A 72,089-nucleotide genomic window follows, 5' to 3' on the forward strand; every position below is an offset into this window, starting at 1 on the left:
TTCAAGAGGGAAGGTTTAATGGGAGGTGAAGTATAACTCTCTTTAGGGCCTCCTACACATTTTAAATGTAGCCCTCATAAAATATCATCCCCCAGTTCCTACACAGTAAATTGCCCCAACTCCCTCATGGAGTGATTCCCACACAATATAATACCCCCAATCACCAACTGGCGACAAGATTTGTTTTGTGTTAAAAGAAATTTAACACCATGTATGTAGCCTTAAAGCTTCAACACATGATGGTAAAAAAGCCAGCCTCCTCCAAATCCCCTCACATCTGGACTGCCCCTGTGATAGCCATCGGGTCTGTGCTGTATCATTGCATCATGGCATTGCCTGTAATCAGAAAATACTCTTATCGTTTACACAGTCAGATACCATGGCATCCAATTGGTTACTTTCACTTTCTCTATCAGGATCGGTAATAGGATGACTCCTCTCACAATACAGTTGCCAGAGCTGTTGCGGTACCATGGCAGCCGGTAGCTTTTTGAAGGCCTGCATGCCTTCAGCAGACTTCAATAGTTACGTAGAGAATCTGCCATTGGGTATACAGTAGCATTGCAGACTATGGCACAAGTGATTTAGAGATCACAGATTCAAGTATTTTAGAAAAAAAAAAGGGTTTTGTAAAATATTTCAAAAATAAAAAACTGAAAGTTTAAATCACCCTTTTTTTGCTACATCACATTTTAATACAAATAAATAAATAGTCAACAGAACAACAATAGACATCACCAAGTCCTAAAATCTGGAAACTATTAAAATATAAAAACATTTATATCATTGCCATTTTTTACGACGCATTGCCTCTCCAAAAAAATGGAATAAAAAGTGTTCAGACATTCCCCAAAATGGTAGCAATAAAAACTACTTATTGTCATGCAAAAACGACACCTTGGGCTAAGTTCACATCTGTGCTGGGGTCTACATTGGAAACTCTTGTTGCAGAAACCACCCAAAAGTCCAAGGAGAGAAAAGTGCTGCACGGAGATTTTTTTCTCCGCTGCTTTTTTGGCGCCCACTCGGCGGACTGTTTCAATAATCTAACTCTCTATCATGAATTACTTAAATCACAGTGATCATGGCACTGATGTGATCTTAGTCTTACACAGGTCTGTACACTGAAATATAAAAAGTTACAGCAGTTGAATCAAAGTAATGTGTTTTTCTTCAAAATCTTAAATCTATATAAATCTTTAAACAGATATAAATCTAGTCTTAACATGATCCTACTGACCCAGAGAATACAGCTTGCATATCATTTTTACCACACAGTGGCAGATATTAAAGGGATTCTACCATTAAAAAACTTTTTTTTCTAGGTAACACGTCGGAATAGCCTTTAGAAAGGCTATTCGTCTTCTACCTTTGGAAGTGATCTCCACCGCGCCGTTCGTTCGAAATACCAGTTTGTACCGGTATGCTAATTAGTTCTCTTGCAGCAATGGGGGTGGGCCCCAGCGCAGGAAATGCGATGGGGGCGTCCCCATTGCTGTTCGAAAACTGACTCCAGCGCCGCCTCTGTCTTCTTCTGTATCCTCCGCTTCCTTCTTCGGCTTGATGTCGGACGCCTGCGCAGTACGCTCTGTTCGGCGAACTTCGCCGAACGTACTGCACATGCGCGAAATTGCAGTGTCGGCACTATGGCCGCGGGCATGCGCAGCACATTCGGCAAAGTTCGCCGAACTGAGCGTACTGCGCAGGCGTCCGACGTCAAGCCGAAGAAGGAAGGGGAGGATACAGAAGAAGACAGAGGCGGCGCTGGAGTCGGTTTTCGAGCAGCAATGGGGATGCCCCCATCGCATTTTCTGCGCTGGGGGACGCCCCCATCACTGCGATAGAACTAATTAGCATACCGGTACAAACCGGTATTTCGAACGAACGGCGCAGTGGAGAGCACTTCCAAAGGTAGGAGACGAATAGCCTTTCTAAAGGCTATTCCGACGTGTTACCTAGAAAAAATAGTTTTTTAATGGTAGAATCCCTTTAAAAGAATCCAGAAGTTCTGTATTATTTTTCAATTTCACTTCATTGTGAATTTTTTTTCCAGCTTCCCAGTACATTGCACAGAACATTAAAAGGTAACCTTTTGAAGTACAATTTGTCTCACAAAAAATAAACCCACATAGGACAGAAAAATTTAAATGTTTTGGTTTTTGGAAGGCAGGGATTAAAGGAATTCAATCATTTGACATTTTTTTCTCCCTAACACACAGGAATAGCCTTAAGAAAGGCTATTCTTCTTCTACCTTTAGAAGTTTTCTCTGCGCCGCCATTCTGTAGATATCCCGGTTTCTTCGGTATGTAAATTAGTTTACTTGCAGCACTGGGGGCAGTCCCCAGTGCTCAAGCAGTACTGTGGGCATCCCCATTGCTGTGAGAAAACTCTCCAGCGCTGGCTTCTGTCTTCTTCTGGCATGCCTCCCCACGATGTCTTCTTCTGTCGACTTTTGCTGGATTTAAAATTCATGGATGCGCAGTTGGCTCTGCCATCGGGCAGAGCCAACTGTGCATGCCTGCGGCCATTTCCTTGTGGCCACTTATACAGTACGCTCATGTAGGTGGCCGCCTTCTTCTTGTTTCACCACCTTCGCCCCTTCTTCCCGTCACATCTTCATCAAAAAGTGCTGACTATGCATGTCCATTGCCATTTCCCTGTGGCCGAACGGGAGAGGCCACAGGAAAATGTCTGACGGACATACGCAGAGGGCTCAATCGGCCATTTTCCTGTGGCCGAACAGGAAAGAAGAGGCGGAGGTGGCGAACAGAATAAGGCAGCACTGGATAGTTTTTTTCCAGCACAGTGGCCGCCCCCAGTGCTGTGAGAAAACTAATTAGCATATGGACAAAAACTGGGATATCTAAGATATTGCGGCGGGGAAAAGACATCTAAAGGTGGGGAAGAATATTTCTTAAGGCTATTCCAACGTGGGTTTAACTAAAAACGGGATTCTAATGATAGAATCCCTTTAAAAAAATGGACACACAAAAATGAAAAATTATCCTCTGACGTTAAGGGTTAAAGCATCTTTAAAGGGAATCTGTCACTATCAAAATGTTGTGTAGTTTGCAGGATAAGCTGAACAGATATATATTTTTCTGAGAAAAGATGTAATATTACTTGTCATTCATGTCATTTATCCATCTATTTCTCTGTTCTTTCTATAGTTAGGAGTAGTTGCGTCCAGTGGGCGGTCCTATCTGTGACTGACAGTTGTCTCACTGTATTCACACTTAGAGGGGAGGCGGTCAGTCACTGTTAGGTCCGCCCACTGGACTCAGTTTCTTCTTCTAAGGACATAAGGGAACAGAGAAATAAATGAATTGGCATTTTATACTGAATCTTTTACCGCAAAACTATATATCATTCTGCTCAGCTCCTCCTGCTCTGCAACATACTACGTGCAGATTACACTGCATTTTCACGGTTTCAGATTCCCTTTAAGATCATAATAGTGAACATCCCAGAGTGGTTCATGGTCATAGTATTCATTCATGAATTCACATGTAATATGTGCTATCCGGACGTCGCTAAGCAGCTGCCAGCATTACTGCAGAAGTGCCATGTACAAGTCAGCCCTAGAATTTTGTGCCCAACAATGTAACTTGATATGAAATCAAATGCAGCAGCGCTGCTGTCTCTTTAACGGTGTAGTGTGATCAAATAGCAGAGTCATTCCGTCTATGAAGCAGTAATGGAAGCTGCCTGTACAAAATCTTTTCCACCGTTTCTAGATTACAAGACAGAGAAATACGTCCTGACTAAAAACAGGAAGATTGGTGTATTTCATCGTCTGCTTCAGCTGGGCGTTCTATGCTACATAGTAGGGTGAGTAACATATAACTTTTGTTCTGGAACAAAAGCATAGATATATTTTGTTTTTCTATGTATTTTGCTTATGTTTATCAGATTCCCCCAGACATAATTAAAGGATAGGGATAATTCTGTAGGAACAGAAGCAAAGTCCTTATTAAAATACAGCAAATTATTATTCATATGTGTGTATGAATTCCTAGGTGGGTATATACATCTAAACTAGTGACTGCATTTCATCTATTCATTGACTATGGGGGCCTATCTAAATTGGAGGTCTGACTGCTGATGCATACATACATCAGGTCTCAAACAAGTATAATGTAGTAAACTGTCACGGATGGACCACAACACAGAGCAGCAAAATGCCTACCTACAATAGTAATGTCATAGCTCATTGTGCAATACCATAAACATCATAGGCCTCATGCAAAATGCAAAGTCCTATGTATTGATCTTGAGAAGCTGCACACAGAAGCCATATGGGTGCATATTGCAGAACTATAAGCTCTCTGTGTGCCCCTTTGTGAAGTCTGAATTTGTTAAAAGAAATTGGTGCTCTGTATGAAATCATTGAGGTAATGTATTCGTCCACAAACCTCTGCAGACATATGTATTTAAAGAGACTGTATGAAAAGTCATTTTCATATACGCTAGTAATATCGATGAATGTAGCAGAACCCTCATACTCTACTAAGGGGAACAATTTGTAACAATTTCTGTTAAGCTTGATTTTTGAGTTGTTTTATAGTTTATTAGACATGCTTTTTTCAAACCTGTAGTTAGTTTTCTTCTACCACGTCAGCTTTTTTCTCTACACCTTATGAGAATTAGGAAACACAAATATGCATGCAACACACGGCACAAAAATAAACGATAGCTTCAAAAGTGATCAAAGTTTAACTATGTCAAAAAAGACAGAAGCTTCTCAATATATATAAAAATATAACAATTTTTATTAAATGATACTCAAATGATAAAAATTAAATACAAATACAAAACACGGGATAGTTGCTTCAAAAATACAACAGATGGTAGTAGTAATAAATGACTTATAAGTCCAGGGTCAGTATGCTGTATGTGTTGTGGAGAGATCACATAGGTCTACAATGCTGTTTGTAATACAAAGAGTGTGTACCAAGGCAGGTCTCACACAAAACAATAGTAATCAGCAAGGAAACATAATAAAGAAAATACTCTGTAGAGATTTACACAACAGACCCTAGGACCATAATAATAATGTAGATACCTACCACCCGTTTAGGGGCGCGTACATGGGTGGTAGGTATCTACATTATTATTATACATCACAGATTTAAGACAACGAAATTGCTGTTCCCCCAGTGTCATCAAAGGCTAGTATTTTTCATGTCGGCCTTGATAATCCCTATGCTGACGAAAGTGCACCTATTTTATGATGAGGTTCAGGCGCACCCTCCAGTAGTGTGAATGCCAATACTGAAATCTTTACCAGCTTGTAGCTGGCATAGTTTTACTTTATCGTCCCATCCACAAGACACCATCGAAACACCCCTTTTGCAAAACGTGGTGAGGGCAGCTTGGGACAATTTTTGTTACAAGTAGGGTTTAAAATATTGCAAATCCAAGGTCTGGGGCTTTTTGCACCTCATCCATTTCAGATCCTGGCTATAGTTTATTATTGAAGTCAGGGGCGTAACTACCGTAGAGGCAGCAGAGGCGGCTGCTACAGGGCCCGGGCCATTAGGGGGGCCCGGTGACAGCCGCTACCGCTGCATTTTTTTTTTACTGTGTGCAGGGGCCACTATGGGGGATAATACTGTGTGCAGGGGCCACTAAGGGACATAATACTGTGTGCAGGGGCCACTAATGGACATAATACTGTGTGCAGGGGACACTATTGGGGATAATACTGTGTGCAGGGGCCACTATGGGGGATAATACTGTGTGCAGGGGCCACTAAGGGACATAATACTGTGTGCAGGGGCCACTAATGGACATAATACTGTGTGCAGGGGCCACTAATGGACATAATACTATGTGCAGAGATTACTAAAGGACATAACAGAGTGCGGAGCAGGGGGTCGGTCGAGGTCTTTGGCGTCGGTGTCGATTGGGGGGGGGCCATGTCAAAAGTTTGCCACGGGGCCCCGCCATTCCTAGTTACGCCACTGATTGGAGTGTAATAAAACTTTTCACACATTAATGAAAGGATATGTATTACTTATTATTTCCTTGTATATCAGACTATATTTCTAATGTGTGGTTTATTCACAGGTGGGTGTTTATAGTAAAAAAGGGATACCAAGAAAGTGATAATGATCCACACATTTCTGTGATAACAAAAATGAAAGGATCATCGGTAACCAAAGACTTTAGGGAATTTCAAGAAAGATTATGGGATGTAGCTGACTTTGTGAAACCTTCTCAGGTGAGTTTTTTCATTATGGCTTACAACATGTGTTTTTAAGGCTAAGGCCCCATGTAGCGAACTACAGCAGAACAGTGCTGTGGGAATAACCAAGGCAGGCTACCTTAAAAGGGTTTATCCGGAACCAAAATATTAATGGCCAACATATTGTATCTCTGCCAATCCACTGATGAACATGCTGTCACATGGCATGAGCAGCGGTGCCATTTACAATTACTGATTGATGGGGAAGCACAATGTTGGGCATGGATGATGTTGGACAATCTCAGATCTGATACTGTTAAGCTCTACTAAGGACTTGTCACTGTAAACTAACTTGGTCAAATAAGACATATATATGCTGAACTTTTACAGGGAGAAAATGTCCTGTTTTTGGTTACAAAATTTATCTCAACACCAGGACAAGTATTAGGTGTGTGTCCAGAGGTAAGAGGGCTCTTTTCTTCTTAGTAGTCAATAATCCATAATTGTATAACTCACGGAGCACTTACAATACTTTACATACTCCATATGATGATATTTGCCAACCACTGCATTTACAAATAGACTTGCTGATCTGGTTACTATGTGGCATTATCTTTAGTTGTTTACTTTGTCTTTTGCCTTTAAGAGTCCAACAATTTTAGATGGCAGATGTAGTGAAGACATAGACTGCACTGAAGGGGAACCGGTGATTAGTGGAAATGGTAAATTAGATTATTACTCTTTTTAATACTTATAGTTTATACACCACCATCTTCCAATATGTAGTGTAATTTGTTACTCACCTTTAAAGAGGCTGTCTGTTTCATTTTTTAATATTTAATTGTGTTGTTACTAGGGCCAGGAACATAACTAAATATTGCTCACCTCTCTGCGGGTCTATGTTTTCAGCGCTGGCAGCTACATTTGCTTGTATACAGGTCACCAATGACATCCTGTTCGTGCAAGGGGAACACTGCAGTCATTCACAGGCCTCAGTGGAGACCTCTTCATAAATGGCACCTGACTGCTGTGATGTGCTGATTGTGAAGAGGTGGCCACTGAGGCCTGTGATTGGCTACAGTGGTCACCTGGCACAAACATCCATGGAACCTATATACAGCTAAACAGAGCTGTCATTTCTGGAGATGGGGATCCCAGGGAGAGGCGAGTAATGGTTTGTTATGTTTATGGATCCAGCAGTATTGAACAATAAAAATATAAAATCAGCCGGCCTTTTAATGAGATTTCCCAGCCTCATCATATTTTATACAAAGCACTTACAATGCTATAAAACAAAAGAAGTAATACTCAGTTTGTCAAACCAGTGCCAACTCTCTCTCTCTGCCGCCCTGACAATTTTTTTTTAACTTGACTCCAGTATTCACATATAAACGCATCAGTGATAGGTTGACATTACTGCAGTCACCATCATAGCCAGTGATTTGGTTACAGGGCTCATGTGATATGTCACTACATCATTACTGGATTTGGGTTGAAATGAGGGAACCAAATAAGGCTCCATTCCCACGGAGTAACGCGCTGCGCATTCAGACACGTATACACATGTCAGAGTGTGAGCGCTCAAAACAGATTCCATTGATTTCATTGTGTAGCGCCCGTAAGTCGGCACACATTGAAATGAATGGGATCTGTTTTGAGCGCTCACACTCTGACACGTGTATACCTGGGAACGGAGCCTAACAGTCAGTGCAGGGGCAGCAGAGGTAAGGTAAGTGTTACTCTTTATATTACTTATAGCATTGTAAACGCTTTTTTTTCCAGAGGCCTCGAAGAATAGCTGTAGCAATAGCATCAAACTTTTTTTTTTTTTAACTTTTCTATGTTTACTGAGATGTTCTGAAATATTCAAGGCTTAGTGACAGATGTCTGCTCAAAGATCTGCACTGAATTCCAGAACAGTGGAATTTTATCACAATTATGTAAATACTGGATAAATGTTGTAACGTTGACAACATAAACTATACACTAAGGAGGAATGTGCCATGGATTTTGGAGCAGATTCCACCCCAAATTTGTCTCCCATTGTTTTCAATGAGAGACAGAGATTGCAGCAGGACACACAAAAAAAAAAAAAATCAGCACCCTGCTCAATCTTGCCATGTCTCTGCCGGTTATGCCCATTCATCCGGACTTAATCAGCAGAGGAAAGACGCATTGGAATGCAATGGTCTGCAGGAATTTCTCTCTCTTTTTTTTTTTTTTTTAATGTAGATTATGAGCCCCAAATAGGGATCACAATGTACATGTTTTTTTTCTTATCAGTATATCTTTGTAGAATGGGAGGAAATCCACGCAAACACAGGGAGAACATACAAACTCCTTCCAGATGTTGTTCCTGGCGGGATTCGAACCCAGGATTCCAGTGCTAACCACTGAGCCACCGTTTTGCCCCTTTTTCTCTTCATTTTCCGTTGGGTGAACCTAGCCTAACTACAAATGTAGTAGAAAAAAAGAGAATTTACCTGCACATTGTGCTATTGCTATAACAATCTTAGCAATAATTAGTGAATATTACCATATAAAAAACAAAAAAACTTTGCAAGTCTTCAGTAGGTGATACTTTTTTTTAATGGCTAACTCATAATGATGACAGAATATAACATTTCGAAGCTCAGAGGAAGCTTCGAAACGTTATATTCTGTCATCATTATGAGTTAGCCATTAAAAAAGGTATCACCTACTGAAGACTTGCAAAGTTTTTTTGTTTTTTATATTTTATAACCACTGGCTAACACGGTACCAAAACAATGAATATTACCATATAATAGTAATGCATCAGTACTAACCACCTGCAGAGGAACAGTAATGTCATGAGCTATCAATACTTTGTATCAGCAACTAACACACTTCAGTTTGGAAATGAAGATTGTCATTTTGGGATGTATTGTTTACCATTGGCTTGTTTGCCAACAGAGAATATGTAGTTGTACACTAGCAATGTTACTTTAACATGCCTTATGAGATCACCATTGCTTTTGGTGATCTCGCATAGAATCACAAAATAACAAGCGCGGACAAATGGAACTGAAAAACACTTATGTAGTGTAGATAGCATAAAATGTGAGTGCTTGTCTGTTTTCTTGCAGGTATAAAAACAGGGAAATGTAATGCAACTCATTTTACGTGTGAGATATATGGGTGGTGTCCTGTTGAGAATCCAGATCTAATCAGGTAATTCATCATACTATAATTTCCTAGTTACACAATTAAACAGGATCTGTCAGCAGATTTCATACAAGCGACATACACTATTAAATAGATATCTTAGACCTGATATGGCTGGCGTGTACTTCCATGACAGAACTGCTGCATTATCCTGATGTAATAATAAGCATCCTATTCATCCAGTTTGAGACTACCACAGCTCAGGAATCTACGATTAATTTTCTACGGAAATTAACGCTTTTTATTTGGACAAAGAGGAAAATAATTTTCTACAGGGTATTGAAAAGTTAGTTTCCAGATCAAACAAGTGCATTGAGGTTATGGGGGACTACATTGAAAAATAACATTTATTCAGAATTTTCGGCTTTTTCCTTCATGCCTATACTGAGAATACATTGAACTCTCCTCGTACAGTAGTGGTATTCATGAACTAATCTCAATCTATACCCATTAAGTATAGCCTGTTTGACAAATGCTTCAAATGCCTTTCATTGTAGCTGAAAAAAACACATCAAATTTTTGGTGCCATCTAGAATTTCTCTCTGTTTTTTTAATCACCCACACCATCCCCCATTGTTCCAAAATCTGGTACACTTAGGGTGGGAAACATTTGTTCAGAATTTTCAGACTGTAAATTGGGTGCAGAAATAAGTTTTACAATGTAAACACCTATCAGGTTGGGTTCACACCAGCACTTGAACTCCTTTCGGGTTTCCGTCACCGAACCCAGTTAAAAAAGGTGGACCCCACAAATGGAAAACCGAACGCAGGTGTGAACCTAGCGTCAGACCATATTTAGCACAATTAACCCAATGAATGTAGATAAATCCATAATACCATAATACAAATGACAACAATACATGTTGGAGACAATCACTATAACAAAGTTACACTACAACAAACAATACAACCATTATAAATGGGCAGTCATAACAAACCACAAAATTTTGTTCTGATTGACTATCCTGATCCTGATCCTGATTATAACCAAGATGCATCTATAGGCCGTCTTATGTTTTACCCTCTTTCTAGTCATTAAGCGATTACAGAATTTCATTGACAACTGTGTAAATGTCATCACTGGTTTTCTCTGCTTAGGAAAATACCACTAACTGAAGCTGAAAACTTCACTCTTTTAATAAAAAATGACGTGTACTTTAGGAAATTTAATTTCTCAGGGTGAGTGCATTTTTATTTTACATTTTCACCTGTACAAATTGACATTTATGAAATTGGTTACGAGAACCCTAGGACCATACTATATATGTCTGAGAAAGTGTCAGAATATTTCAGAACAAGTTGAAGAGTTAAGAGTTTCATATTCTAGCAGGCTCCAAGTATATTAAGCATTAAGCACATAATGGAACAGTTGCTATAGCAATGTCCCAGATTTAGGATGTAGTATTGCACCTTCTCATGTGCAGGGCAAGGATAGTAGAAAGCACACACAACACTATTCATAGTGGCAGGTCACTTAGTTTTTATAGCTTAATATTATAAATGACCTATAGAACATGATTCTTGTATCCTGGTGTGTTTTCTGGGCAATTGTCATTATTAGGGGCTATTTGGTTAGTTGACGTTCATGAATTATATACAGACTATAGCTAATAATAACTCTTGTCAGATAGATCCCACTATTTCTGAATAGAACGCTCCAGACTGTGCTTCATTGTCTCTTATCAAGGGCAGAAAATTGACAGGATGAATTTTAACAGTTCCAAACATTGTTCCAAGGTTATTGCTTCCCATGAGTGTAAAGCAGGGTACTGGTTGGCCTGAAAACTAGTGGCATGATCTGGAATTAAAGCCAAGCTAGATTTCAGGAAAACCAGGCATAGATCTATATGGAACTGCCTTCCCAAAAGTTCTTCTTTTAACTTCAAGGATGACATATATATTGTTTGCCCAGAACCCTTAGCAGGGCATGTATGGTTTATATGATCCTGAATAGAGATGAGCAAACAGTGAAATATTCGATATTCGATTCGAATAGCCCCTCAATATTCGACTATTCGAACGAATATCAAATTCCATTATAGTCCATGGGGGAAAAAAAGTTTGCTTTAGGGGAACCACTATTGGACTCAGAAGGGTCACCAAGTCCACTATGACACCTCAGCAAATGATGACAAGACCTCTTTAATGCAACTGGGACAACAGGGGAAGCATGCCTGGGGGGATCTAATACGCCAAAATCACAGTTTTACCCCACTATCACAGCCTATCAAATAGACACTTTCCACACTCAAAAAAACCTCTATAAAGGGGAAAAATACTTGGAAAACTTCTTTCCTCCCCAATTGTATGGACAGAAACCCAAATTTTAAGCTAAAGAAACAGCATGCGCTCATCACAATCCCTGACTTGATATCTGCGTTAAGTAGGGTACCACACTGAACAGGACCGAGCACCAGGAACAGGTGTTACAATGTCTAGCAGATAATGCTTACAGCTCCTTATCCACTAGCCAGTCAGCCACTACCTCAAGTCCTCTTCCTTGCTAAAAGTCTGGTCCTCCTTCCTCCCAACATGCCCAATCTTCCCAATCTGCTCCTTTTGCCTGCACCATCATGCGCCTCTTCCCAGCAACTCCCCATCTCCCAGGCCTTTCATCGCTGGCAGAAGTACAGAGCAACCCACCCACATGCCCAAGCCTTCAACGGCCTCATCTTAAAACTGCTGGCCATGGAGATGTTGCCGCTTGTGGAAATTCAGGCCTTCTGTGACCTGCTGACAACTGCGGCACCTCGCTATGCTGTCCCTATTTCTCCTGATGTGCCATCCAAGCCTTGCACCAGCACGTGTCCCGTAACATCAGGCGCACCCTAAGTTCCGAGGCGTGGACAAGTGCATGCGACCAGGGACACTACATCTCAATCACGGCACACTGGGTGAATGTAGTTGAGGTTGGGACCAGGTCGCCAACTGTGGCGGCCTACCTTGTCTCCCCGCCCAATATTCCTGGCAGGGGTTCTAAAACACCACCCTCCTCCTCCTCCTCCGCTGCCGTTAAATCGACCCCAGCTACGAACTGGAAATGCTGCAACACTGGTGTGGGGAGACGTCAGTAGGCCGTGCTGAAGCTCATCAGCTTGGGGGACAGACAGCACACTGCCTCCGAGGTGAGGGATGCTATCCTGGATGAGACGGCAATGTGGTTTTCGCCGCTGCACCTGGGCCCAGGCATGTTTTCGTGTGTGATAATGGCCAGAACCTGGTAGCGGCTCTGGAGCTTGCCAGCCTCCAACATGGTCCATGCCTGGCCCACGTTTTCAACTTATTGGTGCAATGGTCTTTAAAGACGTACCCCAATGTTCTCGAGCTACTGGTGAAAGTGCGGCGCTTGTACGCCCACTTTGGCAAGTCTACAATAGCCGCTGCTAGCCTCAATAGACTCCAGCAACGCCTACATCTGCCTGAAGCGCCGGCTGTTTTTTCGAGGTCACCACACGCTGAAACCCTATATAACCTATGTTGAGCAGGGTGTGTGAGCAGCAGAGACCTTTGATGGAGTTCCAACTCCAAAACCCAAGGGTTGATCAAAGTCAGCTCCCTCAGTTTCTCAACCATGAGTGCCGATGGATGGCAGACTTACGTGAAATCCTATCCCATCCTTTTCACTGGACACTTTACAAACTCACTAGAACCTCTACGAAAGTGGATAAATAATTGGAAACCTTCTTTCCGCTACATTAATATGCACAAAAACATAACTTTAAACCGAAAGAAACATTAGCATGCGCTCATCACAATTCCTGATTTGACAGCTGCATTATGCAAGGTGCAGGGTACAATGCAGACCAGGCCCGAGCACCAGGAACAGGTGTTATGACAGCTAGCGGATAATGCTTCCAGCTGCTTTTCCACCAGCCAGTCAGCCTCTACCTCCAGTCGTGTTCATACCCAAGAGTCTGCCCCTCCTTCCTCCCAACATGCCCAATCTTCCCAGCAGAGTTATCCCACCCTTGCCCCCTTCCAGGATCTATTTTCGGGTCCTTTTACTGTCTCTCCCTCTGTTGAACCGCTTCGCAAATCCCAGGAGCTACCAGACGACTTTGTGTGTCCTGATGCTCAAATAATGGAGCATCCGCCATTTCCTGTCAATTTTGTGGTTATGGCCCTGCAACCGGCGTTTCTCAGCCTCAGTGATGATGACGAGACACAGTTTCCATCAGGGCAAGTTGTGGTTATGTACGGTTTGCAGTAAGAGGAAAGTGAGCAATTGGAAGAGGAGTTGTGGACGACGAGGTCATCAACCCGACATGGAAAGGGGTGATGTCTAGTGGGGAAAGCAGTATAGATGTGGAGGCAAGAGCAGCAGCAAAAAAGGTGGCTAGAGGCAGAGGCATGTCCAGAGGCACACACAGTCACTCATTCCTGTATACTGTCATACAGTATATAGGACCTAACAACTTGGTGGTGCCAATGTTTTTAAAAACTTACACCAATGTTCACAAGCTACTGATGAAAGAGCGTTCACTTCTGTAAGTCTACAATAGCCGCTGCTGGCCGGAAAACCCTCCAGCTAAGCCTACATCTGCCTGAAGCACTGACTGTTGTGCGAGGTCACCACACGCTGAAACCCTAGATACCATATGTTGAGCAGGGTGTGTGAGCAGCAGAGACCTTTGATGGAGTTCCATCTCCAAAACCCAAGGGTTCATCAAAGTCAGCTCCCTCAGTTTCTTTTTTTTTTTTTTTTTTCAAATGTAGATTGTGAGCCCCACATAGAGCTCACAATGTACATTTTTCCCTATCAGTATGTCTTTGGAATATGGGATGGAAATCCATGCAAACACGGGGAGAACATACAAACTCCTTGCAGATGGTTTTTTGCCCTTGGCGGGATTTGAACACCAGGACTCCAGCGCTGCAAGGCTGCAGTGCTAACCACTGAGCCACCGTGTGGCCCCCCTCCCTCAGTTTCTCAACAATGAGTGCCCATGGATGGCAGACTTATGTGAATTCCTATCCCATCCTTTCCACTGGACACTTTACAAACTCAATAGAACCTCTATGAAAGTCTAAATACTTTGAAACCTTGTTTCCTCAACATTATTATGGACAGAAGCAAAAATTTAAAGCAAAAGAAACATTAGCATGAACCCCTTTAAGTCATGTTGGCCATGACACCCACAGATGGCATAGGCAATAAGAAATCCAACAGCCCCCACCCTTAACTGTCATTGTGTGTGTGTGTGATGTTGTAAGACCTTACAAAATTCACTTTTGTGGCCCTTAACGTGAGCCCTTCAAAATTAAGTTAGAGTCCCTTAAGCTGATATACGCTCAATATATCTAGCCTCTGTGTATACAAAAGAAAACATTTATATACATCACAAAATGCGTAAAGCTAGCGCTAAGGGACGAGGACATGGGGCATGGAAATGCAGCTGGGGAGCAAGGTTGTGGTCAAGCTACAGCTATAGGCAGAGGCATGTCCAGAGGCACAGGACAGCTGCTTCACAGAAGCCAGGCCAGAGCCAGCAAGGCCTAAGATTTTCCCTGTACTAGCCACTCGCCCAAAACTCGCCCATGTTGGCCACCTTCCTCGATGTTGTGTAGATTTTACAGGGTATGCGTGGAGGACAAATTGAGTGCGTTTTGCACACTGTGCAACTAAAAACTAAATAGGGGCTCTGAGAAAAGCAACCTGAGCACCTCAGCCATGTGCCGTCATTTGTAAGGCAAGCACTGGGCTCAGTGGGAAAGAGCAAACGCAGGACAATTGTTAGCCGGCGTTGCCTAAACTGCCTCTTCCACTGTTTCCAGAGCTGGTGCTGCAGTCCAGACCACCATCATGCACCTCTTCCCAGCAATTCCCCATCTCCCAGGCGTTTCATTGCAGGCAGAAGTACAGTGCAACTCACCCACATGCCCAAGCCTTCAATGGCCTCATCTCAAAATTGTTGGCCCTGGAGATGTTGGCGTTTTTGCTAGTGGAGACTCTGGCCTTCCGTGACCTGATGGCAGCTGCGGCACCTCGCTATGCTGCCCCTAGCCATCACTACTTCCCTTGGAGTGCCGTCCCCAACTTGCGACAGTGCGTGTCCCATAACATCAGTTGGGCCCTGAGTTCCATGCTTTGCTCTAAGATGCACTTGACCACCGACACATGGACAAGCGCATGCAGACAGGGACGCTACATCTCATTCACGGCACGCTGGGTGAATGTAGTCAAGGCTGGGACCCTCTCACAAACCCTCCTCCTCCACCGTAACATTGACCCCAGCTGCAAGCTGGAAACCCTGCAGCACAGGCGTGGCGAGACGTCAGCAGGCAGTGCTGAAGCTCATCAGCTTGGCCGACAGAAAACAGACTTCCCCCAAGATTAGGGATGCCATCCTCGATGCAACGGCAATGTGGTTTTCCCCACTGCACCTGGGCCCAGGCATATTTGCATATGTGATAATGGCCGAAACCTGGTAGCAGATCTGGAGCTTGCTAGACTCAAACAAGGTCCAAACATGGCCCACGGTTTTAACTTGTTGGTGCAAAGGTTCTTTGAAACCTACACCATTGTGCCTGATATACTGGAGGAAATGGAGAGTGACACTTAGGGCCCCTTCACACGGTGTAAGTGCGCCGCTCATTTAGACCCGTACACGCGAGTGCATCAAAACACATCCCATTCACTTCAATGGGAGCGCGCGTAAAGCCGGCTTTACGCGCGCTCCCATTGAAGTGAATGGGATTTGTTTTGAAGCGCTCACGTGTACAGGGTCGCTTTACGCGTGCTCCCATTGAAGTGAATGGGATGTGTTTTGAAGCACTCGCATGTACGGGTCTAAATGAGCGGTGCACTTACGCCGTGTGAAGGGGCTGTTACAGTTGGGGGCAGCGAAGTCATGCTAAGTAACACTCTGGCACACATGGCTGATTTCATGTTGGGTTGCTTTTCAAGAGACAAAGGCATAGTTCACATCATGTTGAGCAAACAATACTGGATATTTGCAGTCCTCGACCCCCCATATAAGAAAAAATCTCGTCCTTTGTTCTGGTAGGAGAGAGGAACAATCGCATAAATGATTGCCACAAGCAACTAGTGCAGAATATGATGGAAATGTTTCCGTAAACCCTCGCTGGCGGCCGAGATGAGATTTCCTCCAAGAGGCTAACAACTGCCATCCGGTCCACAACCACCAGGGGAACACTCTCCAAGGTCTGGGACACGTTAATGCACCCCTCCCCTGGCCAAACTACTGCCACTGAGGGGCCTAGTGTCATAAGGAGGGAAAAGTATAGGCGCATGTTGCGTGAGTACCTGGCCAACCACAGCCCTGTCCTCTCCAATCCCTCTGTGCCTTACACATATTGGGTGTAGAAGTTGGACCTGTGGCTCTTAGGGTGAGTGGAGGCTTCCCCCAGCTGAGGTGTGGGTGAGTTTGGTGAGGGGGTTCAAGTAAGCCCCTTAGTTAGCCTTTTTGGTGGCATAGAGTGTACACAATGAACCTCAATTGTTACTTGCTGAGCCACTCTTCTACTTGTATGATAGAACCTGTGTGTCTATGCTCTCTTGAGTTAGAGATAGATTCGGGCCCCTGCATTTTAAGTTTATGCCCCATTCAGCTTCAGCCCATAAACAGAGATGTTATTTTGTGCCCATCAGTGCCAATTCAGCCGTGCCAGGATTAATTCTTTTACCCCCTTTTGTAGTTGTCACTTGCTCCAGCAGCGTATACAGTGTCAGGCCCACCATTCAGCTTCAGCCCATAAACAGAGATGTTATTTTGTGCCCATTAGTGCCAATTCAGCCGTACCACCCCCAGGATTAATTCTTTTACCTCCCTTTTGTAGTTGTCACTTGCCCCAGCAGCGTATACAGTGTCAGGCCCACCATTCAGCTTCAGCCCATAAACAGAGATGTTATTTTATATTTAGCTGTATGCCACTTATTTGGGAGTGGAATACAACCAGGAAAGTTGGATTCAGCACATATATATTATACACAGATTTGCTGTATACCACCTAGGTTTTTGGGGCTATACACAGAGGAAAGCTGGATTCAGCATATATATTTCTGTATACCACTGGTTTGGAAGTGGAATACAGCTGGGAAAGCTGGATGAAGCGTATATATTTCTGTATACCACTGGTTTGGGAGTGGAATACAGCTGGGAAAGCTGGATTCAGCGTATATGTATTCTATACACTGATTTGCTGTATACAAATCCATTTTCTCTGGGAGATACACCCAGGTGTATATCTACTCTTGCTGCAGTATAGCTCTGAAAAGAGCTGTTGTTTTTCTTCAGATTTCCTGCCTAACAGAACCTACTATTCTATCTGACCCTCTGCAAATCTCTGTCCCTATCTCTCCAAGCCGCAATTGAGATGAACATAGCGGCCACTATTCTTATAAATCTGAGGTCACCTGATTTCGTCAGCCAATGGCTTTTTCCTATTTTTTTTCAATGCCTACGTCGTTGTAGTTCCTGTCCTACCTCCCCTGCACAATTATTGGTGCAAAAAAGCGCCAGGGAAGGTGGGAGGGGATACGAATTTTTACTGCGTTTGCCGCGTGTTATTTGATTGGAATCGATAGTCTGATATTCGATTGAATAGCTATTCGTTCGAACGCTGTTTGCTCATCTCATCCTGAACTCTGTAAAGTGGCTTGAAAAAGGCAGTACTCTCCTTAAAGGGAGTCTCTTATTAGTCTTTAGAAAGGCTATTCTAGTACTATTTCTCTTTCTCTCCTGCTTGCAGCCGTTTTTGAGATATATCATTTTTTGTAAATATGTAAATGAAGCTCAGAGAGCACAGGGGGCATTTCCCCTGTGCTCCAAGCACCACAGCATCATACCGTTGATGCCGCCTCCTGGACCATTCCTTCATACAGATTAGCTCATCCTCTTCACTGCCTAGCAGCCGCATCTGTCTTCAGCGGGATCACGCATATGTACTGTTCATTCCTGTAGGAATATACTGTAATAAAGATGGCCAGCAGAGCATGCGCTGTACACTTGGCCCAAACCCAAAGTGGTGGCGTGTACAGCTCATGCATGGGATTTGGATCCTGCTGAAGATAGAGGTGGCTGATAGGCAGTGAAGATGATGAGCTCATCTGCATGAAGTAATGGTCCAGAGGGCGACATCAATGATATAACGCTGTGGTGCTTGGAGCACAGGGGGAACGCCTTTGCTCTCTGAGATTCACTTACATATTTGCCAAAAACAATATATCTCAAAAACAGCTGCGAGCAGGAGAGAAAAAGAGGTAGGACTGGAATAGCCTTTCTAAAGGCTATTCCAATGATAGTCTACAATTAATAGACTCCCTTTAAGGAGACATAGCACACCTTCTATCCCACATCTATGGCCTCTTACTCAGTTACTAGTACCCTGTTTTGCACTGTTGAGGGGCAAAATATCTGGCTGTGGATGGGTTTGTCTTCATTTAGGAGGAGATATTTTGGCTTGGCTTTGATCCCAGAATAGCCAATAGATTTCAGGAAAACCAGACATTGCAAGGAGATACTTTACAAAAGGTATACAAGATACATATGGCAGAAAGCTTGGAAGCTAGAAGTATACAGAAACAGTCTAGGATTAAAAACAGGGCTAAAATAGAACTTTTAGTTATCCTTATATAAACCACTATCCACTACTTATGCCATTTTTGAAGTCAGTCAATAGGGCCTACAAAAACTACAGTCTTCTTCTAAAAGATAACCTGAATCAGAGATGTTATTGTAACTAACTTTCATCTTATCTTAAAAGGTCAAACACGAAGAAGACATTAAATGGGACATATTTTAAGACCTGCAAATATGATCCAGTCTCAAGTCCATATTGTCCCATATTTAAAATCAGTGAGATGGTGACAAAAGCTGAGCACAGTTTTACAGAGCTGTCATTACTGGTAGGTGTCTTCAGTATACTTACCATGTTAAATATCTATTTTGTATATAAGTGTAGAAATGTATATGAGTTTTCAGCTAGAGGAAAAATATAGTGGCTTCCACCTTGTAGAGTCCATAGAAATGAATGGGCAGTACAGATGTTAGTGGATCATTCTGATTATGCTTTTCTTTATGGGGTTCCTTATAATATCTTTATTATAGATCATCGCTTTCAGATCAGTGGGGGTGCGGCACCCGGAACACTCACCAATCAGGTGAAGAGACAGTGACATTTGGGTGAGCACTGCAACCTCTTCACTGAAAACCAAGCACAGTACTGTATATGGACTAGAGGTTACACTTGGTATTGCATCTCAGCCCATTTCACATGAATGTGACTGAACTTCATACAAGACACAAGAAAAATTAAAGTGACGTTACTAGCATGTGAAGTGGAAAAGGCTTCAAGCAGCTGATCTGTGGGGGTCTGGGTATCAGATTCCATGATATTTAATCCACAAAATACCCAATAAATACCCTATTCATTTCCATTTTATGGGTTAGTATAGTGGTTACCCATAAAATGACACTGCATATTATTATATATGTGGTGCAGTCCCGATAGGCTAACCATTGCATGCAAAGTTTTGTATTTTATGTATTAAAGAAAATTACTTACATACATTTAGTACTCAACATATTTTACTATACAGTTAAGTTTAAAGGGGTTGCCCAAGATAACCATTTTTTTTATATTAGGTCAAGAAGGTGACACCCCCCCCCAAAAAAAAAAACAAACAAAAAAACAAAAAAAAATACAAACTATACTCACCTATCCCCAGTGCTCCTGCGCAATATGTGACCACTGAGACCAATTACGTGTTACGTCCAATGATGTCACAGTATAGGAGATAATATATGCAAATGGTCCGCAATGCTTTGGTCCGGTAAAATTTAACTTTTATTTAAATTTAACCCTATAGAGACACAGCTCAAAAGTGACTTGAGGACCAGGCCTCTTTTTTCAAAACTGACATGTGTCACTTTAAATGGCAATAACTTTGAGACGCTTTAACTTACACAAGTGATTCTGAGATTGTTTTTTCATAACACATTGTACTTCATGTCAGTAGTAAATTTTAGTCGATATGTTTTGTCTTTAATTATGAAAAAATAGGAAATTTGGTGAAAATTTTGAAAAAAATGCAGTTTTCAAACTTTGAAATTGAAAGCCTTTCAAATAGAAATCCATACTACCCAAATTTTTTCATAAATATAATTAACCATGTCTCTGATTTATGTAGCAATCAAATTTTAATCACCCTTTCATTTTTTTCAGATATTATAAGGCTTACAAGTCAAACAGTAATTTTCCAAATTTTCAAGAAAATTTCCAAAACACATTTTTCAAGGGACCAGTTCAGTTCTGAAGGGAACTTGAAAGGCCTCTCTAATAAAACCCCCGAAAGTCACCCCATTCTAAAAGCTACACTCCTGAAAGAATACAAAACAGCAGTTAGAAAGTTTCTTAACCCTTTCAGCATTTCACAGCAATTAAAACAAAATGGAGGTCAAATTTACATTTTTCAATTTCTGTCACTAATATATTCATTTAGCCCTAGAATTTACACATTTACTAAGGGTTAAAGGAGAAACTGCACCCCACATTTTGTTACACAATTTCTCCCGAACATGACAATACCACATATGTGCTGGTACCCTAATGTACGGGCACACGGTCGCTCTCAGAGCGGATGGAGCGCTAATTGGATTTTGTAGGCCAGATTTTGCTAGAATACTTTTCAGGCGCCATGTCCCGTTTGCAGAGCCCCCAAGGTGCCAAAACAGTGGAAACCCCCAAAATGTCACCCCATTTTGGAAACTAGACCCCTCAAGGAATTTATCAAGGGGTATAGTGAGCCCTTTGACCCTACAGGTGTTTCACAGATTTTTTTACCGTTGAGATGTGAAAATGAAAAATTACTCTTTTTATAATAAAATGTCACTGTGGCCCCAAATTTTTCATCTTCACAAGGGGTTAAAGGAAAAATTGCTCCCCAAATTTTGTTACACAGTTTCTCCCGAACACGACAATACCACATATGTTCTGTTACCCTAATGTACGGTCACACGGTCGCTCTCAGAGCGGATGGAGCGCTAATTGGATTTTGTAGGCCAGATGTTACCCTGTCCTGTTTGCAGAGCCCCCAAGGTGCCAAAACAGTGGAAACCCCCAAAATGTCACCCCATTTTGGAAACTAGACCCCTCAAGGAATTTATCAAGGGGTATAGTGAGCACTTGGACCCTACAGGAGTGTAACAGAATTGGCCCAACAAAAGGAAAAGTGACATTTTTTGCTATAAAATGTTGCTTTAACCTCAAATTTTGCATTTCCACAAGGGGTTAAAAGAGAACATGCACCCCAAAAATTGTCAAGCATTTTCTCCCAACTACAGAAATGCCTCATATGTGGATGTAAAGTGATGTATGGGCACACTGTAGGGTCCAGAGCTGAAGGATCTCTATTGGGATTTTGGAGGGCAAATTTAGCTGAAATCTGTTTCAGGCACCATGTTGCATTTGGAGAGCCCCTGAAGTGCTAGAACAGTGGAAACCCCCCCAAAATGACCCCATTTTGAAAACTAGACCCCTCAAGGAATTTATAAAGGGGTTTAGTGAGCACTTGGACCCTACAGGTGTTTCACAGATTTTTTTTACCATTGAGATGTGAAAATGAAAAATTACTTTTTTTCCAATAAATCGTCCATTTAGCGCCATATTTTTAATTTTTGCAAGTAGTTAGAGAATTAAAAGCCCCCCCAGTTTGTTACACAGTTTGTCTCCTGAACATGGCAATACCCCATATGTGGCCATAATCTGCTGTATGGGTAAATGGTGGGGCTCAGAATGGAAAGATGGCTATTTGGCTTTTGAGGGCAGTTTTCTGGTGCCATGTTGCATTTGCAGAGCCCCTAAAGTACCAATACAATGGAAACCCCTCAAAAGTTACCCCATTTTAGAAACTACACCCGTCAAGGAATGAATCAAGGGGTATTATCATTTTGAGCCTAAAAAATGCTTCCCAAAAATTAATGTACAAAATGAAAATTTTTATTTTTAAAGAAATATGTCATTTCGGTGCCCAATACGTTGCACCCACTTTGTATTGTCAGAGACCTGCACTCCTAAAACTATTAAGTGGGCGATCCCGAGGGGCAAAAAATTATATATGTGGGTGTAAACTGCTGCTTGGGCATACAGCAGGGCTCAGAAGGGAAGGAGCACTGAGCTTTTTAGCTTTTGGGGTACAGATTTAGAGGGACTTTCTGGGTACCATGTTGTTTTTGCAGAGCCCTAAAGATGCCAATGAACTGGAATTCCCCAAGAAGTGACCCCATTTTGTAAGGGCAATTTTAGGGTCTCTGCAAAAGTGTCATGGCATCCAAAAAAACCCCCCAAACCGTCTAAGTCTGTGCTACAAAAACCATATAACCCTTCTTCCCTTCTGTGTCTGGCTGTGCCCTAATATCAGTTTATTCCCACATATGACATTACGTGCATTATCCTGGGTACACCAGTGTCATACATGTGTCATACATGTGGCATAAACTGCAGTTTGGGCACACAGCAGGGAACAGAAGGGAAGGAGCGCGATGAGGCTTTTGGAGTACAGATTCAGATGTTTGGTATCTGGACGCAATGTCATGTTTGTAGAGTCTGTAAGGTACCGGAAAAGTGGATTCCACAAGGGAGTGACCCCAGTTTGAAAACTGCACCCCTCAAAGTATTTATCAGGGTGTGTAGTGAGTATTAATATCCCGGACGTGACTGCACAGCGGATGGTGAAGAGGGAATGTATAAGCTGTGCGGAGTACATTGGGAACACCAAATTGCCTACTATGTCCCAGTAGCTCCTATGATTGGGGGAGTCACTCTGGGGGTCACTTTGGGGTCACTTCTGGTGTCTTTTCGTTCATAAGCTGTAAATCTGGGGTGTCCCCTGATATACGCTCGCACAGCTTATATATTCTCTACCTGATGCAGCCAGTCGTGTTCTAATAATTTGGCGGTTTTTGCGGACTTTTGTTCTTGCATTACTAGATGCTGTATTTTCTTTATTTTTCTGGTGACGTGGCCATATAAGGGCTTGTTGTTTGCGGGATGCGATGCATTTTGTAATGACACCATTTTTGAGTGCCTACAACTTACCGAATACATTTTATTAACTCTTTTTTTGCTGGATTAAAAAAAAAAAAATCAATTCCGGTATTGCGTTTTACCTTTTAAATTTTTCGCCATGCAGCGTACAGTATAAGTAACATATTATCTTTATTCTGCGGGTCGGTACGGTTACGGCGATACCTCATTTATATTATTTTTTTATGCAATACTAATTCTGCAGAATAAAAACACATTTGGAGACACAAATCAATGTTTTTTGCATCGCCATATTTTGAGAGGCGTAACATTTTTATTTTTTGGTTGACAGTGTTGGTTGAGGGCTTATTTTTTGCGGGACAATGTGTGCTTTTTATTGGCACTGTTGTGAGGTGCATTTGACTTTTTGATCACTTTTTATAGCACATTCTGTAAGGTGAGATGGCGAAAAATCACTACTTCCGGCGGGTTTTTTCCATTTTTTTTTTCTGTGGTTCACCGTGTACATTAAATATTGTTTCAGTTTTATTGTACAGATTGTTACGGACGCGGTGATACCAAATATGTATTGTTTTTATTAATTTTTAGGGTTTTTTCTATATAATTCATTTTCTATAGAGAGAAAGGGTTTTTGGAGCTTTATAAATTTATTAATTGTTTCAAAACACTTTTATTTATTTTTTTCCACTTTTTTTTTAACTTTTTCATGTATCCCTTTAGGACACTTGGAGGAGTGATGATTGCATCACTGATCCACTATCATAGAGTGAGACACAGGCTGCAGTAACAGCCTGCACGTGTCACTCTGCAAACAGGAAGTGAGTCGTACGGACGGCACAGACTCACTTCCAGAAGACGCCAGCCAGGATACAAAGGTAAGTGGGACTCAGGGCTGGCTGGGGTCACTAAACAGACCCCTGGCCACTTAGTAGGGATACCAGCACCCCCCGATCTCGCAGCGGGGGTTGCTGGGGACCCCTACACGATCGGGCAACCCGTTGTTTGCCATGATCATGTTTGATCACGGCAATCAACGGGTTAAAACCCAAAATCGGCACTCATGTCCGATGGAGGGTGATGGATCAGGGTGTTAGGTGTCAGATACAACTAACACCCGCTCCTAGAACGCCCGCACTGCGGGGATTGTTTACATCCATGTGGTACTATTACCACATCGGTCGTGAAGCACTAGACATCCATGTGGTAATAGTACCACATGGGTCGGGAAGGGGTTAAAAGTCCATATCCATGTCCATAGTGCAAATAACAAAACAAACAAAACAAAATACATAAAAAACGCCAACGTGTTTCGAGGTGCCCTCACCCCTTAGTCATGGCCTAATAAATACAGTGATGTCACAGTACAGGGACAATGCCCACAGAGTTATCACAGTACAGTGATAATGGCCACTGTAACAAGGATAATGAACACACAAAAAGACATTGTGACATCAATGCATATGAAGAAAGTAAAGTATAATGATGTCCCAGGAATGTAATAGATTCGCATTCAGTTTTCTACTTCTCCTTCCATCATCCATATTTATTACTAATTGCACCCTAGGACACCCAAGTGTAAATGAGCACCCTTCATTGTTGGGCCCCATTGCAGCAGCCACATCCACTAACCTGGTCTAACTAACTAATCCTATTCATTTCAAAGGGTCGTTACGGGAGTATAAAGCAAAATTGCGCGTGCAAAATTACGCGCGTTATACGCCCGTAACTACACATTGAAATGAATGTGATTCTGTTTTGAGCGCTAACATTCTGACACGTGTATACGTGCCAGAATGCGCGCCCATTAACTCTGTGTGAATTGGCCCTAACACACAGTGCTCCCTAATTAAAGGTTTTCCAGGTAATCACTAACAAAAATTTGTGGGGTTCCAACACCTGGTACTCCCATTGATCAGTTGGCTGAAGGGACCGTGTAAGTGCCATTCTCTGTTTACACAATATAATTAAGTTCATATCGGCCATGTAATGTAACTACAATATTGTCTTATGTGCATCTAGGTGACAAGTCTGTAATTACATTGTACCGTCACTATAAAACAGACAGTGTGCTACGTAAACAGGTGGCATGGCCCCTTTAAACACCTGATCAGTGGGGGGTCCACTGATCTATTATTGATGATCTATGCTGAGGATAGGCCATCAATGAAAATGAGCCAGAAAACCCCGTTAATAAAACTCAAGTGCCACCTTAATTAGATTAACCCCCTTATATTATGTCCCTGACATAAATATTGTGCCCCTAATAACCCCTATATATATGATGTCCCCAATAGCCCTAATATAAATGACCCTCCTTATGTTCATAACACCCCTTATATAAATGATACTGCATATGTTCATAATGCCCCCTTAAATAAAGACCATAAATGGTCTTCTCTCTGTAGTCTCGGTGTCTTGTAAAATGCAGGCAGGCATGAAGGCATTGCGGGTTTACAGAGTTAGCTACAGGATGTGTTTTAACTAGATTGGTGTCCTGCAGACATTGATCTAGTTAAAAGTAAACATCTATTAATGGCAGCCCTGGGGTGGTCCCCACAGAGTCAGTGGGCCTGGGGCACCCACTGCCAAATCTTGCCCATTAGATACACCACTGCATAATTTATTGTGTACTAAGTGTACAGTGCTAACATATTCTGAATATATTCCATTACATTGTCCACCTGACACTCACACTTATGGACAATTTTAGAGGAAGCAAGTCAATGTACTTACATACTTTTGTTGGCACAGAATCATCAAACAAGGAAGGAGATGATGCTCTTTATACAGTGATGACCTGGTTAGATGGATATCTGTGAGCACAGCATTGAGTACGCCTTGTTTAATTACATAAGCTATTCTTGCTGCACTTTTGCCTTCTTATCATACATCTCATATATAGAATATATAGCACACATTAATTGTATGCACAAGTATGTGGACCACATATTAATAATAATAATAATAATAATAATAATAACAATAATATTACAGTAATAGTAAAGGTAACAAATCAATTCACAGAATAGTAGTGACGGCCCTGCTTGAGAAGATTACAAACTATAAGGTAGAGGGGGTAACGGTGTCCTTTTATGAATATATCCATATTTCCTGGGCATACAGGGTTACAGTGTGATAAAGCATCATGTGGGACAGTGGAGGAGTGTGAACAGAGTGCAATTGCAGAAGAATTTAGATTAGTGAATGTGATATGTCTGCCTGAAGAGATGTGTTCAGGATGCATCTGAAGCTGGTGAAGTTTTGAGTGAATCTATTTGTGTGGGGTAGAGCATTCCAGAGAAGTGGTGCAACTCAGGAGAAATCTTCAATACAGGAATGAGAGGTTCTGATAATGGAGAATATTAGTCTTAGGTTAGCCTGGGGACTTGTAATTGCTACCAGCCAATTGCCACCAGCATTGCTGCATAGCTAGCTACACAAACCAGACCAGGTCAATGCCTTGTTTTGCCTGCCAGTGTCTGTCAATGTATGTAAAAGCTTATTGGAAAAGAGAAACACTTAAAAATGAAATCTGTTTAACTGAAAAGCCTCCAGATACAGTATACTACAATGGTTTAACCAGTGTTATTGCAATAGCTTTGAATGTCACTATGACACAATAGAAGGCTACTATTGCTTGTGAGTCCATTGTATGTGCAGGACTGTTGCCTGTGGCACTTTGCTAAGTTACAGCTACAGTCAATCTGAGTGTGTAGCTTGTTCTCTAGAAGTAAAACCTAATCTCAGCTAGTCCCATTGTTACATAGGTCCATATAGTTCATTGGTGTGTCACTTAGCTTAGTCGTAAATTTACATCTCTTACACAAGAATATTTAGAAGATGCCTAATCTATAAAGCAAATAATTATAATTATGTTACTGGTAATATATTTCAGGGTGGAGTTGTTGGAATTGACATTATGTGGAACTGTGACTTAGATCACTCAGAAAGCGCTTGTAAACCACAGTACTCATTTAGACTGCAAGACAGGAATAACAACTTTCGGTGAGCTTTTTCATATACAGCAAGTACATGTTGATATCTGGACTGTCCTATGATTTTGGCACATGGGGAATATTTTTTACAGATGTACTTAAAAGAGCTAAATGGGTATACATGCTGTTAAATGCTGCATAAATCATGGCCATTGCAATTTAAAGGGGTTGTCTCTCAACCTACCACCCCTTTAATATGCAAGATCCCGAGACAATTAGAGAGCCCCAATAAACAGCTTTTTTTTTTTTTCCAGGGGAAGATACAGCTGGCTATATACAGTATTTTCCTCAGAGGTGAAATTTAGCAATACATTTAATACAGAGATAAGGTCCATAAGAATCAAAGTGTACCAGATGGGACAATCACAGATTTCATACCCAACAGTCCCCCATGATGAGTAATAAAGAAGAGGAAGATTTGGATGGGAGGCAGATGATGGGGAGAGCAGAAGGGAGTGTTATTTTAAAGCAAGGGTTAATATATTTTTGTTTTGTAGAACGGCAACCTATTACTGGAATGGAGAGAACCGTGAATACAGAGATCTCTTGAAGCTCTATGGAATCCGCTTTGAGATATCTGTGGCAGGAGAGGTTTGTGTCTTGATGTCATTTTGTATAAAGTCTTGATCCTACGGTATATTTCCAGATTAATTACAATTCTATATTCTTCTATATTCAGGCAAGAAAGTTTGGTCTAATCCCAACCGCTATAAGTCTTGGTACTGGATGTGCCTTTTTGGGTGCAGTAAGTCATTCTTCTTGGTTTAATAGCACATAAGCATGGTTTCAAATATATTGAAAAATATGTTACATTATGTATCCCAACAACACTAACCCATTATACAATTGTGTGAGATGAACTCCACATCTGGGTTTAGTTTATACAAGCCAGTTTATGCAAACTACTGAGTACAAGAAATAGGTGTGAAATTGTATATAATCAAATGTAAACTTTGTGTGGGGCTCCATTCTCATGAATGTGTTATTTGTCAGTGTAAGAAGCTCACTGCAAGAATGTATGGGTCTGTGGAGGGCATGGATGACACACAAATATCATCCATGTGCCATCTGTGCTGCTTTACCATTGACCTGTAAATGCACACATTGATGTGCATTTAGTTGAAAGGGGTTGTCCTATCTCAAGGATCCTATCTATACTGGTAGCTTATGTAAATTGAAGCCTTTTTCAAAATATATTGCTTTAGAAATTCTGCTTTGTTTGCCTTGTATGTGAATTTATTCCTCCCATTGTTAACACTGCGTTGCTATAACCCCAGATCTGGGAGATAGGACAAGTTACGTCACTTACTCAGTGCAGGAGAATCCGTTCAGCTAATTGCACTTTGCTGATAAAGCTGAGTCTGTTATCTCTCTATGTAAACACACAGATAACACTGAGTCCATTCTGTACAAGAATCTGCAGATTATCTGACCTGCAGAAGTGTGGTTTGTCCCGTTCAGCAGGAGGGAGGGGAAGGGGGAGGGAGAGAAATACAGGAAGTGAGAAGCAGACACTGCACCCAATCTGGCTGAAAGGCTGAGATGTGAGAACCCCTTTAAGAACTATATAAAACTATAATATGAATCAAATAAAAACAGAGATCACAATGGGGAAAATTTATCAAAACTGTTGTTTACTATGCAGTCTTGATTCACTGGAAAGGCGATAAATCTAATCTATTAAGAAAGTCCATTCCTCTTTCTATATTAGGAGTATTACTAGCCCTAGTGATGAATCTGCAAACATAAAACTACCCCAGCTAGGTACTGGCATAGATTTCAGCTATAATTCAAGGCAGTTTATGGTGTAAATTATTCTATATCTGCCAGGTCGTGGGAGTCCATGTCTGCTCCTGCTAAGCCACACCACAACATGCCCACTTTTGTACTTGTGTGGTTCACAAAAATCCAAAAAGTCCAAGTTGGGAAAAGTTGTGATTTCTATCTGCCTATTTTGGTATAAAGGCTTTATTTATTTCCCCCCATTGCACTTTTATTATATTTAATCTGTTGGACAAGTCCATATTTTGTGTTAGCACTGTATTCTTTATATTTTATCATATTTAGACTCTTCCTTCTCTTTGTACAATATTTATTACCTTCCTGTAGATTACACTTCTCTGTGACCTGATTCTTCTATATATGGATACCAAGGCTAATTTCTATTGGGATTGCAAGTATGAAGAGGTAAGTGAAGCTTTAAATAATGCTTAAAACAGATGTAACTGATATAGTGTTCATGGGACATTATGAAATTACCTTTCTAACAGTCACATTAAAATTGTAAAACCCTTCCTGAAAATGTCACTTTTCTTTTTGCAGATTTTAAATTTATGGCCCAAATAAATTTGGTGCCTTAGGCCTGGTTCACATCTGCATTCGGTATTCCGTTTGAGGAGTTCGCTTGAGGACCCCTGAATGGAAACCTATACGATTAGCGGTTACTAAGAAACCACACGAACCCCATAGACTATAATGGGCTCTGCGTGGTTTCCGATCGGTGTTTGCACGAATCTTGCGGAGAGAAAAGTATTTCCTTTGAAGTCTGACTCGGAGACAACCAGTCAGGGTGATATATATTCAGTGCTCTTTCAGTATACCACTGCAGTTTCCCCAAAAGTAAGACATCCCCCTAATATAAGACCTAGTGCAATTTTGACAAACTTAGAAATATAAGGTCTCCCCTGAAATAATATTTAGTGGCAGTCATGGCTACAGTCGTCACACCGCTCCCCACTCCTTGCCTCTAAACATTATTGCTATCTGATCAAATAAAAAAGTTATTATATTGTGTTTACTGCATAAAGCACATGTAAAAGAGATCATTACAACCGTTGCTGTCTTCAGGGACCGTTGTGCACGGGTGATCTGGAAGAGACCCACCCCCACCGCATACAATGTTCCATGTATACACAAGAGAGCTTGTTGCCGCTGCTGCACTGCGTCCATTGTCCCTGCTGCTCTGAGATGAGCTGGGAGAAGCCTCCTGCCACCACTGCTGTCCCTATTGTATCAGTACTTGCTGCAGCTGCTGTGTTGTATCCATTGTCCCTGCTGCTCTGGGATGAGCTAGGAAAGACCTGCTGCCACCACCACTGTCCCTACTGTATTAGTACCGTCAATGGTGGCAGCAGCAGGCCTCTCCTAGCTCATTCCAGAGTAGCAGTGTCAATAGAGTCAGCGCAGTGGCAGCAGCAAGTACCAATTATTTTTTTTTCAACAATAAATGTGAATTTGTGTTCATGAAAAATAAGAAATCTCCTGAAAATAAGACCTAGCGTGTCTTTAGGAGCAAAAATTAATATATTTTCGGGAAAACACGGTACTAAGAACAATCCCTCATCAATCTTCATGTTGCCCTTTATCAGGCTGCATTAGTCAGATGGTAGGTTAGTTGGATTATATTAGTATCAATAAGGCTAGGTTCACATCTGCGTTCAGGTTTCCGTTTGGGGGGTCCACTTGTTGACCCCCTGAATGGAAAACTAATCACATAAAAAAGTAGTTACCTTAGGAAACCCACGGACCCCATAGTAAAAACAATAGTGATTGTATCATTGCAGTAACCTACAATAATATGATCATATAAATGACACTGCATGGACCTGTTGTAATAATACATTCTTCTGAAAATTTTAGTAACTTTTTTTTTATCCTTAGGCTAAACCACCAAAGCGAAAAAAAGAAGCTACAGAGCCAAATCCATTAGATGATATGAACATGCACTGAAGCTGACCAGGAGTATTTTCTGAGGCCTTAGTTCAGTGGTTCTTAACTGGGGTTCGATCGAACCCTAGGCCCTATGCACGGTTTATTTTGTGTACCAGTAAAAATCATATTTGATTTATCACTAAAGAAGGGTTCGGTGAATGTGCATATGAAACTGGTGGGTTCGGTACCTCAAACAAAATTAAGAACCGCTTAGTTATTGATTTGAGGGCACAAAATAAACTTGCATTGTGCTATGTTAACAGTATTCTTTTTAAAATTTTTACCACCATGTTTACTATCCCAGCTTTAATGTAAAACTTAAAAGTCAATTAATGTAAAAGCACAAGTGACTATTAAGGGTTAATATAATTTACACATTTTCTGTGTGACTATTAAAGGGGTATTCCCATAACTCTTGTTCTGCAGCCTCCAGGCTCTGTGCTCTCTTCACTTCCTTGATTTCTCGGCACATTGGTGGGCTTGCTCTGCTATCTGCTATGTTTATATTTAGTAATGAGGGATTGGTTGTAAATGCATTACACAGTATAAAGCTGATGTGGAAACTGATGTAGCAGAGCTGGATTTGAGTCAGCTTGCATTACATACGGAGGTAACGGACTCCTTATCTCAGCCCTTATCAGCCAAATTCAATTAAACCGGCAGATAAGTGGAAAAGCTGGAGATAGCGCAGTAATCCCGGAGCTCTCACCTCCCCTCTCCCCTATCTGAGGAGCTCCGTTGCTTGTCAGCCCCTCCCTCCCCCCCCCCCCCCCTGAGAGCAGGCAGCTACATCACTTGGGAAATGAGCAGTTAAGCCCAGTGGCCATAGAAACGCTGTGTCAACAATGAAGTGAATAAATGAAGATAGCGGCCAAACATAGCAGTTTTGATAAAGCAATGTATTTAGGAAAAGTCTTAAATCCACATAAACTAGCAGTATAGATAGGATGCTTTTCATGGGACAATGATTTTCCTGGGATCACTCTACAAGGTACTGGGATTAGTTTGATATTGGTTTTCTTGCTGACAGACTCCCTTTAAAAACAGATCAGTGGGTTGAAAGACCAAAGAAATTCATCAGTTTTTTTTCTGTTAAAAACTGATGCAAAACAGATAAAGCTTGACCATCAAAAGCAGAAAAATGGAACAGAATGGATACAACACAGCTGTTAAATCCATCAAAAACGCTACTGTCCTGTGAATAAGGCCTTAGAAAAGCCCTGTCAGCATACATTTGTTTCCTATAATATAATGCTGCAACATATCATTTATGATTTCTGAATTGTACCATTCCTCTGATATTCTTCTTCGAAATGTCCAATGATATTACCAGTGCTATCAGTTCTAGGTTAAGGCTCCATGCTACAGAAATACAGATTTTCTTGTTTATATCATTGGGGGACACAGTACCATAGGTATAGACCCAGCCACTAGGAGGCTGACACTAGGACATGAGAAAGTCTAGGCTCCGCCCAAGTGCGCTATACCATCTCCACAGACAGGAAGTGAATCAGTTTTAGCCTTGTGTCCATAGGAGGCAGACATGTCCTGCTTGGAGACCTCCTGCTTGTTATTATTTTAGTTTTGTTTATTTCTTCTCAAGTCCATCCCATTCCTATCTCTTTCATATTAAAGGAGGGTCCTCAGTGTGCACCACCACATTTTTTTGTACCCCATTGAGGGTGCCAGGAGTCAGGCAACTAGGGTTCCCCTGCACGGTCCTGTGTCTCTCCTCACCGCTGATCACTCAGTCCCCCTACTTGTCTGCAACCGCAGCTGGAGTGATGGTAATCTCAGACCCTGCAAGTACCTGAAGACATCTTGTTCCTCTATTGAGGGTCCATGCATGTCTTCAACAGCCTTCGGGGCATCCATCTCCTAAGGGCTACGGCTTAGTATATTGGAAACTTGCAGGTCCTAGCTGGTTCTCTACTTTATACTGTGAATCCTAGGGTGCCAGTTTGGCTCCTAATTCTTTAGGCAATCATGCCGCTGGTGGAAAACTAACCTCGCTGTCCTCTGGATTGACGTCTGCATCCTCATCAAGCCCTGCCAGTCCAGACAGGCTTTTTCCTTACCTTAAGTTTAGGCTGATCTGCCTCGTGCTGTTGGTCGGCTGCAGGGCGTTTTTTCCTTCCCACCCTCTGGGACTGCTTCAGGACGTCCCATGGTACTGTGTCCCTCAATGATATAAATGAGAAAATTGGATTTTTATACTTACTGTAAAATCCTTTTCTCGTTATATTCATTGGGGGACACAGATCTGCTTTTTCTGATCTTGACTGTTGTCCTTGAGTTCTCTTCTTGGGTTCAGGACATATTGGTGCTTGCTCTGTGTTTTGTCTTCTACTGTTGTTGGTACAAAACTGATTCACTTCCTGTCTGTGGAGAGAGTATAGCTCACCTGAGTGGAGCTTGCACTTTCTTATTTCCTAGTGTCATTCTCCTAGTTGCTAGGTCTATACCCATAGTACTGTGCCCCCAATGAATTCAATTAGAATTTTATGGTAAGAAAAAAAAAGTCCAATTTTCTATTGCAGATTTTGCTGCAGTTTTTTTGAGCCAAAGCTATGAGTGGTTTCAAAAGGATTGAGAAGAATATGGGAAATGCTTATACTTCTCTCTTATGCTTAAATAACCTTTATGGTTATGTCATCCATAAATAATAGTGAAATATAACATAGACATATAATTAATGCTATATATATTGCATTTCTTTACTAAAATTTGTACAAATAAAAAAAATTTCTCTTGTCAATTTCACTGTGCTATATCACATTTATCCTTCACTCACATTCCGCAAGGGATTCTCTTATGCTAATGCCCCACGTGGTGGGCCGCTGCAAAAAAAAGCACTGTGGGAAAAACTGCAGTGACAATGCATTGTGTTTTTTCCCCGAAGTGCAGAGGGCTTTGCTACTCTGCTACAGTTAATGTTAGTTAATGTGTATGACAGATGACAGCAATGGACATTAATAATGGTAGTGTGCATGTAGCCATAGTCTTAGTTTATCCAGACATTTCCATGTACTCCATAAAGGTATTCCAAACAGTTTCAAGTTATGGATTCCTACAAATGATAAAATCGACATGATTGTCTTATTAATCAGAGGGTTATTGGAGCTTTAGAATTAGCATCTTGTCACCCTTTGAGTTGAATTAAATTATTGGACAGCCAAATAAATAGCAGTTATTATAACACAGTAACATAGTTAATGGTGTGTGGTGGTATTTCTTTGGAGGGCCGCACAGCCGCACAGCCCTCCATGTGCTCGCCAGAGGTAGCCTGACTGCCGAGATGAGATCCTCAGACCCCTTGTGAGACCATATGCTGGTGCGGTTGGCCCTGGGTTCCTCCTAATGCAGGACAATGCCAGACCTCATGTGGCTGGAGTGTGTCAGCAGTTCCTGCAAGATGAAGGCATTGAATTATGGATGGGCCCGCCCGTTCCCCAGACCTTAATCCGACTGAGCAAATCTGGGCCATCATGTCTCGCTCCATCCACCGTCACGTTGAACCACAGACAGTCCAGGAGTTGGCAGATGCTTTAGTCCAGGTCTGTGAGGAGATCCCTCAGGAGACCATCTGCAACCTCATCAGGAGCATGCCCAGGCGTTGTAGGGAGGTCATACAGGCACGTGGAGGCCACACACACTGCTGAGCCTCATTTTTACATGTTTTAAGGACATTACATCAACGTTGGATCAGCCTGTAGTGTGTTTTTCCTCTTTAATTTTGGGGTGACTCCAAATCCAGGCCTCCATTGGTTAATAAATTTGATTTCCATTGATGATTTTTGTGTGATTTTGTTGTCACCACATTCATCTTTGTACAGAACAAAGTATTCAGTGAGAATATTTTATTCATTCAGATCTAGGATGTGTTATTTGAGTGTCCCCTTTATTTTTTTGAGAAGAGTATATCTAAATATATGAAAGTGGATGCAAACTGATAAAATGGATCAGTTTTTTTGCTGGTTCTGTCTAAAATCTGCATCAGTTTTATGATCAGTTTTTATAACTTGGAGTCTATGAACCGATGCCTCTGTTGCAGATATATCACAGTTTTTGGCAATATGCAATTTGGATCTTTGGAGCAACTAGGGTATTGCTACTTAACTCTTTCTAAAAGGGTGATATCTCAGCAATGGATACAGTGATTTAGAAGGTGAAAGCATTGCTTAATTTAGGTCATCTCTTTTCTAGGTTGATATGCTGGGTTTTGGTGACAGACTCACTTTAAAAATGGATTCCCTGCTTGACTTACAAAAACTGGGTATAAAAGCAGCCTATTGTGAGGTACTGGTGTGTTATTTCAGACACAGTCACAACATAAAACAGATGGACTTCCTGGATGTGTCATTTCTCAAACATGACGTTGTTTATTTAAAATTCACTTGTATTAACTTGTTACATAATGATAATCACATATATAAAAACTAGTGTTATTCAAGCCATTTACAGTGTTGTCTTCTGAAACGTAAGCGTAGGACTATCACAACTATCCTGTAGTAGACAGCTGTAATGGTGATGTATTGTGGCCACAATATCCAGACTTTCCACTGTACACTTGAACTGAATCAAGCTCACCATAGGGTTCTATATTGATCTATGTAAAGTTCAGTTAATCTACAGGAGGTTCAGGCCTTATGGTTACATTACAGCCATTTGAAATTGTTCTAACACCTATTATAGAACTGTTAACATGTCATACAACCCTGGAATAGGCACAGATAAAGGCCACTGACTGCAAGAGATTATGACACAGTCTGAATGATAATAACCAGCAGACTAATAACTTCAATTATCACTTGTATTATGAACTACAAGCCAAATGCATCGACTTCTTCTCCTAGTACTGTATTTCCCGACTCATCATTATTTAAAGGAATTGTCCAGGATCTGAACGACATGGCTACTTTTTTGTCTGAACAGCGCCACACCTGTTTACAAGTTGTGTCTGGTATTGCTGCTCCGCTTCATAGAAGTAAAAGGGGCTTGGCTGTGATACCTCACACAACCAGTGCACAGGGGTGGCACTGTTTCTGAAAAAAAGCTGCTTAGTTTTCCTATCCCAGACAACACGATTAAGTATATTAGCCATACAGCTATAGGGCTGGCCTACGGTTGTGCTTGGATCTTAATATTATTTGTAAAGCAGAAATATTTTGACATAATATATAAATATATGTATATATTTATTAGATTGTGTCTATGAGGATGTTATGTGGCCTTCGTATGTTAGTAATATTTTAGCACTGTACAGCAGTATTTCAGTTGTTGGGTGTGTATAGCAGGCAGCTGCATGAAAGTTTATTTTAGGACATTGTATGGTGCTGTTATTTGGGCACTATAATCAGACACTATTGTTTTGTGCAATGTATAGCAGTACACCAACAGAACGTACCACATGGGTACCATGCAACATAAAGTCATCTCTGTACAGCTGTAACACATTCCGCTGAATCTTTCAATGCATTCATATGGTCAAAGAGACACTGGTATGTGAAAGTAAAAAGTTTCCTAGTTAAAGGAACAATAATGGAAACGTATTTAACATCTCCAGTTTGGCACTGACTGAGTAAACAAACTCTATACAGGCTTTTATAAAGGCAACATTGACAACTAACATTGACAATCCATCAGTACTCATTGCATTGTGTCTCTACAATTACGATTTTTACACTTTTGTGCTTTTGTGAGACTATGCTGAAAAAATCTGTCATAGTAAAATGATAACACTTACAAAAAGTGTGTTTAAAGCCTTAAAGCCCTGAGTATTGTGTCTGTAAAGTACAGTTCAATAAAATGAGCCTTCATGTATTATGTATTCCATAAAAATATTACTGCGATGATCCACTGATAACGCTTTTACGGTTATTTAGTAAAATTATTTAACAAACATGTAAAATCTGACGTGTGAAGAATCTACAGAAAAAAAAACAAACATTTTTTTTATAATAAACAATGTTTTATAGTGGTCTTGAATTTTAGAACTTTTCATGGATCAGACACTTCCGAGTCGTAGAATGATTGTCTCGCCGCCCTCTGGTCTATAATCAGCAATACCTACAATAAAACACCACCAGTCAGTAAACACAGAACTCCCCAAAATCCCCCATGAGTCCCCATTTATCTCAATGTCCTCAATAATGGAAAATGAAAGCCCTTGTAGCCAATGTTACATAGTAGGAGCTATTGTGCATCCAAATTGTAGTTACGGCTGAGGCCCCACGTTGCAGGAACGCAGCTTTTTTTGTTGTAGATTTTGCTGTGGTTTTTTTGAGTCAAATCCAAGAATGGCTAAAAAAGGAATGGCAAATACAGTCCTATGAAAAAGTTTGGGCACCCCTATTAATCTTAATCATTTTTAGTTCTAAATATTTTGGTGTTTATAACAGCCATTTCAGTTTGATATATCTAATAACTGATGGACACAGTAATATTTCAGGATTGAAATGAGGTTTATTGTACTAACAGAAAATGTGCAATATGCATTAAACCAAAATTTGACCGGTGCAAAAGTATGGGCACCTCAACAGAAAAGTGACATTAATATTTAGTAGATCCTCCTTTTGCAAAGATAACAGCCTCTAGTCGCTTCCTGTAGCTTTTAATCAGTTCCTGGATCCTGGATAAAGGTATTTTGGACAAACAATTCAAGTTCAGTTAAGTTAGATGGTCGCCGAGCATGGACAGCCCGCTTCAAATCATCCCACAGATGTTCAATGATATTCAGGTCTGGGGACTGGGATGGCCATTCCAGAACATTGTAATTGTTCCTCTGCATGAATGCCTGAGGATTTGGAGCGGTGTTTTGGATCATTGTCTTGCTGAAATATCCATCCCCGGCGTAACTTCAACTTCGTCACTGATTCTTGAACATTATTCTCAAGAATCTGCTGATACTGAGTGGAATCCATGCGACTCTCAACTTTAACAAGATTCCCGGTGCCGGCATTGGCCACACAGCCCCAAAGCATGATGGAACCTCCACCAAATATTACAGTGGGTAGCATGTGTTTTTCTTGGAATGCTGTTTCTTTTTGGACGCCATGCATAACGCCTTTTTTTATAACCAAACAACTCAATTTTTGTTTCCAAAATGAAGCTGCCTTGTCCAAATGTGCTTTTTCATACCTCAGGCAACTCTATTTGTGGCGTACGTGCAGAAACGGCTTCTTTCTCATCACTCTCCCATACAGCTTCTATTTGTGCAAAGTGCGCTGTATTGTTGACCGATGCACAGTGACACCATCTGCAGCAAGATGATGCTGCAGCTCTTTGGAGGTGGTCTGTGGATTGTCCTTGACTGTTCTCACCATTCTTCTTCTCTGCCTTTCTGATATTTTTCTTGGCCTGCCACTTCTGGGCTTAACAAGAACTGTCCCTGTGGTCTTCCATTTCCTTACTATGTTCCTCACAGTGGAAACTGACAGGTTAAATCTCTGAGACAACTTTTTGTATCCTTCCCCTGAACAACTATGTTGAACAATCTTTGTTTTCAGATCATTTGAGAGTTCTTTTGAGTAGCCCATGATGCCACTCTTCAGAGGAGATTCAAATAGGAGATCAACTTGCAATTGGCCACCTTAAATACCTTTTCTTATGATTGGATACATCTGGCTATGAAGTTCAAAGCTCACTGAGGTTACAAAACCAATTTTGTGCTTCAGTAAGTCAGTAAAAAGTAGTTAGGGGAATTCAAATCAATAAAATGATAAGGGTGCCCATACTTTTGCACCGGTCAAATTTTGGTTTAATGCATATTGCACATTTTCTGTTAGTACAATAAACCTCATTTCAATCCTGAAATATTACTGTGTCCATCAGTTATTAGATATATCAAACTGAAATGGCTGTTGCAAACACCAAAATATTTAGAACAAAAAATGATTAAGATTAATAGGGGTGCCCAAACTTTTTCATAGGACTGTATATAGGAAGCTCTTATACTTATTTATTATGCATACTTGTATAGCGCCATTATATTCGGCAGCGCTTTTACAGACATCGACTTTCCTATATAGGGAACACAATCTATCAGTATGTCTTTGGCGTGTGGGAGGAAACCGGAGTACTTAGAGGAAACCCACGCAAACACAGGGAGAACATACAAACTCCTTGCAGATGTCATCCTTGGCAGGATTTGAACCCAGGACTCCAGCACTGCAAGGTTGCAGTGCTAACCACTGAGCCACCATGCTGCCCTATACTTCTCCTTTCTGCTCAATGCAGTCCTGGTTTTGGCTCAAAAAACAAAAAAGCTGTGTCTCCACAACGTGGGGCCTCAGCCATAAAGTGACCTATTTTTAGCTAAACTCCCAATATTTCTCAATTCTGTCATTCTTTTACTATACATACAAAAAGAGTCAGACTCTTCACACTCTCATCCCATGAAATATAAGCACCAGTTGTATAAAATAGATGTAATCTCATTTATGAGGAGTCTAAATTAGTAGAAAGGCTTATTAGATTTTCAAGTTTTTTTTGTAATATCATTTTTTTTTGTATTTATTGTCATTTTTTTTATTTCTAAAAAAAACCTGAACAAAGTAATCTAAAGAAAGCTTTGTAGATTTACCTTGTAACAATGGAATATTTGAATCCTTCATAAGCTGCCAGTAACCTTCTACATTATTCACTGAGGTGAGTAAGGGTCCATACATTGTACTTTTGGTTTCGAATCTAAAGGAATAAAAATTGCAATTATTATTACAAGTGATGAGTTATCCAAAACCAATATCTAACACAAAGCAGAGGCAGATTCAGAATACTTCAATATTTTTCTTAAAGTGTCTGAATACTTAACAAAAAAAAAAGCTCCTTTTTTGTTGCACGTTTCTTGCCAAATTCATTAGGAGCACACAGGCCATTAAATGATATATGGATTTAGTATTTTGTACTTGGTGACAGACTCCCTTTGAACCCAACACTATGATATAATAGCTAGATTACTTGTATGTGTACTACTACTGCTGTCTATTTTTACCTTTGGCTATTGTATTGAATTTGTATGGCATTTATCTATACACTGCCTCCCTACCTATCATGTATTTGTAATGTAATTATGTATTATATTATATACTGTTTAATTATTGTTTTTATTATTATGTATTTAGTACAGAGCGTACAATTTATTCTACATGATTATGATTATTTTAGTTTATGGTGCATTGTAGGTCTCATGCTGTTTCATTATTGCTTATTCTAGGCAAAAATGAACAGTCCAAAACACAAGATGGAGCCTTTTTCACTGGATTTTACTTCCCTGTGTCTCTTCTAGGTTACTTATCAGAGGATGTAATGGCTACAATACCCCTTTCATTTTTTGTTAATCAACTGAGATCCATAAACGTACATTTTCCTTCACTGCTACAGAGTTGGTCAAAATACCATCATATAAGACAGAATAGGGACCAACTGCACAGTTGTGTGCAAAACTTGAATTGGTGAGTCCTATTGTTAGGATAGTGTCTCTGGAGCAAATATCAGTATTGGCTGTCAAACAGAGAGCTGTTGAACTAGCTGTTTATCATTCATGCAATGCTGAAAGATAGATCCGAGACATGCAAATGCCTTCACCAGCGCCAGCCACAAAGCTAGATGGACTTGTGCTGAATTTGGGGCCCAAGTTATCACCACACACAAATAAATACTGCATAATGTGAAGTCAATGCAGAACCCATAATAAACTTACAAGGCAGTTAAAACCAGGAGGATAAATCAAGAGTGAACCTGTCCAAGTCAAAAATCAGTCTGAGAGGTAATGCCAGAGCCAAAATCAGGAGACAAGATTTTCAGTAACAAACTAAAGGTCACTCTGAGAGATTATATCAGGGCCAAAGTCAGACGACAACTGGATTTCCAGTAACAAGCCAAAGGTCAATATAGAGAAGTCCAGCACAACTGATCAGGATATGGAAGTTACACTAAGTACAACCAAATAGCAGGCACCTAGCTGAGGAGGAAGATGGTTTAAATATCCCTCCTCAGCTGCTAATTGAACGAGCATAGGAAAGCACTGAAGACTGCAGAAGCGTCACAGGTTTTCACGATGGCAGCCTTAAAACAACAGCAGTTAAACTGAGATTCCTGACATCTATATTAGTTTCATAAGTTCTACTTTAATCTATTCTTGGTTGCCTTTATAATTAACCTTAGTCAAATTCTGCATACTAAAATACATACAGTATGTATGAGGTGCCAACAAGGGCTATATTAGAGTTACTCATATACAGTTAACATACTTTAGAACTTACGAAAATTTTAGAGCATTTTGCTTTTGAGCTGTCTTCAGAATATCTAGAAGTGAGGAATGTGATGGGACCTCAATTATCTCATTGAAATTCTGTCCTTCTACCATCAACCGAACTTGAATAAATTCTTCACCAAGAACAACATCATGGAGGGTGGGTGAGTTGGGGATTAACAAAGGATTGTCTAAAGAAAGAATGAGCAAAAGTGGTTAAAATTAATGATATTTAACTTCAAATACTGGACTTTTCATCAAGATAGGAAATAATAAGCAATAGTTAAAATCAAGATTCTTGATTCAGAATGATAATTATGATTAAATAACCAGAAGCCGGGTACAGTTCACTTTATTGTTACAGTTATGTTGAGATCTTAGCCCCAAAAGACCAGTCTTCGGTCTCCAGAGAGGACTCGGGCACTTGGCTTAATATGCATGACATGGCGGACATTCAGAGTAAGTGCATCTTCCTATAGCCAAAAAATCATTAGATGTTTCAACAGCGACTACCTTACTACTGTGGCAGCTTCAGTCTGACGGGGTGTAAAGCTGAGACAACCCCTTTAATCTAGTTAATTACATTAAACGCCTGTTCACTTACTTGTGATACTGTCACAATCCACATTAACAATATCCAGATAGGATTTTTGAAACAAGACAGGCAATAGCTGGGACATCATCATAGGGTTTGAGAACTTTCCTTCTTTCATTCCATTCGTCAGGGCAGTTATTGCTTTAGAACAGGTATCCTTGTCTTTTCTGCCACCCAAAGCGGAGAGAAACTAATGAAGAAGAGGCAGAGAGGATTACTAATATTGTAGTAAATAGTAATTCACGTAATAAACTCTGTCAGTAGAGTGGTCTAAACTGCTAGACTTAAAAATGTGACTTGTAAGAAATAGTCCTTCAGGATGAAGTTCTTGCTTGGTCTTTTTGTATCTTTTCATTCCCTCTTTACTTAATTTCTATCTACAGATATTTTATTTATATGACTAACAATCTTCTCAGCAGTTTTCTTGAGACAAATGAACCGAAACTCATACACGGGCTAACATTTTCAACCCTTACCCTTTATAGAGACCATGGCCTAGATTTATGTCTAGTTAGACAAGGCCAGATTTACCACAGTGGCTTACCTTGAGAGAGAATTTCATGACAAAATTTTGACATTTAATGACACAAAAAATAAATGTGCAAAATTTACACCAGGGTCTAGTCGTACACACAATGGTAAATCTGGGTCCATGTGTCCATCCCGTAACTTCAAAACACACCTAACACACCTACCTATGCAAATTCACCAAACCCGTGATAAATCAAATATGATTTTTTTTCCAAATTCAAGACATAGGTATATATTTTTTTTACTGGTACACAAAATGAACCGTGCATATGGCCTAGGGTTCGATCGAACCCCGGATAAGAACCACTGCATTAGAGTCAAAGGGAATAAACACGGAAGGGGCTTCATCTGTGTCCATTACTCTACTAAAGTTAATGTCCATTACTGTCATCCTATGATGGGTGACAGCAACAGACATTACTAACGGTAGTGTGAACATGTAGCCTTAGACTAATAAATAATCAAAATTAATCTGTTTTAGTAATGAAAACTCTTGATAGCGCCAACAAATCACAGCTAAAATAATATGCAATCTTTGCCTATACAGAGTCATTCACTTTGTGAGACAACAGCAATATTGCTTCTCTAGGTATACACTCACCTGCATAGCAAGAGGGGTGCTGTAAAGGTTTCCTAGTTCTCCTTCAGTGTTCTGGGATGCCAAAATTTTGTCTTTTATACTTTTGACTGATTTTTTAATATGCAAGATCAGCTCTCGCGGATAATTATTGAATCGCTTCACACACAAAAGTGCAATGCCGGCCATGGCTTCTGTATCTATAACAGCAAAAATGAAGGGATAACTCTACACATTTATCTTACATTGTTCAACATAATAGCAGCCATTTGTATATGTGGCTCTATAAAGGCTTTGTACTATACCATTGCTACCACAAATGTGAAAAGGACTCTAAGTTGGAAGGAGATGTTAAGTGAATCTAAAGGTCTATTAGGAGTTGTCCTGATCCGGTTAGCAATGTGAAATGTGGTACTTCATAGAACTAATCCAATGAAATATAATGTTGGGACAATTTTACATTGACATATCTTTAATACCATGAACAGCCTTATAAACTCATTTCCAATCCCATTACTATACAGTTTTGTAACAGTATAAGGTTCACTGAAAATATCTAAATATTTCAAGTTAGAATATATATTTTCATTGAATAACTTCATTTGTTCCTACCTACTGAAACCGATTCTCCATGTCCAAACTGGTTTTGTTCTTCAGCAAGAATGAGCTTGTGAACCACATGCCTGTCAGCAAACTTGTCATTGATGCACATAGCTATGATACCCAGGCTGTACTGGTAGTAGTTTGATAGTGGCTTTCCATTAAGTGCTGTACAAAAAGAAAAATAACATAATGTTGGTTTTAGAAATAAGTGACATGCTCCAACATATGTCATGGCCCGATTATGTCCCCATATAGTACAATGCCCCATAAAATGGTCCCTGATGTCCCCATATAGTACAATGCTCTCATATAATGGTCCCTTAAGCCCCCTTAAGCCCCCATACAGTACAATGACCTTTTGTCACCCTTGAACCATGAATTCTTCAAGTCTACAAGTCTGCAGTTCCTTGTAGAGTTCTCTTCTTGGATAAGTTATTATCATGTTCTTAAAGTAGTTTTGCCTCTGCTTTGAAGTTTCACCATTACAGTATTAGTTATTGTCTCGTTCTGTGCACTAATAGCCTCTTATGCACAAGCTAAGAAGTCTTAGAGTGTAACAACAGTAATTATCTGAGTGTCTTTTCCCTTATACAATACAATATTGTGTTATTCTTACCCCCACCCCCCACCTCCTGCTTTATGGAGACCAAGTGGTAAGTGCAGATTTCATTCATTCATTCTTTCATTCAGTCATTCATTCATTCATTCATTCTCACTTACTGTTTTTAGCTCTTCAGACCCCCTGCCTTACCTGCACTGGAGTAAAGAAAGGCATGTAATGATAAAATCTGCACTTAATTCACAGATCTGTTAACAATGCAATGAGTGTTTCCATCTGTATTCATGGAGGTGCTCATTGTCTGGGTTTGTCGGGTGCTGCTGACCCTTATAGCTACTAACACTGCCTTAAGAGCCAAATTGCTAACAAACATGTTTGCTGTGGGGAATTTTGCTGTATTGTGCTTTTTTGCTGAGACATATTTCTACATTTTAATGTGGAAGTGTTTTATTTCAGTTCCTACTATGACATTGTATATACAGTTGCTGTTTTAGATTAGGTTTTGTTTTAGGTTAATGTTTTGCTACATGACCTAATTGCAGTTTATTTTATAGAAAAATCAACCAGATGTTCTCCTTCAAGATGTTCTTGTACAGTGCAGAATTTATGGTTCAAGGGTGACCAATAGCCCAAGTTATCTTTAAAGAAGTAGTCCAGTGCATCTCCGCTCCTCTAACCTGATTGTCTATCACGCTCTGGACTTTATGATTATTATTCACATGCCTACAGATCAAAATTTTGCCTCCTTCTTCTGATCTGGCCAGGGCCTACAGCGAATAAAGTCTGCAGTTCCTTGTAGATTTCTCTTCTTAGGTTATCATGTTATTAAAGTAGTTTTGCCTCTGTTTTGAAGTTTCACCACTATTATAATATTAGTTATTGTCTCATTCTGTGCACTAATAGCCTCTTCTGCACAAGCCAAGTAGTCTAAGGGTCCATTCACACGGAGTAAACGCCTGCTCATTTTGGCAAAATACACGTGTAAAGAATAAACGTGTAAAAATAAGACTCCCATTGACCTCAATGACATTTTACACGTGTATTTTGATGTGTATTTTGACGTGTTTTTTTACACGTGTAAAAAAATGTCATTGAAGTCAATGGGAGTCTTATTTTTACACGTGTATTCTTTACACGTGTATTTTGCCAAAATGAGCGCACGTTTACTCCGTGTGAATGGACCCTTAGAGTGTAACAGCAGTAATTATCCGAGTGTCTTTTCTAGCAGCCTTAGCTTACTCCTCCCCTCTCTAATATGTAGAAAAGTGGAGAAGGAAGATTTTTCTTTGATAAAACATAATACAAAGTTTCTTTTATTCACCTGTACTATTAAGTTACTCAAAGTTGTTAATAACTTGAAGTATGCTTTAAGACAGCCCTTTATTAAAGAGGACCTTTCACCGATTTGGGCACAGGTAGTTCTATATACTGCTCTAAAGCTGACAGTGCGTTGAATTCAGCGCACTATCGGCTTTCCCGATCTGTGCCCGGGGTAAAGTGCTATTGGTCCCGGTACCGTAGCGCTTTACAGTCAGAAGGGCGTTTCTGACACTTAGCCAGGGATGCCCTTCTGCCCAGCAGCGCCTATCGCGCTGTACTGTGGAGCGGGGAGGAACTCCCCCCTCCCTCTCCTGATAATGCTCGTCTATGGACGAGCTGTGTGAGCAGAGGGAGGGGACTTTTCTCCCCGCTCCACAGTACAGTGCGATAGGCGCTGCTGGGCAGAAGGGTGTCCCTGGTTAAGTGTCAGAAACGCCCTTCTGACACTAAAGCCCTACGGTACCGGGAACGATAGCGCTTTACACCGGGCACAGATCGGGAAAGCTGACAGTTCGCTGAATTCAGCGCACTGTCAGCTTTCCAGCAGTATATAGAACTGCATGTGCCCGATCTGATGAAAGGTCCTCTTTAAAGGAGTTGTTCAGGCTTTGGATACTAATGATCTTTTGGGTAGATCACTAATTTAAACTTTGTTGGGTCCAGCACCTGACACCATGACCACTCAGCTGTTCACAGCAACTGGTGGAACTACACATTGGAGAGAGCAGGAAACAGGCAGCGTCTTCCATTGTGAAGTAGCCATGCCATTACAGTTCAGCTTCTTATCATATGATTGGGAGATGAGCTGCAATAACAGAATGTATATCCATCTGAGCCCCTGTGTCCATTGTTCTGCTCCATCGGAGGACCAGAATAATGGATACACTGACCTCCATAATGCCAACAGTATCCAGCAACTAGAATTGACTATAGAAGAATGCATTGCATGACCGTTCTTTTCAACTGACACTGTCGGATGAAAAAAATCAGAATTGCAGCAATTTATTCTAATTCGTTCATTTTCAGCAATCACTGTGATGGAGACTCCAACACAAATGTGAAGCAACTGTAACTCAGCATGGTGACCACACAATGAAAGCTAGCTGCTCTAGACTCTGCCCACAGTGTAGTACCAGATCCTGCTTTGAACCCCTAGCAACTGATATTGATTTCCATAGGATTAGACAACAGTACCAAAAAGCTATAACCCCTTTAAATTTAATGTTTACTTTTTCACATTGGTAATAGGAGTATGGGACAATGTATATGTTCTTTAAATATATGCAGTGATCATCCACAATGTGAATAAAATGTGATCAATGTGGCAAAAAGTAATGTAAGGGTCATCTCCTTAGATGATATTCAGCTATACTGCTATGCATACAGTATTCATTGGTCAGATATACAGTAAACGACAGGACTCATGATACATAATTACCTATATTTTCTTTCTCTTTGTGAAGGTGATATTTCAGATGTGTTAGTAACTTGTTTTTTACGGATCGGATTGTGTTGTCACATGAAACCTTCTGTGCCATCAGCTGCAGGGATATGAGTCCTGTCTTTGGCTCATTTTCTTTGATGCCCAATCTACTATATTTGGAAACAATAATAATAATATGTTCAGTTTATAGACGGTCAATAAAATAATCCAAAAGTCATCTAGGAACAAAATATCTGAATAAATATAGTAAAATGGTCACAATCCTGACCTTTTCTAGGCACTAAAGTTGTTAAACAGGTGCTATGTCTTAAAAGGGCCCGTCTGCTGACATATTCCTTTTGAAGAGAACTTACCTTGTTAAAAATGCATAGTATGGCACCATGGTATAGAGCAGGAGAAGCTGAGCAGACTGATATATAGATTTGTAGAAGAATATTCAGTATAACGTGTATTTTATTAACAAATCTCTGTTCATTCTAGGCTTAGTTGTCAAGACAGCTTTATCTGTATTACTATGCCTACAGAGAAAGCTGTCAGTCAGTAAGCAGGGCCACCTATATCACTGTTTAGCCTAGAATGAGCAGAAGTCCAAAGGGGCTTCCAACCCTACAAGATTCAGTAGGTCACCAGTAGAAGATTGGCAGGGGTTCATGGTGTCTGACTGCCACCGATTTTTTACTGATGACCTATCCAAATCGGAAAAGCTATTTAAAGAAACCGCAGTGTCCGGACAAACACTGTGGACTCTACAATGAAGACCAAGCATGGTGCAGTACAACATGCAGTGGCTGTTCTTGGTATTGTAGTTCACCTCCATTCAAGTGAATGATACTAAGCTGCAAACAGGCCATGTGACCAATGAACGTGATATCACATTGAAGGGGAAGCAGCACTCACAGAGCACTGCTGTTGTGTAAGGCAGCTGATCAGCATAGGTTTGCGGTGTCAGATCACCACTAACTTTCAACTGTTACCTCTAAGGAGTAATCATAAATTTTAGAAGGCCGGAAAACGAATTTAAAGAGGATCTTTCACTACCTCCATCAACTCTAACTCTTTGCATCCTTCAATAGGTGCAGGTGCTTTGGTGCTGTTAGAATGTTTTCTCTAGCCCCCACCATTCCTTAACATCTTTTGTGTCAGTTTCAGCCCAATTATGCTCTTTGATATCAGATAGATGGTCCTTGTCTGTTTGCTACAGCCAAGGACCTCCCATCTGACAGTATAGACTGTGCCAAAAGTAACAAAAGTGATTACTTGAGAATGATGAGTGCTATAAAGAAAAAAACGTAATCTCAGCAGAGAGGCGTTTCTTGAAGGATGTAAAGAGGTGGAGATGGTGAAAGGAACAGATGGAGAAAAAGACATACAACTGCAAAGCTGATAAATGATCACTTTAGTCATTTTAATACAACACAAGTTTAAAGCTCTAAAATTAAAGGTCACCCCTCTGGTAGCCCTTTGGGTAACTGGTAAAGCCCTTCTTTAGCTAAAGGGATAACATTCATTACGGAGTTAAAATATAGGTAGTTTCTTAACACATAATATAATATTTAGTAATATTTTAAGAAGGTGTAGGTATGAAAGCTTTACATTTATACACCAAAAATCAGAGATAATACAATCAATATAATCAATCCTTACTGCTGTCCCCACAATCCAGTACTGTATACAGATAGGTTAGGGTCACCTGCAACCAGCACTGCAGATTACTGAGTATTTTCCCAGTATCATTATCCCCTAAAGTTCTGGGTGTGCCACAGTAACTCGATGGCTGGTTCATGCACTGTACTGTATGGGGAATTACACAGCCATGGAGCATCATACACATGTGCAAGATTTTAGTTAAGGAGCTGTGATACAGATATAGTACCCAGAGCTGCCATCACAAAATTCTGCGCCAAATATTGGCAGAATTTGTGGGTCCCCTCCACACCGATGAATCTTACAGTTTCCTGTCCTGTGATCTCCACACAGTATATATAATGCTCCCTAGTGCTCCCTACATAGTATAATACTCCACATGGTATATAATGTTCCACAGTGGCCACACTTGATATAAAAAGCTCCCCAGAATCACCCCACATTATAATGTGCTCCACAGAGCACGTCCTCCACCACTGTATAATGCTCCACAGTGGCCCCACACAGTTAAGTATGCTTCCCAGAGGCACCCCGCCCAGTATAATACTTCACAGTGGCCCCAAACAGTATATTATGCTGCTAAGAGCCCCCAACATAGCTCCACAGCAGCATCACACACTATAATAGACTCCAACCATACTGCATCAGTATAATGCTTCAAGTGTAGCCCCACACAGTATAATAAGCTCCCAAGAGCCCTGAGCCGCTCTCGGCGAACCCTTCAAATTTAGATTTGACAAATATTTGAGAGGTTTGGCACCCCTTTGATTCAGTGTTATTATCATAATATGGGGTCCCTACAGTTCCCAGAGTATAATAAGTAGAGGCCCGGGGGAGGGGGGAGGTAATGGAAAATAGCAAGCACTTGAAAAAAACATTTTAATGATAGGATCCCAATAAGCCCAGAATGAACAGTGTTCTCCAGAAACTTTTTCCAGAATCCTCTTTCTTTCTGCCTGCAGATTACACTACATTTTCAATGTGACAGATCCCTTTTAAACTTCTTTTTTTCGTAAAGTTAGAATATCAACTTACATACCCCAATGGTGACTTTCTAACTATTATAGCAATAGAACATGTCTAACATATAAATGCAGTATATAAAAACACATATGATACCTGGTGGAAATAGCCTCCATTGACGGTTTCAACTTCTGAAAATACTCATCCTCTTTTTCCAGATTATGATCTTCAGAAAGACGCAGCCCAACATAGACACTGGGATTGGCATCGTTTGAAGTGTCAAGTGTTGACCTCAATAGTTTAAGATTCAATGACTTTATTAAGTGTTTATTTTCCTCGGGAATTTCTGCAAAAAAATAAATCACAAATGTGCCACAAATGTTATTGGCAATGTATACAATATAACCTACACTAATAAATTCAGACATGAGTTTTTACCTACTCACCAATTAAATGTTATTGGGAATCTGTCACCACCTTTATGCTATAGTAGTTTTGTGCAATGTTCATTTTATTAGTTGATGTGCTTGCTCATTCTGACAAACTTTTGGCTGCTGATTGACAGCTTTCTCCCTTTAACTGTGCATAGAGAGAAAGCTGTCAATCAGAAGCTGCAGGTTGGGGTCAGCCTGAAGGTGATAATTACCAAGGACTCTGAGAAGACTCCTAGAGCTACAGTGCCAGGCAAGTGCTGCACCTACTAAAGTGTAAATTGCTCAAAAGCTACACAGATGACAGACATAAGAGACACATAGAGAAATCCAGCGAGTTTGTCGCTACCTTATTGTGCTCTCAGACAGGGCAGCAGACATGTCCACTACACGTCTGTTTTTTTATTACACGCCTATGGGATTCGATGTGTAAATACATATGTCAATGAATAACATCAGTTTAAAAACAGGACATGTCCTATATGTGTCCATTTTCTGGTCTGATGGACCAAATACAAGTCTATGGGTTAGTTTTCTAACATCTGTTTTTTGGGTAATGTTCAGTTTTGGTGATGATATGAGACGCTATTCTAAGCCTTAAAGGGGTTGGCCACTTTCAGACCAATATTGACAAACAAATGTACAATAAAAATATATACAATTTTCCAATATACTTTATCAATTCCTCAAGGTTTTCTAGATTTCTGAAAGACAGCAAGCTTTCTGTTACTTCTAGAGGATAAAACTCTGACCATGGTCATGTGATGAGCACACGGGTGCACAGCTGATTACCAGGCAGACGTCTGATTATTGTGTTGTGACTATAACGAGCGGCAACTGTGTGCTCATCACATGACCATGGACCGTAAATCACATGACCATGGTCAGACTTTTATTCTCTAGAAGTAACAAAATGAATGACAGCAAGCTGACATGGGTTCACACCAGCGTCTGGACTCCGTTAATCAGGTTTCAGTCTTCTGCATGCAGAAGACGGAAATCTGTCATGCCGAGTCCGGCCGTGAGCGCCGGTGAGCGCTTCGATCTCTCCGCGGCAAAAACATTTTATTTTAACCCCTTCCCGCCGATGGCATTTTTTGATTTTCGTTTTTGACTCCCCTCCTTCTAAACCCCATAACTTTTTTATTTCTCCGCTCCCAGAGTCATATGAGGTCTTAATTTTTGCGGGACAAATTTTTCTTCATGATGCCACCATTAATTATTCTATTTAATGTACTGGGAAGCAGGGAAAAAAATTCAGAATGGGGTGGATTTGAAGAAAAAATGCATTTCTGCGACTTTCTTACGGGCTTTGGTTTTATGGCGTTCACTGTGCAGCCCAAATGACATGTCCCCTATATTCTGTGTTTCGGTACGGTTCCAGGGATACCAAATTTATATGGTTTTATTTACATTTTGACCCCTAAAAAAAATTCCAAAACTGTGTTAAAAAAATTTTTTTCTAAAAGTCGCCATATTCCGACGGCTGTAACTTTTTTATACGTAAGTGTACGGGGATGCATAGGGCGTCTTTTTTTGCGGGGTCAGGTGTACTTTTTAGTTCTACCATTTTCGGGAAATGTTATTTCTTTGATCACTTTTTATTCAAATTTTTATCAGAATCAAAACAGTGAAAAAACGGCGGCTTGGCACTTTCGACTATTTTTCCCGCTACGGCGTTTACCGAACAGGAAAAATATTTTTATAGATTTGTAGAGCGGGCGATTTCGGATGCGGGGATACCTAACATGTATATGTTTCACAGTTTTTAACTACTTTTATATGTGTTCTAGGGAAAGGGGGGTGATTTGAACTTTTAATTCTTTTTATATATTTTTATATTTTTTTTAACTTTTTTTTTATTTTTTATTTTGCATTTATTAGACCCCCTAGGGGTGTTGAACCCCAGGGGGTCTGATCACTAATGCAATGCATTACAATGCATTGCAAAAAAGCATCCTTTCTTTTGCAGGCTGCATAGACCAGCCTGCAAAAGAGAGGATTTGCAGACAAGCCTGGGAGCCTGTACAAGGCTCCCAGCTGTCATGGCAACGGGACGGCAGCCCTGGAGCATGCTCCAGGAGCCGGCGATCCCGGCCAAAATGGCGGCGCCCATGCGCCGCCGGGAAAATGGCGCCTCCGGCGGACCGGGGACCGATCGGAGGCATTAGAGCCGGTTGTCTACTGCTTAAGGCTGCATTCACACAGAGTAACGCCAGGCGTCATTTGTGTGTAATTTGTGTGTCTTTTACGGCCGTCATAAAACGTTTACATAGAGTTCTATAGGAAAAGAAGGCCGTCATTTACGGCCGTCATTTACGGCCGTCATTACAATGACGGCTGTAAATGACGGCCGTCTTTTCCTATAGAACTCTATGTAAACGTTTTATGACGGCCGTAAAAGACACACAAATTACACACAAATGACGCCTGGCGTTACTCTGTGTGAATGCAGCCTAAAGCAGTAGACACCCGGTGGCTATGGCGGCCGCCCGGCTCCCGGGCGGTCGCCATAGTTACAGACCCGACATGCGCATGCGATATTACGGCGCATGTCGGGAAGGGGTTAAACAGAACACAGAGTACTGCATGTCCGACTCTGTGTCCGGTTTAAAAAAAATGGTTTCGCCGTGGAGAGCATAAAACGCTCACCGGCGCTCACAGCCGGACACTTTTCAAACCCATTCAAATGAATGGGTATGAAAGAGTCCTGCAGGTTTCTGTCTCCTGCCCAGTTTTGTGCAGGAAACGGAAACCTGCATAACGGAGACCGGGCGCAGATGTGAACGAGCCCTGAAATCTACAAAACCATGAGGAATTGATACAGAAAGTATATTGGAAAATTGTATATCTTTTTATTGTACATTTATTTGTCAATATTGGTCTGAAAGTGGTCAACCCCTTTAAGCTCTGTTGCCACCTACTGCAGATATTATTATTTATTTCTCTTGCTTATGTAGCACCGACATATTCTAGTTTGCAGATGTGCCCTCTCACTGTCCCCTGCAAGGCTCACAATCTAACTCATTTATTTCTATTACTTGTATAGTACCAACATATCCACAGAGCTTTCCATATCAGTACGTCTTTGGAGTGTGGGACAAAACTGGTCTACCCAGAGGAAATCAATGCAAACACAGTGAGTACATACTAACTCTCCGCAGATGTCCTTGGTCGGATCGAAAGTCACCAATGAGCCATTGTGCAAATATTTAAAAATCTTATATCAAAAACTTGTATCAAAAACACACTGCTCCTTAAGTCTTATGAGTGCGAACTGTATGCATTTTTCTCATAAAAGTTAAAAGTCACCTTCTGCTAATTTAACTAAGATGTGGAGGAAATTCTTCCCAAAAGTGTTTCTTTATGTAATAATTTTACTTACCACATAATTTCACTGGTACAATAAAGGCTTGTACCAAAATAATCAGGACTTGCCAGTTTGGAGCCATTATCTATCTGTAATAGAAAACCAATATCATATCATTAGAGATATTCATATTGTGATCTGTGACATAAGAACATATCATATACCATATGTGCAGACAGCCAGACAGGGGCACAATAAACAAGGACATCCACCAGTAACATAAAAAAATTGCAGTATCTACAAGACTGCATGTACTGATTATTTTTGATATATGGTATTTCAGAAGAAGGGCCACAATAAAGTCTCCACCACCCCACAATTCACACTGAACGGCTCCACACTGGAGAAAACCAACAGCTACACCTACCTGGGGCTGGAGCTCAGCCAATCAGGAAGCTTCAAAGCAGCAATAGAAACCCTGAAAGCAAAAGCCTGCAGAACCTTCTACGCCATCAGAAGACAACTGTACCACCTCAAACCACCGGTGAGGGTCTGGCTGAAGATATTTGACGCTGTCATCTCCCCGATCCTTCTCTATGGCAGTGAGGTTTGGGGCCCAGCCACCTACCCAGACCAGTCAAAGTGGGATTCCAGCCCAACAGAGAACTTCCACCTGGAGTTCTGCAAATACCTGCTCCATGTCCATCGCAACACCACCAACATAGCCTGCAGGGCAGAGCTAGGCAGACTCCCCCTGTGGCTCACCATACAGAAGAGGGCGCTAGCTTTCCAGGCACACATCCAGGGGAGCAAGTCTGACTCCTACCACCACCAAGCTTGGCTAAGCCACCTGAGCAAACCAGACACTCACCAACCAAACAACAGCCAACCACCAAACCAAAAACACCAACAGATGATAACCAAGGCCGAAATAAAGGCGACCACAGAGGCAAATAGAGAGCGGTACATTGAAGAATGGAGAAACGAAATACATAACTCCAATAAACTCACCGTGTACCAATCCCTACAAAGGGACTACACCATGGCCACCTACCTGGAGAGAATACGCCACCCCAAGCACAGACAGACCCTGAGCCGGTATAGACTGAGCGCCCACAACCTAGAGATAGAGACGGGGCGACACAGGCAGACGTACGAGCCACGGGAGAACAGACTGTGCCAGCACTGTCACCAGGGGGCCCTAGAAGACGAGACCCACTTCCTGCTACACTGCACCAAATACTCAGCTGTGAGGGCCGTCTACTACCAAAGACTATCTGCCCACATCCCAGACTTCATATCTGCAGACGAGAAGAGGAAACTCTACATCCTACTAGGAGAAGAAGAGGCCACTGTGGAGATCGCTGCCCAATACGTGTCCAGCTGTCACCAAATAAGAGGAAGATGAGACTCCATGGACTGTTATATTTATCTATTTATCCCAATACACCCACCCCACCTCCCCATATAGCGGTCACCAACGAAGAGGAAGATGAGACTCCACGGACTGTTATACCCCAGACCAACCGCCCCGCCCCCCCATATAGCGGTCACTAACTAAGAGGAAGATGAGACTCCATGGACTGTTATATCCCAAACCAACCCACCCCACCCCCCCATACCCACCACTCACCCACCCGAATCCACCCCCCCCCCCCCCCACACACACACACACACACTTTACTAGCTTTGGCAATGCCAAATATCTATTCGGACGTGCCAATAAAGCTTTTTTGATTTGATTTATACAGAAATTGTAACACTGGATAAGGTTACAGAAGCAATAGAGATAAGCTTTATGACAATCATCTTGTTCTTGAGAAATCAATTTTGGATTTAGAGAGACATGAAGGCCCTTTTTTGCCCCACCATGCCTTCACCAGACAAAAAAATGGACCCAATTCTATAGGAGGTATACAGGGAAAAGACTAATAACAGCTTGTACATTGCAAGTTTTCAGGGCTTTTTGTATCACCTGAATACACTATAATATAAACGTCAATGGGAGTTGAGCACCACCACATAGGGCATGGAGCCCACTGATTCTGGCTCTGCAATGTGTATAGTACAGGGAAGGAGGTGCACCTGAGAGCATCCCACCCATGAGATGCTTATGGCCTATCCTATATGACTTAAACACAAGAAAAATGGCCGCTTACCCAGTATTGGAAGCGGCCATTTTCTCAATGCCTTTGGGCATGCGCAATTGGCTTGCCCTAGGCCTAGAAGTTAGAAGACACCGCCGGAAGAAGATGCGGTGAAGACCTTGTTCCAGAAGAAGATGGAGGCGGTGCTGGAGAGTTCTCTAGCAGCAATGGGGAAGCCCCAGTGCTGTTTGAGCACTGAGGCCCGCCCCCAGTGCTGCGAGAGAACTCATTTACATACCGACAAAAATCGGAATTTAAAGTGAACGGCGGTGCGGAGAAGACAATGAAAGGTAGGAGAAGAATAGTCTTTCTCAAGGCTATTCCGACGTGTTAGCTAGAAAAAAAAGGGTTTGAAAGATAGGATCCCTTTAAAGCCTAGTTAAAGATCTACTTTGGAATGCAAGAGAAGGACAATAACCAAAGGACAGGTAGATGAGTTCAAGTGGGGAACTATGACCATAAATACAGGTGATTTTTCTGTAAATCTTACTAGTTTCATCCTTAGATAATAATTTCAGTTGTATAGGTCGCTTGCAGTCAGCAGAACACAGAGAGGCACAGTCAGCAAATATGAGGGGGAAGCTGAGGCAGAACCTGCAGTATGTGCAATAAATTGCTTCCAACTATCTTGTAAGAGACCTTTGACATCCTGCAGTGAGCTGGACTGTGAAGGTTCAGGAAACTTCAAATATTAAGTTGACACGAGATACATTGCTTATTGTCTTTAAACCCAAATGTAGTGAATGTGCTGACTATGTAAAGCATGTTGAAAATAGCCAGGAATATGAAGGCCTGTTCCTCCGTTCACGTATTCAGGACTTGATGAGGATTTTCACACTTAGCGTGAAATAAAAGTGAATTAAATACATGTGGAATATTGACCACACGGATTTTAAAATCTGTGGCATGTTGTGAATACTGTACAGAAAAGCTGCAGATTAGCCTCATTGAATGACTGGCTGCCTATGTGTAGATACACTTAGGCCTCATGCACACAACCCTGTTTTTCACAGTTAGCACCATGACGCACACACATGACCATGTATTTTCACAATGTATGGGGCCATGAGCAAAACTCAGGACATGTCCTACTCCTGTTCATTTTGCTGCCCTTGCTCACTAACATCAGTGAATGGGGCAGCGGAGGCACAGCGACACATGGATGTCATCCATCTGCCGTCCAAGCTGTTTAATCATGGCCTGGCTACATGCACATGGTTGTGTGCATATAGCATAAGGGTAAGTTCACATGGGGTTTTTGGTCAGGATTTTGAGGCCGTAAAATCCTGACCAAAAAGACGGCTCCCATTGAAATCAATGGGAGCCAGTCAGTTCTTTTTTCCAGGAGCCATTTGTTCCGGCTCCTGGAAATAAGAAGCGACATGCTCATTCTTTCAGGCTGATTCGCCTCTCGACAGCTGCCGGAAGACACTCCCTCCCGACTAGGCCCCTTCATTTGGGACTAACCCGAGCGGAGTGCGTGACTGAATGCCGATGCACTGCACTGGTATCTAGCGGTGGCGGCCTCCAACTCAGGCTCTGGACCAAAAAACCCTGTGTGAATTTACCCTAAGGGTATGTTTACACATGATAGATACATAGCAGATACAAACCCTTAAAAAGAAAAAATCTGTTCCATACATTTGACATGTGCTACAGTTGCATGTGACTGTACACATTGCACTGTTATCACAGGGTCAGTTCATACTACCGTTATGTGTTCTGTTCATAATGGAACCTAAAAGGCTGCTCTGCTGGATCTGTCCTACTATGTATACCACCCATGTTTAACAGACATCATTGCTTTATCATGAGCCCCTTTAGGTTTAATTGTGGTTTCTGTCTTTGTGACAGGAGGAATTAGCACTCTATGCTATTTTTTCCAGCAAATCTACCATGGCTGACAACAGTGTGAACACAGCCTTAACAAAAGGTCCACCAGAATTAAAATATTAAATAGGATTAAATAGGATCTTATGACCACAGTAAAGCCATATGGGGCCCTTGCAGGTCTGTACTGAGGAGGGTCAGGCATCCCATGTACCCCTGTACATAGATGCTCAATGAAGACTCTTTCTATGGAGTTTTCTCCCCTAGTAGCAGAGCTTCTAGTGTCATGAAGTGTTTTGCATCAGACATGCCATATAGAATTTGAGAAAAATCCTTAGTATGAAATCAGAAACACAGAGATACAGCAGTCTATGCATTCCTTATCAGGGTCCCGTACAAGTTGGCCATGTGTCCTAACATAGAATCATCAGAGGTATACTTGTTGCTTCTAAAGTATGAATATAAACATGTACAATAATAGGGTGCTGTGGATTATGTGCACGGAAGTGAACATAATCTACATTGTTTGCATTTTTCACTCTTAGATGTGTTCTCCAATCTGTAATTAAGATCATGCAACTATTCTAGCCCAATATAATTTACCGTTACCTGGATTACACTACTATAATCCAGCAAATCTACATTCACTACATTTTATTAGCATTCCTAGGTCTACCTCCTACAAAGACTGTACTGTTATGTTAACAGCTTCACTTGCTTATAATATACATTCCTCTTAATGTAACAATATGATGCATATATAATCTGTAAACTATCCGTATATAAATGAAGAAGGCACATACAAAGAAGAAGTAAAAATGAGTAGAGTAAATGGTATAGATCGTCTATATGAAGAAATACAAATACCACTATGCTATAAGAAACAAAGGCCTGATTCCACAATACATGCATACACTCACAATGACCTATGATCGCATGAGATATCAGCTCACACTTACCTAGTACTACACCACAGATCCACACTAGGAAGCCCTTTGGATCAGTGCACTGCAGAATGCTGTACCCTGCTTGTTTTCCTGTCCTGCTGATCACATGACCTCCCCCCTCCTGCCCTCCTACTGAGCAGAGGAAGAGATTTAAGGTGGAACTGTAAATGCAGCACAATACCTATGGTGTTCTCTGTTGTTACCTAGATTTATCCCTCAGTAGCCATGCCTCTAACCTCAACGACTGAAGGCATAAATGTATAAATGTTCAATCCAGGAGTGTAATAAAATTTAGGCTTGATTTCGCTTAAAATCATCAGAGAGCAAAATCCGCAAATCTCTGGTTTCAGTAGAAAATCCGGCGGACCTCATTATAGTCTATGTTAGCCACTTTTTAAAGAGGACCTTTCACCATCTGGGGCACATGCGGTTTAATACACCGCTAGAAAGCTGACAGTGAATTCAGCATGCTGAATTCACTCTGGGGAATACTGTGAATACTCTGGGGAATGCTGAAAAGACCCCAGAGTATAATAATTGTTATGGGTGTCCACAGTGGAGCATAATACTGTGTGCAGGGGCCACTAGGGGACATAATACTGTGTGCAGGGGCCACTAGGGGACATAATACTGTGTGCAGGGGCCATTATGGGGCATAATACTGTGTTCAGGGGCCACTATGAGACATAATACTGTGTGCAGAGGCCACTATGAAACATAATACTGTGTGCAGCTTGCAAATGGTGGGGACCAAGTGGTAAAAGCACAAGTGTTCACATATTTAACACCTATTTTTTGGATAGGTCATGAGTGTTGAATATAGCATAGCCCCTTTAACCCCTTAAGGACAGAGCCCAAAAGTGCCTTAAGGACCAGGCCTCTTTTTTTCAAAATTGACATGTCACTTTAAATGGCAATAACTTTGAGATGCTTTAACTTACGCAAGTGATTTTGAGAATCTTTTGATTTTGATATCTTTTCGTAACACATTATACTTCATGTTGATGGTAAACACTAATCAATATTTTTGTATTTATTTATAAAAATAATAGGAAATTTGCTGGAAATTTGGAAAAAATTGCAATTTTCAAAATGTGAAATTCTCTGCTTTTGAGGCAGATAGTCATACCATCCAAATACATGAATAAATATTATCTACCATATCTCTGCTTTATATTGGCCTCCTCTTTTGATTGTCTTTTAATTTATTTTGGACGTTACAAGGCTTACAAGAAAATCTCCCAAACTAATTTTTTAGGGACCACTTTAGTTCTGGAAGGAATTATAAAGACCTATATAATAGAAACCCCAACAAATCACCCTATTTTCAAAACTGCACCCCTCAAATTATTCAAAACAGCCTTTGGGATGTTTGTTAACCGTTTAAGCATTTTATAAGAATAAAAATAATATGGAGGTGAAATTTAGACATTTCTTTTTTTTTCAATAATTCATTAATTTAGACATAAAATTAACACATTCACAAAGGGTTAAAGTAGAAAATGCATCTGACAGTTTATCGTGCAATTTCTCCCGTGCACAGAAATCCCCCACATGTGAGTATAAACTGATGTTTGGGCACACGGCAGTGCATGGAATGGAAGGAGCGACACTGGGCTTTTGAACAGCAGATTTTGCTGGAATAGTTTTCAGGCGCCATGCCTCATTTGCAGAGCCCCTAGAGTACCAAAACAATGGATACCCCATAAAAGTGACCCCATTTTAGAAACTACACCCCTCACAGAATTCATCAAGGGGTATAGTGAGCATTTTGAACCTACAGATGTTTCACAGATTTTACTAACATTGGGATATGTAAATGAAAAATGACAAAAATGTCACTTTATCCCCAAAGTTTTAATTTTCACAAGGAGTTAAAGGAGAAAAAGTCCCCCACAGTTTGTTAAATAATTTCTCCTGAACACGGTGTCGGGGGAAAATCATAATACCCCAGAGATATGCTGTCTGTAAAGGAAAATTAATTAACAGGCCAAGATCGGCCTCCGCCATCTTGGCCTGGAGAACCACAAGACACATGGTGGTCGTGTATCAAAATGGATTCTGGTTTAATGGTGGCTAGAACAAAGTATATATCACATGGCATAGACAGAACAGGATTGGCTAGTATAATTAGCCTAACATCTATTGGTGGAGAAGTTTGTAACAATAGCCCTGATGCATATCTATTGGATAAGAAACTGGAGAGAGGTCACACCCCCCTGAGGACTCTAAAATGGAGTCTTGTGAGCACATGGTCTGGTGACCGCATGATCACACAAAATGGCGGCCATCAGCACATGTCTCAAATACACATCCTAGATGTCTATCTCATGGTATTCTAAAGACAATAGACATCCTTGTTGGAGACAATTAACTTAATTACCCTTCTCTTGTCCCTTTATCTTAAAAAGGGTCTTTGGTCTTTGATCCTTTCCTAACAATGCCCGTGGTTCCTGCCGAACTGTCTCCATTTTAATTAGTTTCTTTGTAAGATAGCATCACCCAATACACAGAGCATAGTATTTACATAACCAGTCTGGCAAGATCCAAACTGCATCTCTCTGGGAGAGAGAGATGGACAGATAGAACCATCTCAGCCCCCACCTCTATACACAATTTTTCATAAGATATTATTGTTCCCCCACAACGGCAATACCCCATATGTGGTTGTAAACTGCTGTATAGGTACATGGTGGGGCTCAGAATGGAAAGAGCGCTATTTGGCTTTTGGAAGGTGGATTTTGCTGGAAATTTTTTCAGGTGCCATGTCGCATTTGCAGAGCTCCTAAAGTACCAATACATTAGAAACTGTGACCCCAGTTTTGAAACTACACCCGTCAAGGAATGTATCAAGGCGTATTATCATTTTGAGACTAAAAATACTTCCCAAAAATTAATGTACAAAATGAAAATAGAAATTTTTTAAGAAATATGCCATTTCGGTGCCCAATACGTTGCACCCACTTTGTGTTGTCAGAGACCTGCACTCCTAAAACTATTAAGTGGGCAATCCCGAGGGGCAAAATTTTTTTATATGTGGGTGTAAACTGCTGCTTGGGCACACAGCAGGGCGCAGAAGGGAAGGAGCACTGCGCTTTCTGAATGCCATATTGTTTTTGCAGAGCCCTGGAGGTGACTGTAAACTGCGCCATGCACAGGGTTATTCAATAGAGGGCGCTAATGGACAGATCTGGGTATATACTCCTTCATAAGGGGTCATTTTGTAACTGAACAGGGAAGCTGTCTGTATTCCACAAGGGGGCAGCAATGCTCAGCGGGGACAACCACAATGCCGGGCTTATTACAGTATATTAGTAAATGCTCAGCGACGTTTCCAGCACATTTGTTACAGTTAGGCTAAAATGGCCGATATATTTTACACATCCGTATTCACACTCTATTTTTTGCTCCAATTTTCCATGTGTCTGGGATAGTAATTGGTTACAGTGACGAGGTCATGTGACTGGTATGTGATGGGCATGTACTGGGCACCACTTGGCACATCTATGGTACTGGCAAATTATAATGGGAACTGGATCTTAAAGAGGTTTTCCCAATGCTACGAGAGAACTCTCCAGTGCCACCTCCATCTTCTTCAGCAACGGCCTCTTCACGCGTCTTCTTCCGGCGCATGGGGGGTCAAAATTCAACGCATGCGCAAGTCGGCTCTGCCAGCGGGCCTCAGGCTTCACATGCAGGTAGCCATTTTTTTGTAGCTGCTTACACGAGCAGGGGCAGTACGCTCTGTACTCCATGGAACTACAGGAACATACTGCACCTGTTCGCGTAAGCGGCCATAAAAAAATGGCCGCCCGCATGTGAAGTCGGCTCTGCCCAAGGCCCGCTGGCAGGGCCGACTTGTGCATGTATTGAATTTTCAACATTAAAAGTTTATTAAAAGTTTTACAATTTTTACAAAACCAGAAAGGGGAGGGGAGAGGGGAAAAGGGGAAGGGGGGTAAGGGGGGTCAGGGAGGTGCAAAGAAATATGATACAACGGCAAAATTCGGGGGACGAGGAAAGGGGGGTAGGAGATAAGGGTGCAAGGGACAAAGAAACGCTCTGTCGCAGCAGAGTTCCAAAACAAAACAGATATATAAACCTAGAAAACATCGGAATATCTATTGCCAGATAAAGCGAACAGAAAAACATATGAACAGACAGCACAAGGGGACACTACACAGGGGACACAGAAGAGAAGAGGGAACGGAAATCGGCAGAATAATAGAAATGGTTCCAAAGGAGCCAAGTCTGCTGATGTTTGGTTTCGTCTTGGTGGAGCTCAGCCACCAGGGTCTCCATAGTTCGCAGAGCAAGAATCTCACTTAGCCAGCCAAGGAGCAAAGGAGGAGTCGAGGACTTCCAAAGCCTAGGAATATCAGAGCGAGCAGCAACTAACAAAAATCCAAGAAGCCTACGGGTGGATTTGCGAAACGTCCGGGAGAATAATGAAAGAAGTAGGGGCGCAGGATCATCCTCCAAGTCAATTCCCGTCACTTGCCGAATAACCTGTCTGACCCCGGTCCAGAAGGGGCGTAGGAGAGGGCACCCCCACCAGATATGGGCCATCGTGCCCCGCTCGGAGAGACACCTCCAGCATCTATCGGAGGTGGAGGGGTATATATCGTGCAGGAGGGCCGGGACTCTATACCATCTGGAGAGTATTTTGAAATTGGTCTCCTGTGCCCTACATGACATGGAGAAAGTATGGCACGCACGAAAGGCCGACGACCACACATCTGGGGGGAATGAAACCCCCAATTCCCTCTCCCACCCAGTGGTGAACGATGGAAGCGAATCCTCTGCCCCGTCCAACAAGAGACCATAAAGAAGAGAGACAGTATGGGAGGGGGGGGGGAGGGGGAAATACAGAAACGCTCAAACGGTGACAGGGGTCTGTGGAGATCCCGGGAAGATCGTATAGAAGAGCAGAAGTGGGAAAGTTGAGTGTACTGCCAGTGGAAGAGAGGTGTGTCCGGACAGGAGGTCTGGGTTAGAATCTCAGAACGGGAGAGAAGTGAGGACCCTGAGGTGACCTGCTTGAAGCGGATGATGGGAAGACCCGCACGGTAAGAGAGAAAGGAAGAACCCAGGGCTGCGGGAAAATCCGGGTGACCCGAGACGGGAGTCATGGGGCCGTCATTCGTGGAGAGGAGACGCAGGGCACTGTACCTGCGATAAACTCCCATGGTCTGGCGCGCCACGTAGGGAAGCGGATACCGCTGATCATCGGACCAGTACTTCTCAGGGAGCCAGGGAAGTGCAGTGAGGGGAACGGGGCTCAACGAGTCCTCCAGGGCAACCCAGAGCTTCATCTTAGCAGCGTGGTGCCAGTCAAGGACGCGGGTAGCTACCGCCGCCAGATAATACTTCGCACAGTCCGGGGCCGCAAGACCCCCTTTCTGTTTGGCCCGAGTCAGCGTGGTGCGTGCAATACGAGGGGGTTTCGAGGCCCAAATAAATTTGGTAAAGGCTTTGTTAAGCGCAGAGAAAAAACATGAGGGCAGGATTACCGGGACCGTCTGGAAAAGATATAACAGTCTGGGGAGAACGTTCATTTTCAATAAGTTGATGCGTCCCAGCCACGAGAGGCCCCTGGTGTCCCAACGCTCAAGATCAGTCCGCAAAGTGCGTAGAACCGGGAGGAAATTCAGAGTATAAGTGTCTCCTAGATTGTGGGGTAATTGCACTCCCAAATATTTAATAGATTTCGAAGACCACGAGAATGAAAAGGAGAGCGCAGGGGCCGCAGGGCCGCCGACGGCAGCGAAACATCAAGGGCCACACTTTTCGTCAGATTAATCTTATAATTACTGAAAAAGCTATAGGTGTTAATCTCTTTAAGGATAGATGGGAGTGAAGTAAGTGGACTGGTAACAAATAGGAGAACGTCATCTGCAAAAGCAGATACCTTTAGATGACGGTCCCCGATCTGCAAGCCACGAATGTCGGGATTGTCCCTGATGGCGATCAGGAGATGTTCCATCACTAGAGCATATAGAAGGGGAGAGAGTGGGCAGCCTTGCCTAGTGCCATTATAAATGGTGAAGGGGAGGAGAGCGAGCCATTGACCCGGACCCGGGCCATAGGGGAGCTGTAAAGAGCCTGAATACGCATAATCATGGCGGGACCAAGGCCTATTTGAGCCAGGGTGGCCTCTAAGAACCTCCAATCCACCCTGTCAAAAGCCTTCTCCGCGTCAAGAGATAACAGCATCATGGGGGTACGCGAGCGCTGCGCGTGGTGGATCGCGGAGAAGGCCCTCAGGGTGTTATCCCGGGCCTCCCTACAAGGGATAAACCCCACTTGGTCAGGGTGTACAAGCTCTCCCATGAACGGGCTCAGGCGATTGGCAATCAATTTGGCATAAAGCTTAGCGTCAGTATTCAGGAGCGAGATTGGTCTATAATTAGCACAGAGCAAATGGTCTCTACCTTCTTTAGGTATTACAGTAATATGAGCTTGGAGGAAAGCAGGGGGGAAAGGGACTCCAGAAGTGGAAGAGTTAAATGCACGCAAGAGCGGTTGCATCAGGTCAGCCTTAAGCACCTTGAAAAACCGTGCCGTATAGCCATCAGGGCCAGGGCTCTTTCCCCCTGGGAGGGAGGCAATGCCCAGTTCTAGTTCGCTCTCAGAAAAGGGAGCTTCAAGTACAGCTACGGCCTCAGGGCGCAGAGATGGAAGAGCGGTCTTAGCAATATATTGTGGGAGGGAAGTCCCAGAGGCAGGAGCTGGGTGGACCTGACCTGGGGGGGGTAGATGGTAGAGAGAACTGTAGTAGTCCTGAAAGGCCGAGGCAATTGCAGATGTAGTATGGGTGATCGCACCCGAGGGCGTCTTAAGAGCCATAACGTACTGGGCGGCCTGTCGGTCCCGCACCGCACGTGCCAGCATGCGGCCCGCCTTGTTGCCCCATTCATAAAACGAGCGTTGACGCAACAGGCGAAGCCGCTGATGTTTCCGCTCAAGAAGGCACTTAATTTCCTGACGTGTAGCAGTCAGGGATGCTAGGGTCGCCTGTTGGAGCGTACGTTTATGTTGGGCTTCAAGGGTCGCCAGTTCACTAAGGAGAGAGCAAAGTTTTTGACCCGCTTCCCTCTTCAGGCGAGCACCATGCCTCATCAGCACTCCGCGGAGGACACATTTAAGGGCGTCCCATTGAATGGACGGAGTGGTGACGTCACAAGCATGGTCCAAAAGAAAATGCGAGGTGGAAAGCCTCAGCTCCTCCAGACACTGTGGATCAAGAAGGAGCGATTCATTCAATCTCCAAGTATTGGACCACATGCTGGCATCAGGGGAGCGAAAAGCACAGGAGACAGGGGAATGATCAGAGAGGAGAGCAACTCCAATTGAGGCTGCTGAGACAGAGGGAAGAAGGTTATGAGAGAGGAAGACATAATCAATCCTACTATAGGAACCATGAGGGTGAGAAAAAAAGGAATAGTCTCTGTCGGTCGGGTGGAGGATTCGCCAAACATCACAAAGCAATAAGGCATTCAGCGCCTTTCTAACCTTATTCAAAGCACTATAAGAAGTCTGAGACCTACCCGTGGAAGTGTCAAGCAGAGGATTAAGCGGGAGATTGAAATCACCACATACAATCAAGTGACCCCTAGTAAAGGATTGGAGCACAGACAGGGTAGACAGCAAAAAGGGAACCTGATCCACATTGGGAGCATAAATATTGGCAATCGTATAAACAACTCCGGAGATTTCGCAAATCAGGAACAAGTATCTCGCCTCACTATCCACTAAAGAATCCAGGACTTTCACAGGAAGGCTTTTATGAAAAAAGGTAGCTACTCCCTTAACCTTTCCCACTGAGCTGCTACTATGATACCACTGAGGAAAATACCTATTCTTAATCGTGGGCGTACCGGTAGCTAGGAAATGGGTTTCTTGTAGACAGAGAACGTGCACCCTACGCTTGTGAGCATCGTATAACACTTGCGAACGCTTTTCAGGGACGTTGAGCCCCTTGACATTAAAAGAGGAGATGGATATGTCCGACATCATGGGGGAGTGGGGAGTAGGCAAGACACAAAAGGGGAGAACAAAAGGAAGGGAGACAAAACTACACTACACAAACAGAGCACAAAAATGTGAGGAGTAAGAGAATAATATACAGGGCACCAAAAAGGGCCAACCAACACAAAAACAAGAACAAGGGAGCCCGGAGATCTCAGGCTGAACACGAAACACAAACACAAAAAGAGGGTTAACAGGGTACCCTCAAGGGAAGACTAAAGCTGGAGCACTAGTCTCCAAATTGTCCCGCACTGCAGGGACGCAGCTATGTGGGGACGAAGAAGGCAAGCCACGCGGCAAGCACAGTTCACCAAAAACAGCTCACACACAGGAAAAGAGAATGGAATTGATAAACAAAGAACAAAGCTGCCCCGACTCCGAGGCATGGGCATCATAGCATACAAATGACATATAACAATTGGGCAGCAGTTAAGTAATAAAGGAAAACGGCTGAAGAATGCAGGAAATAGGGCAAAGGGCAATGATAGAGAAAAAAACAATCAAGAACAAACAGACTCACAAAGTCCGGTCAAAGACATCCAAGGCACAACAGAACAAGTCACTTCAGGGACCCCCGGGTAGAAGGAGGTCTACGTTGGCGCTGTGGTCTCTGAGGATGCAGAAGACTGGGGTCACTGGGATCCTCTGCAGCATCCCACCGCAGTCGTAAGGGGCCGGACCAGTTAGGATCGGCAAGCATGGAGGACCAGTCAGGGAGATGTAAAGGCAGTAGATCCAGGGATCGGAGAAAGTTCGGAAGGTCATCTGGATGAGCAAGAGATCGCAGTCGATCACCTCGGCGGACCTGCAGGGAGAATGGAAAGCCCCAGCGATAGGGAATTCTGCGTTCCCGGAGAAGGGAAAGGAGAGGCTTCAAGGCTGCTCGTTGCCGAAGGGTGTATCTGGATAGATCCGGGTAAATCGACAGAGAGGATCCCTCAAAGTCCACTTCACCAATCTCTCTAATCTTATGCATTATGGCCTCTTTGACGGCATAAAAATGAATCCGGCAAATGACATCTCTCGGCTTGCTAGGGTCGTCACTACGGGGGGCGGAGAGCCCGATGAGCATGGTCCATCTCAATATGGGAATCAGGAGGTCGTCCCAGCAGCGAGTTAAAGATACCAGACAAGACTGGGACCAAATCCGCCGTCTGAACCGATTCCGGAAGCCCCCGTATGCGGATGTTGTTGCGGCGGTTACGGTTTTCAATATCGTCCATATGGGAGACGAGATTGCAAATTTGTGCGGAGTGGACGGCCACTTGTTGCTGGATGGAATCGATAGAGGAGGAAGCGGCAGAACGAGACTCCTCAAGGCCCTGGACTCGCTGTTGTAAGTCAGAAATGTCCGTCTGGACCACACGCAGGTCCTGGCGCCAGGCGCGCTTTAGATCAGATGCAAGACTGTCCATATCCCTGCGGCTCAGGGCTAGCAAGGCCTGAAGTTCTGGAAATTTCTGCAGGGTGAGAGCCGCTTCCTCAGGTGGAGGTAAATGAGAAATAAACATAGGCGCCTCCGCACGGAGGGTTACTGTAGGAGGAGCATGTCCAGGGGCCCTTGTACACGGATCAGAGGGGAGCAGACCAATCCCAGAAGCGGGGTCAGACCCCAGGACAGGGGGTGTCAAGGCTGAGGGCCGGGGACGCCCACGTGGCGGGCTAGCGCCCCAGTCAGACATGCCCACAAGGGAGTTCTGGTGCCACAGGTCCTGATGGTGGTGCGGAGGGGATGCCTGGAGGGTCCTAGGGGTTGCGCTGGGATCAAACATTGGGGAGGAAGCCCCTGTGGTAAGCTGTGCCACTTCTCCCTGTGCAGACACAAGGCAGGAAGATGCAGGGAGCTTGGAGAGGGAGAGGGCCGGGTCCAGAGCTGGAGAAAGCACAGGAAGTACCTGAGGCCTGTCCGCAGGCACCAAGGAGGGCTCCGGGGCATTCAACTCCCGACAGGTGAGGTCCGGCATGGAAGCGCAGAGTGCCGCAGACTGTTCCCTCAGGCGCCCACGTGTCGCGAGGGAAGATGGCGCCGGCGGCGGATGGTAGGCCGCATCCTTCTCCGGGTCCCGCTGCCCCGACCTCGGGGTGAAAAAGGCCGCAATTTTCCCAGCAGGTAGCGGAGGGGCAGGGGGTCCCCCCTGTGACGCTGAGACCGGGATTTGCCCATAGTGCTGCCGAAATAAGCCCAGGCCACGGAGTCCAGAGCGGAGCTCTTAAGGTGAGCAGCCGCTCGCGTGCATGTCCAAGCCACGCCCCCCCCATGTATTGAATTTTGACCCCTCGCGCGCCGGAAGAAGATGCGGTGAAGTAGCCGTTGCTGAAGAAGACGGAGGCGCCACTGGAGAGAGCTCTTTCGCAGCATTGGGGACTCCCCCAGCGCTGTTTGAGCGCTGGGGCCCGCCCCCCAGTGCTGTGAGAGAACTCATTTGCATACCAATGAAAAACGGGATTTCAAGCAAACGGCGGCGCGGAGAAGACATCGAAAGGTAGGAGAAGAATATCATTTCTTAAGGCTATTCAGACGTGTTAGTGAGAAAAAGAAGAGTTTTAATGATAGGCTCATTTTAAACCAGCAACACAGTCAGATAGATCCGGCTCATCTGCATGTAAGGGCCCATTCACACGGGCACAGAGGGGGCGGATTATGACGCTGAATCCACGTCATAATCCGCCCCTCACAATGGTGGTTTATGGAGACCGCTAGCGGTTTTTTTTCCGCAAGCTTTTTTTTGCCACTAGCGGGAAAAAAAAAGCGACATGACCTTTCTTGAGGCAGATTCCGCCTCAGGAAGGCAATAGAAGTGAATGGGTGGCGGAAACCGCAATGCAGTTTTTCGCCAAAAAATGTGTCACGGTTTTCGGCGCGTATTTTTTTTTTGGCAAAAACCGCGACCAAAAACCGTGACACATTTTTTTTACGGTCCATTCACTTTCAGGGGAGGGGAAAACCGCCTGGCGGTTTCTGAAGCAGTTTTTACATTTCTTTTTTTTTTGTAAAAACCGCGCCAGAAAACACTCCAAAAAACACCTCAAGATCAAAAAAACGCTTAGGAAGCGTTTTTTTTCCGGACCAAAATTCGCCATGTGGTTTTCAGGTGTGAACTAGCCCTAATATTTCGCTATGCAAATTTCTGCCTCCATTGCTAAGATATTCATTTATTTTACAATATGCAATTGACCAATCTGGAGCACCAAGGGCGGCTCTGTTGTTCCAAACCGCTGCCCCCCACATTGCTCTAATATGCCCGCACCTCTCTATGAGTGACAGGGTTAGCGATGCTGGAATCTCACCCGGCCCTGTGTTCTCTCATTCACACTGGTGTATTAGAGCAGAATGGGGCCTAGCAGTTTGGAGCAACAGAGCCGCCCTCAGTGCTCCAGACTGCTCATTTACATATTGTAAAAAATATTAATATGTCATCAATGGAGGCAGAAATTTACATCGGTCAGGATCACCTGGATGTGACACTATCTAACCATGTTGCTGGTTTAATAGGCTTCACCCTAGTGACAGACTTTAAAGGGGCTCTATCACCAGATTTACGGGTTATGAGCTAAAGATATTCCTGAATAGCCTTTAAAAAGGCTATTCAGGTGCTGCCCCCCCCCTTTTTTGGTAATTACCTTGGTAATCGAGCTTGATCGTGCACAGTGGGCGTGTCGTGCACCCCTTAGCGTCATAGCTCCTGCACGCCCACCGCTGCCTCCAAGCCCCCCCTCCTACTACTTATTCACAGTGGTTTCTATTGAAAGCACCAGTGTGCGCAGTAGCGCTCCCTCTGGGAAAATGGTGCTGGAGCATGCGAAATAGCGAGCCGGAGGGTGCGCTACTGTGCACGTGCGTGCTTTCAATACAAACCGCTGTGAATAAGCAGGAGGGGGAGGACTTGGAGGCAGCGGTGGGCGTGCAGAAGCTATGACTCTAAGGGGTGCATGACACGCTCACCGTGCACGATCAAGCTCATTTACATATTGATTACCAAAGTAATTAACAAAAACATGGGGGTCTTTTTACAAACTAATAGCAGCATATCTTCAGCTCATAACCCGTAAATCTGCTGATAGAGCCCCTTTAAACCGGTATGCAAATGAGATCTCTCGCAGCACTGGGGGCGTCCCCAATACTGCGAGAGAGCTCTCCAGCACTGCCTCCATCTTCTTCAGGAACGGGGTCTTCACCATGTCTTCTTCCGGGGGTTGGCTTCAGACTTCTAGGCCTCGGGCAAAACCAACCGCGCATGCCCGCCGGCTACAAGAAAATGGCCGCTTACACAAGCTGTTTGAGAGCTTGAGAGAATCCCTTTAAACATGTTAGTGAATTGGATTTCATGTACTCCCATTCACAGCTTCCAAGTGCAGCAGACTTATATATATGACACTACATGAACACGACATATCTTGTATCACATCTTCTATCCATTTTATATCCTTATACAATATATTTCTGTTCAGGAGCCAAGCCGAGGAGACATGGAGTACCTTCCCAAGGACGAGGAGACCTACAACACCCCCACCATGATGGCAATGACACTGCTGGCTGGATTCACCATCAATGTCGGTGTCCGGGTCTTTTATCTATAGTTGTTACTTTTGTCTTTATTGTAATATTGAACACATATAACATGTCTACACTACATGTAAGTGTTACATGCAAATGTAACTCAGGACAACTAAACATAAGTAATTTTCTTGCAGCATTACCAAGTTTTCGTCGGAGTGCACATCGTGAGGAGAGGCGAGGAATATGTAAGTGACACCAGCGGACACATCACTACACTAGAGACACGTGACCACATTATCATCACACACAGACAATCTGAGAAGAGGAGAAAAAACTATGTAAAGCAACACTTTATACATCCATATTATACAATCCAACTCTCTAACACTGCAATGTCATTTACTTCCAAAGTGATCAGCAAAGGGAAATGATGGGTTAAGACTCTGTTCACATTGGAAGTAAATGACCTCGCCAGTGTCTCATGTTATTTTCATTTCTATATTTTTCCAGGCAATGCTCATCGGAATCCGGATCTTCGAGAACTACGTAAGTGATATCAGCAAATCATTATAACATAGGAAATAATATGATATAATATATTTAATAAGATATTTTATCTCTTTACTTCTCCAAGGATGAAGATGACGAAGATGAAGACTCTGAGGATGAGGTAAGAGCCTTGTCAGGGCTCGTTCACATCTGCGCCCGGTCTCCGTTCATGCAGGTTTCCGTTTCCTGCACAAAACTGGACAGGAGACGGAAACCTGCAGGACTCTTTCAAACCCATTCATTTGAATGGGTTTGAAAGATGTCCGGACGTGAGCGCTGGTGAGCGTTTTATGCTCTCTGCCGCAAAACCGATTTTTTTTAAGTCGGACATGCAGTACTCTGTGTCCGGTATAAAAAAAACGGTTTCGCGTCGGAGAGCATAAAATGCTCACCGGTTCACACGGCCGGACCCAGTCTGACAGCTTTCTGTCTTCTGCATGCAGAAGACAGAAAGCTCAGAACGGACTCCAGGTGCTAGTGTGAACCTAGCGTCAAGAATACACTGTAATACATACATGTGACCACAGCCCAGAAGATCTCAGAGTCTATAATTCTGCAGATTCTTCTAATTCTGTGATTCCACATGTTACTGACTGATCACATCCAGATCCTGACACATAACATGTCATTCCATGACACCAGCACCAGAGATCCTCTATAGAGCGGGATCTTCTCACCATTTCTTATAGATCCACTAGATTACTACACATGGTAATAATATTACATAACACAGAAAACTAACTATTACCTGATCTATTGCAGTGGATC

The 72,089-nt window shown here is 42.4% G+C and overlaps 2 protein-coding genes and 1 long non-coding RNA gene across 4 annotated transcripts; 2 read left to right on the forward strand and 1 right to left on the reverse strand.

Annotated features, from left to right (window-relative positions):
* Positions 1-3,668: 3,668 nt before the first annotated feature.
* P2RX6 (purinergic receptor P2X 6) lies at positions 3,669-33,689 on the forward strand. The gene is made up of 12 exons (XM_075272702.1): positions 3,669-3,832; positions 6,074-6,227; positions 6,582-6,653; positions 6,838-6,913; positions 9,299-9,383; positions 10,476-10,556; positions 19,104-19,245; positions 27,280-27,389; positions 27,877-27,970; positions 28,059-28,124; positions 29,489-29,566; positions 31,040-33,689. Exons 1-12 carry the CDS (start codon positions 3,699-3,701, stop codon positions 31,106-31,108), a joined length of 1,161 nt encoding a protein of 386 aa, XP_075128803.1. The 5' UTR covers positions 3,669-3,698; the 3' UTR covers positions 31,109-33,689.
* Positions 33,690-35,449: 1,760 nt separating this feature from the next.
* TCN2 (transcobalamin 2) lies at positions 35,450-58,375 on the reverse strand. Of its 2 annotated transcripts, none has more exons than XM_075272682.1 (10): positions 58,256-58,375; positions 53,395-53,468; positions 49,735-49,924; positions 46,966-47,120; positions 43,658-43,813; positions 43,070-43,245; positions 41,947-42,127; positions 41,353-41,533; positions 39,675-39,778; positions 35,450-37,159 (listed from the first exon to the last, which is right to left on the reverse strand). In XM_075272682.1, the coding sequence occupies exons 2-10, from the start codon at positions 53,459-53,461 to the stop codon at positions 37,098-37,100; spliced, it is 1,272 nt and encodes a 423-aa protein (XP_075128783.1). In that variant the 5' UTR covers positions 53,462-53,468; positions 58,256-58,375; the 3' UTR covers positions 35,450-37,097. The 2 variants fall into 2 exon arrangements, with proteins under 2 accessions (XP_075128783.1, XP_075128790.1); XM_075272689.1 differs by having other exon boundaries at positions 53,395-53,464; positions 58,256-58,348.
* Positions 58,376-70,780: 12,405 nt separating this feature from the next.
* LOC142193044 (uncharacterized) lies at positions 70,781-71,313 on the forward strand. The gene is made up of 3 exons (XR_012714991.1): positions 70,781-70,825; positions 70,967-71,017; positions 71,283-71,313. It is a non-coding gene; the product is annotated as an uncharacterized LOC142193044 (long non-coding RNA).
* Positions 71,314-72,089: the final 776 nt, after the last annotated feature.

This window comes from Leptodactylus fuscus, chromosome 1, assembly GCF_031893055.1.
Source record: "Leptodactylus fuscus isolate aLepFus1 chromosome 1, aLepFus1.hap2, whole genome shotgun sequence".
Lineage (NCBI taxonomy): Eukaryota > Metazoa > Chordata > Amphibia > Anura > Leptodactylidae > Leptodactylus > Leptodactylus fuscus.

Coding starts and splice junctions, on each gene's coding strand:
- P2RX6 (XM_075272702.1), top strand. CDS start 3,699: ATGGAAGCTGCCTGTACAAAATCTTTTCCACCGTTTCTAGATTACAAG. Junction 27,390..27,876: donor GACAGGAATAACAACTTTCG/GTGAGCTTTTTC, acceptor TTTGTTTTGTAG/AACGGCAACCTATTACTGGA. Junction 29,567..31,039: donor GGGATTGCAAGTATGAAGAG/GTAAGTGAAGCT, acceptor TTTTATCCTTAG/GCTAAACCACCAAAGCGAAA.
- TCN2 (XM_075272682.1), bottom strand. CDS start 53,461: ATGGCTCCAAACTGGCAAGTCCTGATTATTTTGGTACAAGCCTTTATT. Junction 43,814..46,965: donor CAAAGAGAAAGAAAATATAG/GTAATTATGTAT, acceptor CTTTTTGTACAG/CACTTAATGGAAAGCCACTA. Junction 41,534..41,946: donor GGATTGTGACAGTATCACAA/GTAAGTGAACAG, acceptor TTCTTTCTTTAG/ACAATCCTTTGTTAATCCCC.